The sequence below is a fragment of the Chlorocebus sabaeus genome, chromosome 21 (assembly GCF_047675955.1).
Source record: "Chlorocebus sabaeus isolate Y175 chromosome 21, mChlSab1.0.hap1, whole genome shotgun sequence".
Lineage (NCBI taxonomy): Eukaryota > Metazoa > Chordata > Mammalia > Primates > Cercopithecidae > Chlorocebus > Chlorocebus sabaeus.
In genome coordinates this window covers 96,913,266-96,985,354 of record NC_132924.1, presented here as the reverse complement: position 1 = coordinate 96,985,354, position 72,089 = coordinate 96,913,266, and the positions used below count along the sequence as shown (strand labels likewise).

General features: G+C 39.4%; 1 protein-coding gene across 1 annotated transcript; it reads right to left on the bottom strand.

Annotated features, from left to right (window-relative positions):
* Window positions 1–28,098: 28,098 nt before the first annotated feature.
* LOC103226818 (hyaluronidase-4) lies at window positions 28,099–69,444 on the bottom strand. Its single transcript, XM_038004426.2, has 5 exons — window positions 68,793–69,444; window positions 66,356–66,425; window positions 45,377–46,381; window positions 30,736–30,825; window positions 28,099–28,813 (listed from the first exon to the last, which is right to left on the bottom strand). The coding sequence occupies exons 3-5, from the start codon at window positions 46,328–46,330 to the stop codon at window positions 28,409–28,411; spliced, it is 1,449 nt and encodes a 482-aa protein (XP_037860354.1). The 5' UTR covers window positions 46,331–46,381; window positions 66,356–66,425; window positions 68,793–69,444; the 3' UTR covers window positions 28,099–28,408.
* Window positions 69,445–72,089: the final 2,645 nt, after the last annotated feature.

Here is a 72,089-nt window from a genome sequence, read left to right as displayed (position 1 = left end):
TTCAGAATCTGAGGGAGAGAAAATTCTAGAAAGCGCCACAAGGGGTGTGGCTGGAACCAAGGACCCATACCATAGGTTTGGCTAAAACCAATCTGTGCCCAGGACCCTCAGTCTCCTGTGGCGTCACCATCCACAGTCAAGGGCAGCCCTGGCCGCCCCGGAGAAATGAAAAACGGTGTTACCAGAAGGAACGGAGGTTATTACCCACCTCAACTCTACCCCCTTCTATATTCCTAATGGTAAATTGGGTATATCCATTATTTTTGTCATATGTCCATTTAAGTCTGCTGCTACCTTCCTTGCCTCCCTTCCTCATCCAGCAATAATGCTGTGGACTTCCCATCGTCCCTCATGCGCCTGCGCCGCGGGGTTTGCTGGTATCCTGGTTCCTGCTGCAACCTGCTGCTTCTCAGTGCTCGGACTGCTCTGATGCCTTCGGTTCTCCTCTGTGTTTTCACTTCTCTGCTTTTTCGCTTCTCTATACTACACTTGCAAGTACTCTGCCTGCTTTGATTTTGATTCCGGTTTCGCCTCTGTGCTTAAGAATCTTAATTTTAGGAATCCTCTTGACTATAATCTCTACAACCTACGTAAGGCTCTTCACTCTATAGCCAAGGTCTTAATTAAATTTTACCAAATTATTTGATCTTTCCTGGCCCAAAACCGCAGTTAAAATGTACTTCTCTCTTGCTCCAGTTCCTTAGCTAATTTAGTTCTATGAGGATTGTCATGCTGTAATAGCTTATATTACATATTTATACTTATATAACCATATAAATATATTTATGTTATATATTACCATAATCATGTTAGTGCATTTTAATAGACTGTCTCTGTTTTCATTGATTGCCTAAGTGAGAATGTCAGACATTACAGAAGGGTATTGAAGAAATGTTTTAGGGTCATGGAGCATCTCAAATTATGCCATAGGTGCCAACTACTTAATTTATTGATGTGGCAATTTAACAAATGTTAATGGAGCATTAATTCCATGCCAAGTCTTGGGCTTGAAGGATACTGTAATAAGCCACACGGAGCTAGTCCTGTTCTCATGGAGCCTGCGTTCTAGTGGGAGGACACAGACAAACAAGTAATAAACAATTTCAGAGTGACAACTGATATTGCAGAATTTGTTTTAATGACAAAGAAAGGAATTAAGGTTGAAAAGGTATATAATGTCCATTTTATAGCGTAATAGATGATGCTGACTCTTAAAGAGATTGCATCCAGTTAGCACATCCTTCAAAAATTGAGTACTTACTTTCCTACACTCAAGCAAACACTGTATTATAATACTTTGTAAAGTCTCCATCAACCTGAGTAATGTAAAAATGGTATCTCATTGTCAATTTAATCATAATTTATTTTCAGAAAATTTGAGTCATTCACATTGTCTTTGCTGATTTTCGGTCATTTTGAATTGGTTGCTTAAGAGCTCTTTACGTAATAGAAGAAATTAGTACTTTGTTACAGGTTCCAAATGTGTTTTTCTAGTTTGTATTTTGATTTGCCCATGATATCATTTTCATGCAAAAGTCAACCTCCTTTATTTTTTATATACAATTTGTTTCTAAATATTTGGAGAGTAAATTGGACTTAGGTCAGTTTCCCCAAGAGCAGATCCTTCTGTGAGATTTCATGTGCAAATGATTTATTAAGAAAATTTTCTCAGGAAAAAATTCAAGAGAATGAGAAAAATAGGACAGAGAAGGAGATGAAGACAAGAAAATGTGTAATTGTATGTAAAGGCCTTCAGAAGGCAGCTTTAACTTCATCATTCAGGGGATCCAATTAAGGGCTGCAGGAGGCAAAACCACACTGAATGGGAGGGAGAGAGAAAGGGAAGCACCCTGAACCTGGGGAAAGGAATTTACAACAAGCAATAAAAGGGGACTTCGGGGATCTGCCTGGGCACTAAAGTGTCCCTTAATGAGGGGTGGGACAAGCGTCAATGTAAGGAAAGGATAGGAAGTTCAAACTTAGCATTTGATTTTAATGTGGAAATCTCTTCCTATTTGTTTGGGCTTTATTATTAAACTAAGTAGAAGAAGGAATCCACCCAGTCAGGAAAATTTAGTCTACCCTAACCTAGTCACTTATGATTAGTCATGTATCATTATTTCTTTCTCTCCCTCAACTCTTTCTGGATATTCATAGTCAGGCCTGAGGGTACCAAAGTCATTGAGAAAGTCAGTTTTCAGTAAGTTGAAGGCCAAGCCAGTAACTATAGATGTAGATATTGGGGACCTATGAAAAGAGGTAACGGATTGAAAAGAGAACACTTGGTTTTGGTTAAGGAACACAGAATGTAGTCTTGCACTATTAATAATAAAGGCTATCCTTGCCCTATTTCTGGTGTAACTAGAAAAGAATCTCTGATACTGACTTTCTGGCATCTCAGAGTATTATATTCTTGGAGAATACACAGGTTCCACTAAATACATTTTTAATTTTATTTCTTTCTTAATCTTCTTGTGAAGTAAAATTTTTATCTTGTAAGGTAAATATCATGCTGAAAAAAATCAATTCAATACATGTTTGCTAACACTTGAAGAAACAGTTTGCACAGGCTGTGGGTTTCTAGAGTCTTCCATGAAGGGTACATGGAGCTTATCTGGTCTGGTACTAGGGCAACTAGAAGTAGTAATTGCTATGGCACTGTGGCTTCTATCAGCAGCATAAACACGTCAGGTTACCAATGTCTAATGATGAAGGGTCTTTTAGTATGAAAGGCAGCTTAGCTCAGTGACTTGGGTTGCTGCTTTTCTTAACTGAAGCTTATGTATGTTCATGTGACTTTCATCAGGCCTTCTCGTGGAGAAGTTTTAAGAAATGACTTGGTAAATGCCACTATCTTTCTAAGGTAGTGTAGTTACCTTGAAATTGTTGTCCCCTAGGTTTGAAAAATGTAAATCAAACATAAGGCATATGGCTGAACTATGTGTTCACATCAGTTGGAGATTACCACCAAATGTTCCCTGACATCGTATTTGTCAGACACTTTTAAAAGTCCATGCTGGCTGGGCGCGGTGGCTCACGGCTGTAACCCCAGCACTTTGGGAGGCCGAAGCAGGTGCATCACCTGAGGTCTGGAGTACAAGACCAGCCTGACCAACATGGGGAAACCCCGTCTCTACTAAAAATACAAAATTCGCCGGGGTGGTGGCGCATGGCTGTAATCCCAAATCCCAGCTACTCGGGAGGCTGAGGCAGGAGAATCGCTTGAACCCGGGAGGCAGAGGTTGCAGTGAGCCAAGATCGCGCCATTGTACTACAGCCTGGGCAAAAAGAGCGAAACTCCGTCTCAAAAAGAAAAAAGGAAAAAAAAAAAAGTCCATGCCAAGTCTATATTATTTTCTGATAAATCACAACTTAGTAAATAATATACTTGTGACTGGCACCAGAAAGCAAAAAAATATTTTGTGGTCACTAGTTCTAGTTCACCAGTGCTTATCACTTCATTTGAATTCAACAAATATCTAGATGACACTGGATAGGAACATATTGGCAGAAGAATGGCATAATTGACTACATAATTATATGCAAAAATGTTATTATAAAACAGACATTGGTAGACTGATGTTCTAACATTTGAATTGTCCAAAGGTAATATTCTAAGACTATGTATTTCTATGTGTAATTGTCATGGGACTGTTCTATATTTTCTTTCAGGGATGTCAAATATATAAAAAAAACAAAATGAACTATCACATCATATCTGATTATTTAACTTTAATAATAAAAATACAATCATGTAAAACTTTACATAAAAACAACGTGACCTACCATGGATTTTCCCTTCCGATTCTTTTTTTCTTCTTCTTCTTCTTTTGAGGCAGAATCTTGCTCTGTCACCCAGGCTGGAGTGCAGTGGCACGATCTCGGCTCACTACAATCTCCACCTCCCGGGTTCAAGCAATTCTCTTGCCTTAGCCTCCTGAGTAGCTGGGATTACAGGTGCACACCACCGCACCAGCTAATATTTGTATTTTTAGCAGGGATGGGGGTTTCACCATGTTGGTCAGGCTGGTCTCAAACTCCTGACCTTGTGATCCACCCGCCTCAGCCTCCCAAAATGCTGGGATTACAGGCGTGAGCCACCGTGTCCAGCCCATTCCCTTCCATTTCCTATAAATCGGTTCCTAAACTTACATTAAAAAAAAATATTTAATCACCCTTTCACCTCTGCTCACATAATATTTCACTCATACTTCTTTTATAGAACTTGTCGTAATAATCTATTTTGAATTACCTGTCTTTTTACATGATGATAGACTCCTTTAGAGAAGAGATGAAATCTTATTACTCTTTGTAACCTTCACAGTACTAAATATATTCCACATAGTCAATTCTTCACAATATTTGTTGAATTAAACTGATTAGTCTTCTATTACATTAAACAAATATTTATTAGAGCGTTGGTTAAGTGTAACTCTTTGGGCAGTGGGAGGCAAACAAGATGAATGACATTCTCTGCATGCTTGAGTATTGTTGGGTTCTTAGAACACATATAAAAAATAGAGAACAAGACAAAATTTGATTTTTAAATAAAACTATAAAATAAAATTAAGCAATATGCTAAATAAATCCCCGATTGAAGAGATGGCATACAAATCAAACAGTAAATAAAGGTTTGAAGGAAAAAAATAGCAATTTTGATTTCAACAGAGATGGAAGTGGTGTTGGGGATTAGGAAGGGGTAGTCCTGGGAAACATTTTATTGGAGTCCAGGAAAATAGTGTAGTATTTGAATAGTGAAACATAAGGCTGCAAAGATAGCTGGAATCAAATTGTGGAGGCTTTGGACAATAAGATAAAGAGTTTTTGCTTTATCTAGCATGCAAGTGGCATTATAAACCAAAAAATCACGCTGAATGAAATTAACCTTTAGGGAAACTAATTTGATATCAGTATGTAGTATCTTCGGTACAATCAAGAGCCAACCCATTCCAACAATCTGGGGTTCTTATCCCTCAAAGAGGAAGTGACAGGATTTTTAATAACGACAACCGCAAATAATAGAGTAGAAACTCATTTTTATTTCATACATTAAGCGACATTCACTGTTACTGACTGAAATCATAAGGAGAGTTTTGAATTATAAAAATCAAATGCTGATAAAGACAGTGACTAAAAATTGAAAGCAGCAAAGAAATAATGGGATCTGAAACAGAAAGGAAAAATAGAAAGCCTGCCTCAGCTTTTTATAAAAAGAAGCCACATTGTACTTCTCAGAAGGTGGATCCTAATTTCATGAATGAAATGCTAATGACAAGAAATCCTAAATGACATAAAAGAGACAGCCAAATAGTAAAAGATCTATCTATAAAACAGTAAAAGTTGTAATCTATAATGACTCCAAGGAGCTACTAAATCTTACTGTTGTGTTAGTTTTTTTCTGTCAATGTCAAAACGTTTTGCATTAAGTTCATTTTTTCATATTATAATATTTGTGATGTGGTTAACCATGGGTAATATTCCAGCTAGGAGCAGGCTGTGAGGTAATTTATCAAACTAAATACCTAAACTCAATCTGAGTGTTATCATGATTCTGGACTGCATTAATAAAGCCTATTTTTGGCGAATTGGGATCTCAGTCTAACAACTCCTCTAGTCCTCTGCCCACCCCCTACAAAAAGGTGTCTTTAGTCTGGCATTACATTTCCACTTGGATGGGCTTCAGGAGGATCTGTTCATACCCTTACATTACATGCATAGATGTGGGTTTTTCTAGGAAGAGTGTGTCATATGTTAGATATGTCTGGCAGAAGAATAGTTAAGAATTCTTGACGTAGAATTAAGCTGGAAGAGAGAAACATCTCACAGCCAACTCCAGTGTTAGATTACTTTAGGAAAAAATGATTTCCCTTGTATTCTTGCATTGCTTTTGAACTTCACTCCCGAACAGACTTGTTTTTCTGAAAAATAAAATACCCTGGGCTGGGCATGGTGGTTCATGCCTGTAAATCCCAGCACTTTTTGAGGCTGAGGCAGGAGGATTTCTTTAGCCCAGAAATTTGAGGCCAGCCTGGGTCACATGGCAAGACCTCATGTCTACTAAAAGTAAATAAAATTAGTTGGGGATGGATTGTGGCAGGTGCCTGTGGTCCCAGCTACTTGGGAGGCTGAGATGGGAGGATGGCTTGAATTCAGGAGGTTGAAGTTATAGTGAACTGTAATTGTGCCACTCTGCTCCAGCCTGGGTGACAGAGGAGATTCTATCAAGGAGTGGGACATTGCTGTAAAGATACCTGAAAATGTGGAAGTGACTTTAGAACTGGGTAACAGGCAGAGGTTCGAACAGTGTGGAGGGCTCAGAAGAAGATAGGAAGATGAGGGGAAGTTTAGAACCTCCTAGAGATTTGTTGAATGGTTTTGACCAAAATACTGATAGTGATATGAACAGTAAAGTCCAGGTTGAAGAATTCTCAGATGGAAATGAGGAACTTATTGGGAACTGGAGCAAAGATTACTTTTGTTACTTGTTAGCAGAGAACATGGTGGCATTGTGCCCCTGCCATAGGGATCTGTGAAACTTTGAACTTGACAGTGACGATTTAGGGAATCTGGTAGAAGAAATTTCTAAGTAGCAAAGCATTCAAGATGCTGTTTCTAACAACACATGCTCATATGTGTGAGCAAAGAAGTAACCTGAAACTGAAACTGGAAGTTATATTTAAAAGAGAAGCAGAGTGTAAAAGTTTGGAAAATGTGCAGCCTGGCCATGTGGTAGAAAAGAAAAGTCCATTTTCAGGGGAGGACGTCAAGCAGGCTGTAGAAATTTGCACAACTAAAAGGAAGGCAAGTGCTAATTGCCAAGACAATGGGGAGAAGACCCAGAAGGCATCTCAGAGAATTTTGAGGTAGCCACTGCCATCACAGACCCAGCGGCCTAGGAGGGAAGAATGGTTTTATGGGCCAAGCCTAAGGCCCCACTACCTACCCTATGCAGGTTCAGGACACCACTCTGCATCCGGCTGCTCCAGTTCCAGTCATGGCTCAAAGGGGCTCAGGTACAGTTGGGCCACTGCTTCAGAGGGTGCAAGCCATGAACCTTGGCAGCTTCTACATGGTGTTAAGCCTGTGGGTACACAGTGCAAAAGTTAAGGCTTGAGAGCTTCTGCCTACCTTTCAGAGGATGTATAAAAAAGCCTGGGTGTTCAGACAGAAGCCTGCTGCAGGGATGGAGCCCTTAGGAAGAACATCTACTAGGGTGTGTGGAGGGAAAATGAGTGGTTGGAGCTGTGAGAAGAGGGCCACCACAGCCTTGAGACCCCAGAATGTTAGATCCACTGGCAGCTTGCACCCTGTGCCCAGAAAAGCCACAGGTGCTCAACACTAGCCTTTGAGAGCAGCCATGGGGGCTGAACCCTGCAAAGCCACAGGGGCAGAGCTGCCCAAGACCTTGGAAGCCCACCCCTTGCATCTGTGTGCCCTGAATGTGGGATGTGGAGTCTAAGGAAATTACTCTGAACCTTTAAAATTTAATGACTGCCCTGCTGAGTTGTGGACTTGCATGAGGCCTGTAGCCCCCTTTGTTTGATCAATTTCTCCCTTTTGGAATGAGATTACTTACCCTATGCCTATACCCCCATTGTATCTTGGGAGTAACTAACTTGTTTTTTATTTTACTGGCTCATCAGCAGAAGGGACTATCCTTGTCTCAGATGAGACTTTGGACTTTTGAGTTAATGCTGAAATGAGTTATGACTTTGGGGGATGTTGGGACGGCATGATTGGATTTTATAAAATGAAAAGGACATGAGATTTGGGAGCAGCCAAGGTGGAAGGATATGGTTTGGATCTGTGTCTCCACCCAAATCTCATGTGAAATTGTAATCCCCAATGTTGGAGGTGGAACCTGGTGGGAGCTGATTAGATCATGGTGGTGCATCCTTCATGAATGGTTTAGCACCATCCCTTTGGTGCTATTCTCATGATGGAGTTCTCATGAAATCTGGTTGTTTAAAAGTGTGTGGCACCTCCCTATCTTTCCTTCCCCCTGCTCTGGCCATGTGAAGTGTGGCCTCCTTTTCACCTTTCACCATTATTGTAAGTTTGCTGAAGCCTCCTCAGAAGCCAAGCAGATGTCAGCATCATGTTTCCTGTACAGCCTGTGGAGCTGTGGGTCAATTAAACCTATTTTTCTTTATAAATTACCCAGTCTCAGGTATTTCTTTATAGCAATGCAAGAATGAACTAATAAAGCCTAACACAGAAAATTGGTACTGAGGAGTGGAGAATTATTACAAACATACCTAAAAATATGGAAGCATCTTTGAGACTGGGTAATAAATGATGGTTAGCAGAGTTTGGAGAGCTCAGAGAAGACAGGAACGTGATGGGAAGTTTGGAACTTCTTAGAGACTGGTTAAATGGTTTTGACCAAAATGCTGATGTTGATATGGACAGTGAAGTCCAGGATGACAAGGTCTCAGATGAAAATGAGGGACTTACTGGGAACTGTAGCAAAGGTCAGCTATGTTACGTCTTAGCAAAAAGTTCTGCTGCATTCTACTCATGCCTAGAGATCTGTAGAAGTTTGAACTTAAGAATGATGACTTAGGGTATCCGGTGGAAGAAATTTCCAAACAGAAAAGCATTCAAGATATGGCCTGGCTACTTCTAATAACATATGCTCAGATGCAGGAGCAAAGAAATGCCTAAAAGCTTGAATTGATATTTAAAGGGGAAGCAGAGTGTAAAAGTTTGGAAAATTTGCTGGCTGGCCATGTGGCAGAGTAAAACAAAAAGCATTATCAGGAGAGGAAATCAAGCAAGCTTTGGAGCAACCAGCTGCTAGAGATTTGCATGACTAAAAGAAGCCAAGTGTTAACAGATAAGACAATGGGAAAAAGGTCTTGAAGGTATTTCAGAGCTCTTCTAGGCAGCCCCTCCCATCACAGTCTCAGAGGCTTAGGAGAACTGAATGGTTTTGTGGGCTGGGCCTGGGGTACTACCACCCTGCACCACCCCAGCAGGCTGCTTCTTGCATCCAGGCCCCTCTAGAAGCCTTGGTTCAAAGGGTCCAGGTATAGCATGGACCACAGCTCTGGAAGGTACAAGCTGTCAGCCTTGGCAGTTTTCACATGGTGTTAATAGAAACTCAGAATACAAGAGTGAAGTGGAGCATTGACAGCCTCCACTTAGATTTCAGAGGGTGTAAAAAAACAAACAAACAAACAAACAACAACAACAACAAAAAAAAAAAAAAAAAAAAAAAAATACCCTGGGTTTCCGGGAAGAAGCCTGTTGCAGGGGCATAGCCTCCATAGAAGTACTCTACAAGGGTGGTGCCAAGGTGAAAGATGGGGTTGCAGCCCCCACACAGAGTCCCCAGTGGGGCACTGGCTAGTGGAGCTATGGGAGGTGGGCTGTCATCTTCCAGACCCTAGAATAATACATCCACCAGCAGCTTGCATCCTGAGCCTACAAAAGCCAAGGGTTAGAGCTGCCCAAGGCACTGGGAGCCCACCTCTTGCACCACTGTGCACTGGATGTGAGACATGGAGTCATAGAAGGCAATTTTGGAGCTTTAAGATTTAATGATTGCTCTGCTGGGTTTCAGACTTGTGTGGAGCCTGTATCTCCTTTCTTTTGGCCAATTTCTTCCTTTTAGAATGGTAATGTTTACTCAAGGCCCATATCGCCATTGTATCTCAAAAGTAAAGTAGTCAATTTTTTTTTTGTTTTACAGATTCACAGGTGGAAGGAATATGCCTTAAGTCTCAGATGAGACTTTGGACTTTAGACTTTTGAGTTAATGCTGGGATGAGTTAAGACTCTGGGGGACTATTGAGAAGGAATGGTTATATTTTTAAATGTCATAAAGACATGAGGTTTGAGGCCCCGGGCAGAATGATATAGTTTGGATGTTATCCTTTCTAATCTCATATTGGATTATAGTCACCAGTGTTGGAGGTGGAGCCTTTTGGAAAGTGATTGGATCACTGGGGCAGATTTCTCATTATTAGCTCAGCACCATCCACTTGGTTCTGTGCTTGCAGTACTGAGTGAGTTCTCATGAGATCTTGATGTTTAAAAGAGTGTGGCATCTTTCCCCTTACTCTCTTGTTCCTTCTCTTGCCCTGTGATGTGCCTGCTCCTGCTTCACCTTCTGCCATAAGTAAAAACTCCCTAAGGCCTCCCCAGAAGCCAAGGAGATGCCAGTGCCTTGTACAACGTGCAACACTGTTAGCCAAATAAACCTATTTTCTTTATAAATTACCCAATCTCAGATATTCCTTTAAACCAATGCAAAAACACCCTAGCACACGGGAGACAATATAGAACCAGTTGAAAGAACAAATTGAAGTATATGATCTGAGATCTTGAATCAGTCTCTTAGTTCTGAGAATAATTTTCTTAAATAGTTGTGTCTCATTTTAGATGATAATGTTATTGGTAGGTTTCTATTAAAGTAAAGCCTCTATATTGTGTAGGCAAACAAGTATTAAGTTCAGAGACATTTTTATGAATGCAAAAGATAAAGATAGGTGTCTGAGTGGTTTATAAGCTAGTTTTTTTTTTTTTTTTTTTTTTAATCTGAAGCATTTTTAGTTAAAGTTGCAATCTGGCAGAGTTATGTAAATTGTAGTTTGAATCAGGTGTGTCAGTGAAATTCTTTAGTAGTCCATATTTTACAGGCATGAAGGCCATCTGTCTATATAGGTTACTAGAGTGATTTCTCCCAAAGTTCATATCAAGTTGTCCAGCTTTAGTTTGCAGGGCTTTAACCAAAACACATTTTTAAATTTCTAGTGATTTTAGATCAGAAAGGTGGAAGAAAAATTGGAAATGTAGATCTGGAGAGTCACAATCAAATATAAGAAAGAACTAAAAATCTAGAATTTAGACCAGACTGTACATAAATAATAAAAACTTAGAAATGACAGACAGGGCTAGAAGCTAATAACAGATGTATGATAGCTTTATGTATGTATGTATGTATGTATGTATGTATGTATGTATTTATTTTGAGATGGAGTTTCGCTCTTGTCACCCAGGCTGGAGTACTATGGCACGATCTTGGCTCACTGCAACCTCCACCTCCATGATTCAAGTGATTCTCTTGCCTCAGCCTCTCCAGTAGCTGGGATTATAGGTATCCACCACCACACCCAGCTAATTTTTGTATTTTTAGTAGAGACACAGTTTCACCATATTTTCCAGGCTGGTCTCAAACTCCTGACCTCAGGTGATCCACTCACCTTGGCCTTGTAGTTTTATTTTGAAACATAATTTTTCTCACTCTAGTTTCCCATTTCTACAAAAGATAAACCATAGTAGAACCAATTTATTTGTAAAATAAATTTTAGTCTTATTATACTTGCCTTGATTATTTGCATAAAGTGTAGTAAGGATAATATTTGGCCAAATTGGCTCTTTGTACATTGGCTTTACTGAAACTTTCATAAAGAATGTCAGATTAGACTTTTAAAAGCCTCTCAAGGTTGTGAAGCTAAGCCAAGAATTTACCATCAGACTATGCATATAATACCTGTATCAATTGAATGAATTCCTCTCTTCTTCAGGTCTCTGAAATAGCTTGGGTTTTCTGGGCCTGTCAGAAAACATTCTTTATTCAGCATAGGACAAGAACTCTATAAAGAAACTGTGTACACAAGCTACCCGCCCAGTATTTTTCTAAGTATATTGGCTTTATAAAGTCAACCTCAATCCCTAAAAGCATTCTGATCATATCTAAAAATATGACCTTCCAGTCAAAGCCTCAGTAAAATAACTAGTGTATTCAATGTGTCCTGTTACAAAATAAAACAAATTCTTACTGAATTTTTGCCAATAACTATATTTCCACAAATAAGAGTACTCATGAATAGTCTCTGAATTCTAAAAAAATCAGATAGAAAGTTAAATATTTTAACCTTTCTCATAAAAGTATACTTTATTTACCCAGTTACTGTAAGGTATAAATAGCTTAAGAGAAAAAAAGTTTTCTTGACCCTGGAAAACAAAACAAAAAGAATCAGCATGTTTTAAATAAAAGGAAGTCATCAAAATTATTTTAGTCTATCATCAGTTCATTTTCATGTACTTAATTATTGTTCTGCTTGATGTTGAGCTAGCAATCTTCATGAACCCTTCAATCAGTATTTTTTAAATTCAAGTTTTTAAGTAGTCCAATGGTATGATTTCCAATGTTATCAGAAACCTGTAAACAAAAATACTTGTCAGGGTTCTATCCATAAATTCTCTTGAAGAAAAAGCAAGTATTAAACTGTATCTATTTATAAACCACCTTTTCTTAGAAGAATCAAAGTAAGATAATAATTTCCTGTGGATTACAAAAGACCTAGTATAGCCATGGTTAAAGATACAATTGGCAAATAAATTTGATTACTTTTTCTGTGATCTACAGTAATTTAACATAGTAATCATAATTATGACTGATAATATATAGCAAGACATATCAGACTTTTAGATATCTTATACAATTTTAGAGCACATATTAATAACAGCCACTCAAAAACAGGTTAAACATCTTTTCTTATTTGACAATGTCTCTCATATGCAACAAGTAAACCTAATATGTCTCTTTTGGATTTCCAGGGTATATTACTCCATTCTCACACTGCTATAAAGAAATACTAGAGACTGGGTAATTTGTAAAGGAAAAGGGTTTAATTGACTTACAGTTCCACATTGCCGGGTCAGACCTCAGGAAATTTATAATCATGGCAGAAGGGAAAGGAGAAGCAGGCACCTTCTTCACAGTGTGGCAGGATGGAGTGAGTGCAAGCAGGGGAAATGCCAGATCCTTATAAAACCATCAGATCTCATGAGACTCACTCATTCCCACAACAACAGCATGCGGGAAGCTGCCCCCAGGATCCAATTACCTCCACCCTGTCCGGACTTTGAAACATGTGGATTATGGGGATTAAAATTCAAGGTGAGATTTAGGTGGAGACACAGAGCCAAACCATATCATGGGGTCACTTTTTGAAATGTTCAAAAGTTGGCTCAAGGTCAAAAAGACAATATAGAATTTGAAATTTGAGTTTCAGAAACTTGTCAAGTATAAAAAGTTTAATAAACTTGATGAAAAATAGGATCGCAGGTCACTGTAAAATAAGTCATTTATTGAGCTAAAGTGATAATTAAAAATTTTCAAAAAAAAAAAAAAGACAAAATAAAACAAAAAAAAACCTTTACCCATAGATAGGGAGGTGTATTAGTCCATTCTCATGCTGCTAATAAAGACATACTCAATACTGGCTAATTTATAAAGGAAAAAGGTTTAACTGACTCAGTTCAGCATGACTGGGGAGGCTTCTGGAAACTTACAATCATGGTGGAAAGGGAAGCAAACATGTCCTTTTTCACATGGCTGCAGGAAGGAGAAGTGCCGAGCAAAGGGGAGAAAAAACCCTTATAAAACCATCAGCGCTCACGAGAACTCATTTACTATCACTAGAATAGCATGGGGGTAACCCACCTCATGATTCGATTACTTACCACCCGTTCCCTCCCATGATATGTGGAGATTATGGGAACTACAAGTCAAGACGAGATTTAGGTGGGGACACAGACAAACCATATCAGGAAGAGACTCAGTTTTCCAAACAACCAATCAAAAGAATAAAGACAACATGAGGCAAACTTACCCCACTTATTGCCGTTTTTGTCTTTATAATCAAAAGGCTTCCAAAAGTATTTTACTATTTTTATTACTATTACATGACAATCTTATTTAAAAGAGAAAGCTAAATTTTACCTTTTCACTAGTACATTATTAATACTAAAGTTAATTTTAACAAAACCTTATAAACAGATGTATCCTATCTGAATCATCTTTGAATCTGCATAATTTTATACATATTTTATAATCTTTTACAAATTTTAATTATTTTTCTTTTATCAATTTATACACATATTCAGTTTTATCTATCACTTTTTATTTGATTTAAGACAACCTTTAAATAACCTCTAAATGAAAGAAAATTACTTTTTAAAGAAAAATCACATTTTTATATCTTTTTATAACTTTTCTTATCAAAAACATCTTACATCTTTATATATTTTGTATACAGAATTGTTTTCTCTATATCTAGTAATTTTAATTACATATATTAACTTCAATGTTAACTCTTAGTAAGGCTAATTTTTATTGAAAAACCAAAGAAGTAATTTTAATTTTTTATTTATTTTTTAGTTTTATTTTATTTTATTTTTTTTGAGACAGAGTATTGCTCTTGTTGCCCAGGCTGGAGTGCAATGGTGCAATCTCAGCTCGCTGCAACCTCTGCCTCCTGGATTCAAACAATTTTCTGCCTCAGCCTCCCGAGTAGCTGGGATTATAGCCATATTCCACCACACCCAGCTATTTTGTATTTCTAGTAGAGTCAGGGTTCCTGCATGTTGGTCAGGTTGGTCTTGAACTTCCAACCTCAGGTGATCCACCTGCCTTGGCCACCCAAAGTGCTGGGATTACAAGTGTGAACAACTGGCCTGGCCAGTAATTTTGATGTTTAAGTATCAAGTGCAGAGCTTAGGACAGAGGACAGAGCTCTAAAGACAATGCCTGGAGGATCCAATCCCTCTGAAAGTGGTCAGAAGGTACAGCTGGATCAGGAAATACAGGGCCATATTAGAGTTGGCCATGCCCTGCAGCTAGTGACCCAGGCACTGTAGACACACATATATTTCCAGGTCTAACTATGGTCTCCTGTCTATACCCCAGAATCTAAAGACTTAAAACCAAAGACATAAGCTTATAGACAAATTAAGCAAGTATCAAAAATATCTCATAAACAATAGTTTTATGATGTTAAAAATCTAGCACAGACAGAATAAATTAGTCTGACCAGTAAGCTCAGGCAAAAGTGTGTAAATTTTTAAAAACATTTTAATTTAAATAATTTAAAAACTAGCTTTATATATGAAAGATTACTAAAGTTATATGAACTTACAAAACATTTGGGTTTATTTACTTAATTTATGAGTACTAATTTATCTATGTTAATGTGGTACCATATATAGAAAGACAAATATATAAAGACAGACACGTAAACATGTATACATAGAAATAAAGACAGACAAATGTAAAAATATTAGAGCTTTAATTTTAAATTTTTATCCATGAAACAAGTGAAACAGAGTAGGTTAAAAGGACAGTGGATTTAAACTGTACCTTTATAAATGGAACCGCTTAAAGTTGATCTGTCCTACAGGAATGAAGTCCTTACCGAGTACTGGAGAAAAAAGAGTGGTAAATTTATATCTCAAAGCACACAGAGAGAATTTAAGTTGTTTTTAAGAGGGAATTTGGGTATGTTAGAGACAATTAAAAATGGATATCAAGGTAACAAAATCACAGGAATTTACTACGGTATTTTACAAATAAATATAGATTAACCTAGAGAAAGTTTAGAAACCTTTTCAAAATAACCAGTTGAGTGGCAGGAAAGTCATATTTTGGAGACCAATCTAGTTATGTAGGTGGATTTTAAGATTAGCTTCCATTTATTAACTGAATCACTGAGCTCATGAAGTCCATTAACAAATAAGGCCAACAAAGCATTTGCAGTTTTTAGGGCCTAACACTTATATATGTGAAAAGCAGGTACAGCTGGAAGGCAGAACATCCAGATCTCCAGAAATCAAGAATCTCATGTTTACACTGAATCCTGGGCCCCTACAAAAAGAAAACACCATGGGACTGGACTGTGTAATGCTTCCACGGTGCACCTCAACTGGAAGGACAACTTCATGCCAATCAGCACACTTTAATCAGCTCGTCCCTCATGGGAGTCTTATAGCTTGATGGCAAGTGTTTCTACAGTCTTCAAGTGTACAAACCTCACTTTTCTCATCTAAATGCACAAAGAAATGAGTAGCCAGCTACAGTAATAACCACTCACTGCAGCCACTATCAGTCCACTCCAAAACTGCAGCTTTGCCAGGGACTTGCCAGCCACCACATACCCAAAATTCAAGTGCTCTCACAATACTTATTAGCCCCTGCTATGCTCAAAAGTGAAAGAGATGCTCAATGTGAGAGACAGTACAGCTTTCAGACCTGAGAGAGACCTGCCCATAATGCTTGGAACTGCATGAAGAAGATAAAAACCCTGAAAGGGGGATGTGTGGTGGCTTTTACTGTGTTCTTCAAAAATCTCAGGGTCATTAAATGTAACATAGATTTATGTAATATAAATGGTGGCAAAAAAAAAGGAGGAGTAGAAATAAATGAGAGAACAAGTCTTAGAGGAGCCAATTTGAGAAGATGTTAAGCTTTCCAGAAGGCCAATGAAGCTTTACATTTTTTCTCAGTAAAAATTACATCAACAAGAAAAGAAATAAACAAGGATCAAACATAATTGAAAAGGGGTTTAGTTGACTGAAAAAAAAAGTTCCCAGGGGAGAAACATAATCCAAAAGAGAAAGAGTAGAAAGGCATATCTAGCTAGCTGGCTATCTCCTGAATATCAGCTTTTGATTGTTTGTTTGTTTTTTCTGAGACGGAGTTTCATTCTTGTTGCCCAGGCTGGAGTGCAATGGTGTGGTCCCGGCTCACTGCAACTTTCACCTCCCGGGTTCAAGCAGTTCCCCTACCTCAGCCTTCTGAGTAGCTGGGATTACAGGCCTATGCTATCATGCCCAGCTAATTTTTTTGTATTTTTGGTAGAGACGGGGTTTCGCCATGTTGGCCAGGCTCGTCTCGAACTCCTGACTTCAGGGGATCTGCCTGCCAGGGCCTTCCAAATGCTGGGATTACACATGTGAGCCACCATGCCCAGCTGAATGTCAGCATTCACTTAAGCTGACTGACCACAGAGCTCTTAAAAAAATATTTTCAAATATCTTATCAGATTTTAGCCAGGAAAAACAGCCAATATTACTAGCTTTTGAACCTTTTTCTTTTAACCATAGATAACTTTCCAAGTGACTCACCAAAACCAATAAGTCTTAACTAAGGTTTTGAATTAACCCAGTAACCACAAAGCATCTCCAAAGAGGTGCAAAACGATCCTCACAAGAGGCAGAACCACCCCAAAGACAGCTAAACAACCAAGGATGTGTGAGGTGCGTCCAAGGAGGTACAATGCCATTCTCAAAAGGCCCAGAACCACCTCTAAAGACAGCTCAAATAAAGAAACTTTTTGCTAGTCACAAAGTGGGTACAAACCACATTTTTGTCCAGCCATATTCTTTAGGGTCCTAGCTTTTCATCTGATCTACACACAAAGGCCTGAAAGTCTTATGTGCCTCATAGAGACAGAAGACAGGAAATCAAAAACTATTAAGGAAAGGGAAAAGGATTAATAATAAATGAGTACCCCAAAAGTCAAGAGTAACACAAACATCAAACCAATTTTTAAATAAATATTTCTTATCCCAAGTTAAAGCACTTACATTTCCAAGTGACAGATTCCTTTACGGGCAATCAAACCCAGGCCATTGTGGTAAAAACATAGCATTTTAACAACAAGAATACAAGATGGAATGTCCTTCACTGCAAACTTTTCAGGGAATTCAAGGAAGTCAGTTTGAGTGTACGAAATATTTTAACTTTGTTTTAAATCTGATTTCTGCTTTGTTTCTCTTTTTTATCAACCCTGCCAAGGGAATTTTTTAGGCCATATTCCTTTTCTATCTTTTCATAGGTACCAATAGGATAACTGTTTAAGACAAGAGTTCTCTAAAAAGTTTTCTCTTAAATATAGACAATTTACTTATTTCATAAGTGAGCTAGTTCTCATACTCCCTTCCCCAAACCCCACCTGTTAACCCAATTTTGGGAGGGAGAGAGACAAATACTCTTACTACCGTTGTTTGATCTGGCACCACAGGTAGCTATGTGAGATAACTTACTTGGTTTAAAAAAAAAAAAAATTCTTACCTTTCTTTTCTGGCTTTTTGTCAATTGTTCCAAGATCCCATTCATAGCCTTCAGAATGAACAGAGTGATTTGTTACTCCATGTACAGTACCAAACTGTAAGGATGAAAGACAAACTTCCCCTTTGCCCTCTGAAAGTTTACTGAAAATTACCTGACAAAAAGCAGGAGGAGAAAAGGCATACACATTTTATTAACATGCAGGGGGTGGGAGGGGTGGTCAGAGTGATTACCCTAACCCCTAAATGGGGTACAGAAGTTTATTTACCTTTTTCACAAGGGAGAAAGGAAGTGGGAAATGTAGACAATTCTTTTGAGGGGTAGTACATGATAATTAGGGAGAATGAATGAACTAGGGAGACAAATTAATTTCTGATGATTCTCTTTGGAATCTGAATGAGTCCAAGAGGCAGAAATTATCTTGTGAAAAAGTCCATTCAGTTGTGGTTGCATTCCTCAGTCTTCTTTTCTGCAATAGATAATGAGATTTCAGGGAGAGGATAGAAGGTAATTGTGTTTCTTTTAGTAATAAGCTTTCTTGGTCAGATAAGGAAATTCCAGTCAAGAATTCTTCCCTGTACTTAGGGTTGGGGGAGGAACAAGACAATGTTAGAAGGATCTTAATTCTGAGCCTTATTTCTAAGGCCTTTTAATTTGCAAAAGCATTCAATATGCCCAAGCACCATATTTTGAGGAATTGTTTTCTGCACCCCAATGGTAGCATGTTTCTATGTGCCATTCCTTTTTGGGCAAATAATATTTCATTGTATGAAGATACTACATTTTCTTTATCCATTCATCAGTTGATGAGCATTTGGGTTGTTCTCACCTTTTCATTATTATGAATAATGCTACTATAAGCATTTATGTACAAGTTTCTGTATGGACATGTATTTTCATTTACCTTGGGTATATACCTAAGGGTGGAAAGGCTAGTGATGCAGGATTTTTTTGCACCTCAGTTCAGCTAAAATCCAGGCTCTTGACTCATGACCAGGAAAAATTAGACATAAAGACACGTTGAAGGGTGAGGAGGGCAGATGTATTAAGCAAAAAGAAAGCCCACAGTAAAGAAAGAAGGGGTCCCGCCAACAGGCTCCCAACTCACCGAGTGAATACCAGGCCACCACCCCATTTTTCCAGGGTGCATGCGGGCCCCTAGTCTGTTGCGGGCATGCCCAGGTAAGACCCTGTGTAGGTTCCTTTAACTGCCTCTTGCATCTATCACTAGGTTATATGGCAACTCTATGTTTAACTATTAAAGGAGCTACCAGGAAGTTCAACCAAGCAGCTGTGCCATTTTACATTCAACCAGCAGCGTATGAAGATTCTCATTTCTCCATATCTTTGTCAACATTTTTTATCTGACTTTCGAATTATAGCCAATCTAGTGGATATGAAATGGTGTGTCACTGTATAATAGAAGGTTTTTTAAATTGACACATAATAGAGATACATATTTTTAGAGCACATGTGATATTTTGCTGCATATAATGTGTAAAAATCAAATCAAGGTAATTGGGGTATCCATCATCTTGAACATTTATCTTTTCTTTATGCTGGAAACATTCAAATTCTTCTCTTCTAGTTACTTTGAAATATACAATAGGTTATTGTTAACTGAAGTCTTTCTTTCAATTCCCTAAGAACTAATGATATTTAGTATTTTTTAATGTATTTATTGGTAATTTGTTTATTTTCTTTGGAAAAATGTTGATTCAACTCCTTGGCCCATTTTTTAATTGGGTTTGTTTTATTGAGATTTAAGTATGCTTTATGTTCTAGACACAACTCTCTTGTTAGATACAAGATTTGCAAAACTCTTCTCCCATTCTATGGGTTGTCTTCACTTTCTTCATGGTGTCCTTTGAAGCACAAACGTTTTAAATCGACGAAGTTCGATCTATCTATTTGTAGTTGTTGTTCATGGTTTTGGTGTCATGTTTATGAATCCATTGCCAAATACAAGGTCATGGAGATTTATCCCAATGTTTCATTCTAAGAGTTTTATAATTCTGCTCTTACATTTAGGTCTTTGATCTGTTTTGAGTAAATTTTTATATAAGGTGTGAGGTAGGAGTTCAAATTCCTTCTTCTGCATGTGGCTATCCAGTTCTTCCAAGACTATTTATAGAAAAGACTATGCTTTTCTTCACCTAATGGTCTTGATACTCAACAAAAATCAGTTAACCATAGACACATGGGTTTACTTCTGAACTCTCAATAGAAACTTCATAATTCTATTCCATTGATTTATATATTTATCCTTAGGCTTCACTTACTTGATTGAAGTTTCTTGGTAGTAAGTTTTGAAATTCAGAAGTTTGAGACCTCAAACTTTATTCTTTTTTGTCAAGATTGTTTCAGCTATTCTGTATTCCTTAAAATTTCATCTGAATCTTAGAGTCAGTTTGTCAATTTCTGCAGAAAATCCAGGGATGATTCTGAATAGGGATTATGTTGAATCTCTAGGTCAATTTGAAAAGTATTGTGATCTTATCAATACTAAACCTTTAGATCCATGAACAGATGTTTTTCCATTTATTTATCTTCGTTAATTTTTTCAACAATGTTTTGTAGTTTTCACAATATAATTTTAGCATTCATTTTGTTAAATTTATTTCTAAATATTTTATTTGTTTTGATGCTATTATAAATAAAATTGGCTTTTTAATATTATTTCAGATGGCTCACAATTTATCTTTACATATTGACCTTTATCCTGAAGTCCTGCTATAATTGTTTATTAATTCTAATAGCTTCTAAATTCCTTAGGATTTTCTGTATATAAAATCATGTCATCTGCAAATAGAGATCGTTTTACTTCTTCCTTTTCAATCTGAATGTCTTTTACTTGTTTTCCTTGCCCAATTGACCTGGCTAGAACTCCCAGTATCATGTCAAATACAAGGGAAAAAGCAGACATCTTGGTGGGTTTTTTTCCTCCTCTTAGTGGGATGGCAACCAGTCTTTCACCACTAAATATGACACTGGCTATGGGTTTTTGTTGGTGCCTTTTATCAGATTGAGGGAGTTCTATCCTTTTTCTTGTCTTTGAGTGTTCTTATCAGGAAAGGGAGTTGGATTTTGTTAAATGCCTTTTCTGCATCTATTGAAATTATCATATCGTTTTTGTCCTTTGTTCTATTGATATGGTGTACTATATTAACAATTGATTTTTAAATGACAAACCACTTGCATTCCTGTGATAAACTCCACTTGATCATGTTGTGTAATTCTTTTTAAATGTTGCTAGGTGTAGTTGGTAGTATTTTGTTGAGGAGTATTCCATATATATTCATAAAATATATTGGTCTATAATTATTTTGTAATGCTTGTGTCTGGTTTTTGTATTAGTGTGATATTGTTTTCACAGAATAAGTTGAAAAGTGGTCCTCCCTCATATATTTTAAAAGATTTTCTTTTTAAATGGTATTAATTTTTCTTTAAATGTTTGGTAGAATTTACCAGTGAAAACATCTGGGCATGAGCTTTTCTTTCTGTATAGTTTTGTTTGTTTGTTTGTTTTGCTTTATTTTGCTTTTACATATTCAATCTCTTACTTATTCCATGTCTATGGAGATTGCCTTATTAAGTGCATTTTATAATAATAGCTTGTGTAAGAGAAGTGGTAATATCTTCTGTTTCATTTATTTTCTTTTTCTTTCCCTTTCTTTCTTTCTTTTTTTTTTTTTTTTTTTTTTTTTTCCTGAAACAGGGTCTCACTCTTTCACCCAGATGGGAGTGCAGTGGTGTGATCATGGTTCACTGCAGCCTCGACCTCCCAGGCTCAAGCAATCAATCCTCCCACCTCAACCTCCTAAGTAGCTCAGACCACAGATGTGCATACCATGCCTGGTTAATTTTTTTATTTTTTGTAGAGACGGGATCTCCCTATGTTACCCAGCTTCATCTTGAACTCCTGAGCTCAAGTGATCCTCACACCTCGGCCTTCCAAAATTCTGAAATTATAGGCATAAGTCACTGTGCTGGCCCTTCTTTCATTTCTAATTCTTGTAATTTGAGTCTTCTTTTTTCCATGTCAATCTGATTAAAGGTTTCCCTGTTTTAACTTTTCAGAGAACTAGCTTTTGTTTTCCTTGATTTTCTCTATTTTTTTTAATTCTCTATTTCATTAAGTTCCACTCTGATCTTTATTTTTTTTTTTCCTCCTGTTAATACTTGCTTTAAGTTTAGCTTACTTTCCTTTTTCCATTGTCTTATAGTGGAAAGTTAGATTATTCATTTGAGATCTTGTTTATAAAATATGAATATTTATAGCTATAAATTTTCCTCTCAGCACTACTTAAGCAGCATTGCACAAGTTTTCATATGTTGTGTCTTAATTTTTATTTGTCTTGAAGTATTTTCCAATTTCTCTTGGGATATATCTTTGACCCATTGATTATTTAGGAATGTGTTGTTCAATTTTCACATATTTGTGAGTTTCCCAAATTAATTTATGCTATTTATTTCTAACATCATTCCATTGTGACTGGAGAACATACTTTAGATTACTTCTATACTTTTAAATTTATTGAGATTTGTTTTACGGTCTAGTACTCAGTTTGTTTTTGAGAATGTTCTATGTGTACTTGAGAAGAATGCATATTCTTTTTTTATTTGGGTAGAATTTTCTAAAGATGGCTGTTACATCAAGTTTGTTTATAATGTTGAAGTATTTTGTTTTCTAGTTGTCTTCTGCCTAGCCATTCTATTCATTATTTAAGTCTCCAACTATGATTGTTGAATTGTATATTTCTCCCTTCATTTCTGTGAGTATTGCTTCATATATTCTGGTTATCTGATGTTAGGTGTACATATGCTTATAATTGTTATATCTTTCTGATAGATTGACTATTTTTGAGGACTTTGGCCATGAGGGTATAGCAAAATTTATAGTATTATCCTGTCTGCAGTGGTCTTATTTAACTTTTTCATTATTTAGTTCCTTAAGAGGAAGTAAACATCTATTTTCATTCAAACATGCAATCTCCTTTGAAACTGAAGCCATTGTAAGGAATAAATTGGCATTTTGTTCCACAAAGAAAACTAAAAAATAAGACAATGCTTTGATCTCAAATATAGAAAGCAATGAAGTCAATTATTTTGGTATACTGATTACGATCGTTTTAGTAATAAATGAGTCTGGTTTTTCTGTGCAAATCTATGATACATTAATATCTTATTAAATGGTAAAGTCAACTGAAAATGCTAGTTAACAATCATAACATTAGGATAAAATAGAAGCAGAAAATCTCTGCTGATGTGGTACCATTAGACGAAGTTTTATATCTTAAAAAAAAAAAAAACACATATGATTGATCAGAACTATCTCTTACATCAAGAAACAAAGTAAATGCTTGATAATATGCTCAACTCAATTATCCAGTTTTTCTAACTCCTGCACATATTTCAAAAATGAATGTCACATTTATAAATCATTTTGGAAAGTACATATTCTGAGTAATGAGAAGTTGATAGTTTAAGGTTATCTCCACATATTGTCTATTGTAAATAGTACTTCAATGAACACAGGAAGACTTTTATCTCTTTGAGATCCTGATTTCAATTCTTTTAGGCAAATATTCAGAAGTGGTACTGCTAGATCATACGGTAGTTCTATTTTTAATTTTTTTAGGAACTTCCATACTGTTTACTCTAGTGGCTGCCGCATTTTTTGTTCTCACCAACAATAAGCAAGGGCCCCAATTTCTCCACATTCCTGGCAACACTTGTTGTCTTTTTTGGATAGCAATAAATTTGACAGCAGAAAATTAATTTTCTTGGTGTATTAGTCTGCATTCTCCAGAGAAACAAAACCAATATGATGTGTGCATGTGTGTGTGTGTTTATCAGAGAGAAAGAAAGAGAGAGAGAGAAATTTACTCTAATTAATTGGTTCACAGTTATGGAGGCTGAGAAGTTCCAAGGTCTGTAATTGGAAAGCTGGAGGTTCAGGAGACTCGATTATATAGTTCAAGTCTGACTCTACAGGACTGAGGATAAGGTGGGCTGATGGCATAATTTCAGTTTGTGTCTGAGTCTGAAAACAGGAAAAGACCAACGTCCCAGCTCAAACACAGAGCGTAAGTCTCCCTTACGCTGCCTTTATTTGGGCCTTCAACAGATTGGATGAGGCCCACCACACTGGGGAGGACAATCTGCTTTACTTGGTCTTCTGGTTCAAATGTTAACCTCATTCCAAAATGCCTCATAGACACATTCAGAATAAACACAGTCTATGGCTCAGTCAAGTTGACACATACAATTAACCACTATACTAGGTGTCTTAGTGGAACAGAATGCAGAATGCACTAAGTAGTCCCAATGATAACCCAAGAACTTTTATTTTCCAGAAACAGAGAACAAAATCCCCCATTTTAAGTTTGTACAATTAAAGTGATACTACAAATAAAAGATTGATAGCTCCTGGGCCCTCAGAAGGGAACAAAGTGTCCAATTCATATATGAATTTTCAGTAACATTCAAATTTTTCCAAGTTCTTAAGATCAGCATTAAATACAAAAGTGACAGTGTCGGTATGTATTTAGTTCTCTAGTAGGAACAAAAACCATAATACTAACATTCACTTTCGTACAAAATTAATTTTTCCAATTATTAATTCTTTATTATATAAGTTTATAATTATAATACTGTAACAGACCTGTTGTTCAAGGTTTAGAATAAGCAAAATCTCAAAAACAATGACAGCACCATGCATTATTTTATATTTGTTGTGTGTGGCTTCAAATGGCTTTTCCTGGTTTCCTTTACTTGATGAAATTATCATTTCCTTGAATCATTTATGGCTTTTTATCTGTTATAGAATTTCAAACTCAGTACATTCATAAGATCCTTAGAATTTCAGGCCCAGTACATGCTTAAGAAACTTTAGTTTAGCTACCTCCAGGAAGTCTTTCTAAATTGTGACCGAAAATACATTCCTAATATCTGAGATCATGAGTTTTTCTCAATATGATTAGAAGGCAGTCAAAATAAAGTCTAAACAAGATGATTTTTAGACATCTTTTGAGATCAGCATATAGATGTTATTCCTCATTTCTTTGTAAAATTGAATACTACCCCAATATGCAGATGTACTATAATTTAGCAAGCTCTATGTTGATATACATATGGATTCCTTCTCCTTTTTTTTTTCCTATTTGTTGATAAATTCAAGTTGTTTGTCCTGTGGAATTCCCTAGGATCTAAATTTTGATGATGTCATCTCTAACTTCTTGTTTTGCATTTTCCCTTATTCTTTATGTTTCTTGAGTTAGTAGATTTTTTGTTTCCCAGACCATACTGAAAACATTGGAAGTAGCTATATTTTAAAGGTCTGATCAAATTTCAGCTTGATTTCTGGAAGGATTATTCTTGGTTAATGTTTCATACTTCAACTAGGTGGTATATAATTGTCTGGTTGACTCTTTTTTGTGATTTTAGCAACTATTGAAGATCAATGCCTCTATCCATTAATTAGAAGTTACAAAATTGTTCTATTCTAATTACATCATACTTTCCTCATTTATTGGCTTGAATAAAAAGAAACTTACTCTCCTTCACTATTTGGTTATGCTCAACTATAGTATTATGTAGGAAATGTAGAATAAATGATTATCAGTTTTCAGAGTAATGAGTTGTTCAAAAGAGGACAATGAAAAATTTTGGGGTTTTTTTAGTATCATTTTGACTTCATGGATTTAAATATATCTGATGTATTTCAACCCGTTGCAGTTAGTATTTCTTCAGTGATTTTCAAATTCCACATGTTTGACAGTGGGAGGCTATTTAAGTTGACTCAAGGGTGCTTTTGATACAATCCTAGTAATCCTTGATAGCTTCTTTGGTTTATGTTATAACTCATCTTGAGCAATTCCTGTCTTAGATAGGCCTGGAATCGGACATTTTCCTAAAAGGCTCTGGTTTCTTTATGAATAAATAAAATTTAGACACTTAGGGTATGTCAGATGGGTGCATTGCTAGTAGACAAGTTAATTTAACAGTTTTTCTTCCACAGGGTCAAAAAAAGCACTGACTGCCTGATACCAGAATCACTATACTTGTGAATTATATTTCTCTGTAAATTGGTTTTTAAAAAGTACAAATAAGTCTTCTATAGTTTCTGCTGAGATCTGATGGAAAGAAAACTAGTTGAAGTTTCAAAAGTAAAGGTTGAAAGCCTGGGAACTTCTGTGTGATATTAAGTAAGTCATTTCACTATTCTGAGTCATACATAATTTCTTGTACTTCAAAATAGAAATATTACCTATCACAGCTTTTATGAGAACCAGTATTGCAAGTACTTCATAATAACAGCTAACATTTCCTAGAATGTTTTATGTGCCAGCCTTTGTGCTATGTTACCTAGTTTATATCATTAAATCTATATAAAAGGACAAAAATTTTTTTATTAGTATTATTATTAATTATCTCCCTTTTATAAGGGAGAGCACCAAAGATTAGAGTGACTGGTATCTTGCTGTTTCTATAAAGGAAATTTACAATGATTCCAAGAAGCCAAGGTCATCAAGCAGAGTAGGAGGTTGATTTCCTATCCGGGAGCAGTGAGCCAAATTAAATACACAGGTAATCTACAGCTTCAAAATGTGAGAAATGATTGAACACAACCAGTAGTAGCAGACCAAATTAAGAAAAATGTTTAAATGCATTAAATTTATGCTTAAAATTAGAACAAATATATTTGGATTCAATTACAAGAAGAGGAAGATAAAGTTATGATAGAAAGAAAACTCAGCAACAGGGATTACAAACTGGGCTCTTTTACAAACTCGCCATTTAAATTTGTCAAGAGATTTATTCTCTCCAGGTCTCAATTCTTCACAGGGGAATGAGGATATATGATTGTACAAGCTAATCTGTTAGGATAAAAATAGAACAGTAATGCTTGAGGAGAACTTTGCAATAACTCACTATTGATGTGCAGAGTTAAAAAAAAATTACAACGTATTTATAGGTTCTACCGATTCAGGTTTCTGAATCACTCATTAATTCCTTCATTTAACGATACTTGTTGAAGACCTACTGAGGTCTGAGCAGAGACTCAGAGTTGAAAAGAACGCACCTGGATTTCAAATGTTTCACAGAAAAACAGAGTTGAAGAAAGAAGTTGAATCAACTATAATTCCTTCTACAGCAGCGTCATATTTATTTTGAGTTTACCTTTCAAGTAGATTGTCTCCAGAAGAAGGAAGTCCTATCAATTAAACATGACTCTCAAGAGAACAACACAATGTGTATAAGTGATTTTAAACAGAACATAGCATCAAGAAGTGAAAATTGCCCAAGACCCCGTTTTATCCTGCACTTTTCCATTACTTTGGTAGTCAAGAGTTGGTTGAGGCTGGGTGCAGCAGCTCACACCTACAATCCCAGAACTTTGGGAGGCTGAGCAAGAGGATCTCTTGAGCCTAGAAGTTCGAGACTGGCCTGAATAACAAAACAAGACCCCATCACTACAAAAAAATAAAATAAAATAAAGTCAGTTGATGATCAACAGCAGAGTCCAAGTATGCAAGGGGTATGTTATTCCATTTACTCCTCAGAATAATTAATTGAGGTAGGAGTTATATTACTGAATTTCAGATAACAAAACGGGGACTGTAGGTAACTTTCCCAAGGTCACACAATCAGATACGTAGTGAAACCATGATTCAAATTAGATGCAAAATGACTCTAAATTCACTATTCAAAAGTCATATATGGGAAGGGGAAAGCAAAAATATCTAACATTTCGCATAGGCCTCCTTTTCAATAGCACTTCTGGGCCCCTTAAATGTCACTGTTTCTACATAATGATTTTTGCTTGCAAAAGTTACAAACTGCATTTTTACTAATATGGTTCCAGCTTCCAGATCTACAGCAGTATCAGCGTAGGTCAACATGAATATTATCCCAAAGCCTTCACAGTATTCAGACTGCCAGGGTCTGTGAAGGAAGGAGTCAAAGTGCCATCTTAGAATTGGTGCTTGGCAAGTCGGGAATGACTCCCCCTTACCTCAGTCTCTGGCCCCTCATGAGAAGCCATGGCAGGAATGGTTCTGCACTCAATGAGTCCATGTTGGGAAATAGAAACCTAGTGTGAACCCGAGGCTAGAATAGAAACTGCAGTTAGTCCTCTTCAGTGGACCAGTTGACCAGGTGACCCATTCTGTTAAATCAGATGATTACTTAGTAATGTGTCCTTAAATAAATTGCCAACTTGAAAAAAAGTCTTTGAAATGAATAATTTAATATTTTATGTATGTACATTCATGTAAAGACTAAACCATACTAGTTTTAGTTTAAATGAAACTTAAATGTTCCAATAAAGAGGAAGTGTACATTGACTTTACTCCAGATCTGATTTCCTAGCCAGATTGGAGGCAAATAAAATAATATGTTTCTGTTTATGTTAAGTGACATACATAATGTCTACTTGTAATACCTCTCAATAGAATTCATAAGAGAAAAAAATTGTCATAAGTTACATCCTTCTTTAAATGACTGCACTAGAGACCACACAATTCCCTTTAAACTCAATTATCTCACAAATGAATGCTTCGATAACGCTAAAAGCAGTAGACAAAGTGTCATTAGTGAACCAGGAGAAGGGGAAACCCCAGAACAGCCATCAGCCGTCTTTTCTTCTCTGCAATCAGCTCCTTCATATCCCTGATAACAATGACAGGAAAATGTATCTGCCATCACTGCCAGGTCTGTATCAGATGCTCTTCCTTTCACAGTAAATTCCCCATCCTCAGAGGCCTCTATGTAGTAACTTGCGGGGTTCAAGTGAAGGTAAGTGGGTGAGTTCCACATCTTCCTTATGCACCTCCCATTGTTCCTGCAGAGGTGAAAGCTGCATACCTCAGCAGCTCTGGTCACGTTGGCTATGTAGCTCCCTAAATCAGAACTCACAAACTGCTTCACCTTTGTACAGTTGGCCTAGAAATGTGGAAAGAAATTGATTTTAGTGTTTCTCCCTGATAGAAATGTAGAAAGAAATCGATTTTAGTGTTTCTCGCTGGTACCGATAGAATTAGAGCTTCTAGAACAGTTCTTTGGTCTTGATTAAAACATAATGGCTTGGTTCCAGTTGTTGAACTTGTAGGCTCCTGGGCACTATAACAAGGATCCCAACTCAGAAAGGGGAGAGGTCTGAGGGGTGGGAGATGGACACTATGTTACAGTCAGGTTAAGCAACTGAACTTGCAAATGGCCCCCAGAATCAGCACATGGGACCTTGCCTTTCTCCAATTTACATTCTTTTTTCCTTCCTTCTAGCTCCCAAGTTAATGGGTATAAAAGGAAAAGGAACAAACCCAAATTAGGAATCTACCAGAACTGCTGCCCTCAGGCTACCATTCAGGTATGTGGGACCTTCCGTGGTTGTGTTACAGCCTGAATCACAGTCCATCATTTATTGTCAAATCATCTTATTCCACCAATTCTACCGAGTATTATAGCCTTCTGGACTTTCCTGTTAATTTCCATCAACTGTCCTGGGTTCTGTACTTCTAGCACAATTCAAACACAGAAAAGTCTATATGGCTGACTAGGTAACTTTTGTGTATATGGTTCCTATTACCTGTTCTAAACAGAGGCCACCTGTGTGCACCCACCTTCCTGATGAAGCTCTTCTGATGAGCCACCAAGGGGCTGGGGTGGAAATATCACACCTGGAAAGTCAGGAATTAATCCTCTGAGTTTCTTCCTAATTCTCATATGTGGGCATAGGCACAAACAGTTTCATGAACATTATCTCAGTAGCAACAAATTGAGACTGTGAAATTCTAAGAATAATATCAGATCATCATGGACTTGCAAAAACCTCAATTTAGCAAAAAGTGTCAAGGGTACCAGTATTCAAGGTAAAATGCGTTACACTATAGAAATATAAATAAACTACATCTGGAAATATGGAAGAGATTGTAATTAATGTGGATTGGGGAAAACTAAGAATCTTTCCTGAAGTAAAAAAAAAAATCTCAGCTGAGAGAAATTTGAAGAGCCATATAAATCTTTTTCTTTTTCTTTTTTTTTTGAAATGGAGTCTCACTCTTTCATCCAGGCTCAAGTGCAATGGCATCATCTTGGCTCACTGCAACCTCTGCCTCCCGGCTTCAAGCCATTCTCCTGCCTTAGCCTCCCAAGCAGCTGGGATTATAGGCATATGTCATCACACTCGCCTAATATTTATATTTCTAGTAGAGATTGGCTTTCTCCATGTCAGTCAGGCTAGTCTCGAACTCCTGGCCTGAAGTGATCCCACCCCCCAAAGTGCAGGAATTACAGGTCTGAGACGCCGTGCTCAGCCATAAATCTTATTTTAAATGCTGTTAATTTTTAGCTGATTTCTCTGTAGAGAAAAAATAACTTCATTGTGGAGAATTAAAAAGTTACCACCTGTTTCTACCTCTCAAAATAGTATATAACACATTTTCTATAGTCGTTAAAATGCAAGGTGTCCATCATCAAACTGTGGCTAATGCCAACTCTACCACTAACTATCCTAAATAGCTGTTAACCTAGTTGGTTTCCTCTCTAGTTTCACCATCTGTAAATGAGGACGATGGTCACTACCTCATATGACCAGGAAGTGAGCAAATCCGACTCAAAAAATCTCTTAGCACAACCTTAGTGTATCATAAATATTCATCAAATGTCAGTGTTATGATTACTATCTTTATAAAAGTTAATATTTTTTAGCCTTTTCTATGTATCAGGCACTGATTTGGAATATTTATTCTAAAGCTGGTTTGCTATGGAAGTCATGAGAGCTTTATTAGAGTAAGCTCTCCAAGAAAGCAGAGAAATACTTTAAAAAAAAAAAAAACATTAAATATACCTTCAAGATACTGACTTACCTTGGATGAAGTTAAATTCATGTCTCCCCAAATAACAATGCCTGCAGCTCCCAAGGCAGCACTTTCTCCTATGGTGCTGACTAGATCTTGCTAGATTGAAGAGAGTAGAGTTCATTATTAATTTGAATGTAAAACAACCCATGGCAGGCCAGGCGCGGTGGCTCACGCCTGTAATCCCAGCACTTTGGGAGGCCGAGGCGGGTGGATCACAAGGTCAAGAGTTTGAGACCATCATGGTCAACATGGTGAAACCCCGTCTCTACTAAAATTCAAAAAAAAAAATTAGCCAGGTGTGGTGGTGGGTGCCTGTAATCCCAGCTACTCAGAGGCTGAGGCAGGAGAATCATTTGAACCCAGGAGGTGGAGATTGCAGTGAGCTGAGATCACACCATTGCACTTCAGCCTGGATGAGAGGGTAAGACTCTGCCTCAAAAACAAAAAACAAAAAACCCACCAGGGATTAGGATTAGAGTCTGAGTTCAGTATAATAGGTCTGGTACTGAGCTCATATACTCCTTATATACTATTTTCTATTTTCTTAGAGTGACACAAACGCTGAATAAACCAATGCTCAAAAATCACACTCTGTAACCATATGCAAAAAGATAAAAATATTTTTAAAGAAAAACATATTTTGCCATGCAGGACGTTATTTTGAAGACAATGAGTCTGTACATGGTTATCAGAAATTATTGAACTGAAATAAATCAGGGGCACATACCCACATACCAGGTCATATGTATGTGTTCCGGAAACAGAATCCAGAAGTTTTCCTTCTCCAAATGGGATCCTCTTAACCAGGTTCCTTTTCCATTTTGCAACATGCCCCAGTAACACTTCATCCCCACAGTTATTTGGATGGGTTTATATCATTTCAATTCCAAGGCCAGGCAAAGAAGCAACGTTAAGGGCTTGCAGGCTCTGATTTGGTCCAGCTTTTATATTTGTCCCTGAAATTATGTGTGTTTAATTTCTAAGTATCTGGCCTAACGGGCTTTATTTATGACTCATCCAGTCATGGTAAAGTCGCTGGAATTTTCTGCAATATGGTTAAGATAGACAAAGGTAAGGTTTTAGCAGAGAGAATTTTGATTTTATAATCTTAAAGGGTTATTGTTTTAGTGTTTAAAGATTAACGTGGATCTAGGCCGTTTTCTGGAGGAAATTAAGATTTGAATATATGTAGTTGGTTTCCTAGTTTGTTAAATTATAACACATTCCCCCAGTCTTTAGTATACTAAGCATTCACCTTTTACTCCAAGGGTGACTTTCTACCAATTAAATGCTAGAAAATGTTATTAGGTGATTTGGTGGAAAACAAAAGCAGAACTGTAAATGCTATTTTGCCATTGGGCACTTAATATTATTACTTGAGAGATAAATCTCTTTATCTGACACTTTTATTGTCTAACACTCAAATTAAAGGTCTTACAAGATCAGTTTTTAAAGTTTTTGTTTGTTTGTTTGTTTGTTTCTGGGCAATTGTCTTGTGACTTTCAACAAGGAAAGAGATTTTGGTTTAAACTAATTTCCCTTTCAGGATAACATCCATTTTCATTTCGTACGATTACAATATCTGCTGAACAGGTCATAGCTGACATGACAGGAAGGAGAGGCTCAAATGAGATAATACAAATGAAAGAATTTTGAAAATTGTCAATGGCACGATGAACAGGGACAGAGAAGGGGCCATCCCTGCAGTACCAAGACTGAAGACTCCGCTGAGTCCCTGTCCACTCCCTCTTTGGGCAAAGACATAAGGGAGCAGAACTCCTCCCTCCCCTCACTTTGAAACTTCCCTGAAAATGGTGTCATACAGTCACATGGTGTGATCAGGGCAGAAATCCCCAACAGCTCTCCTTTTGATTAAGGCATTGTCATCAAAGGAGAATAAAGACATAATATTTACATTTTATATTTATAGGTTATTGATCTATAGTAAATATGTAAGTGGCAGATGTTTCCGGTGAAAGCCACACACACCTTCTGAGGTTGCTGTCAGTTTCTTCCAAATTAGTTTTCAAATCAGTTTCTCACCAAATTAGTTCACTGTCACCTCACAGAGAGCAGGGTGCTGAATGAATCACAAAGCAGCTATGTTTTGGGGATCAGAAAAGCAAGGGCACTACCCAGCGAGGAAAGTCACAGATAAAAGTGCCTCTGGGTGCAGATTGGGACACCTGAAAGCTTGAGCCACGGGGGTGTTGTCACATTAAGGAGAAAGAAAGGAACAAAGAAGATGTACTGAAAAGGAGCCTCCCAGGACCCAGTGTGGCACAGGGTGCTTTGTGCCTACACAGGATCCTCCTACCTGAATCATGGTTTCAGCAGCAGAGGGTAGGGCTACTCAGGGGATTCACTCAACATTTTCCTGTCAGTCCCTGACGCTTACCAGAGTGCATGTAAGCAAGGTGCCCACTGTGGGGAGCTGGAGCATTACTAATGAGCTGCCTTCGTGCCTTACCAGAGACAGAATGAATTAATGACAAGGATAAACATCTTTAAATCTATAGGCAAGGAAACTCCTCTTGTTAATTTTTAAAAGCATATCTCACAGATGGAACAGGAGGCCATTATCTTAAGTGAAATAACTCAGAAACAGAAAGTAAAATATCACATGTTTTTACTGGTAAGTAGGAGCTAAACGATGAGTAAATATGGACATACAGAATACAATAATAGATACTGGAGACTCCAAAAGATAAAAAGGTGGAGGAGAGTGAGGGATAAGAAATGACCTGTCGGGTAAAATGTACACTTTTCAGGTGATGGGTACACTAGAAGCCCAGACTTCACTACCACTCAATATATCCATGTAACAAAACTGCACTTGTACCCCCTAAATGTTTACAAATGGAAAACTAATAATAAATAATAAATGTTTTAAGAGCACAGCATCAGGTTATATCTAGGTTGCATTCATATGTAAATAATATAGGCAATCTTCTGTGTGAAATGAGGTTTGACTGCCTCTGTATTCCCCAAGCTATAGCTACTACCTGAGATTCCACTCTTAAATATCCCATGCTTAAGTTTAAGGCTTTGATGGCTGTTAAAAAGGTAATAGCCATACCACATAGGTTTCTGTAGAACTTCAGGTTTTCATATGCAAGTTCTCATTTGATTTTCATCATATTTTTGCTAGGTCAGTAGGGCAGGTAATATTGTCTCATTTTGTACATGAAGACACCAAATCCAGGGAGGTTAAGAGATTTGCTACTTACTAGTGAATCTTCTTTGTAATCTTAACGGTATGTGTGTGCATTTTAAAATTCAGACATTGTTGGGAAAAACAGAAGTGGAAGCCATTAATGGTCATTAAGAGTTTGGTACAAATGAATATCAGGTTTTTTAAAAATTATGGGTAGGATTCTTCTAGGACTCGCCCTTTTCATTCAACTGTCTCTAAGATTCACACATACTGAGATACGTTGTTGCAATTCATTCATTTTTACTACTTTGTTTAATTGAATTAAATATGTAAAAGTTCAAAAAAAAAGTTAAAAAATAAAAATAAATAAAAGTTAGATGTTGAACTTACAAAAAAAAATTATAGGCAGGGCCAGGCGCAGTGGCTCACACCTGTAATCCTAGCACTTTGGGAGGCCAAGGCGGGTGGATCTCTTGAGGTCAGGAGTTCGAAACCAGCCTGGCCAACGTAGCAAAACCCCGTCCCTACTAAAAACCCAAAAATTAGCTGGGCATAGCGGCACATACATGTGATCCCAGCTACTCGGAGGCTGAGGCAGGAGAATCACTTGAACCCAGGAGGCAAACGTTACAGTGAGCCAAGATGATGCCACTGCATTCCAACCTGGACGACAGAGGGAAACTCAACTAAAAATAAATAAATAAATAAAAATAAAAATTATGGGCAGATTTTTAAAGTCAATAGGGTACAATAGTGGGTACACTTATAGTTTAAAACACTTGGAAATAGCTTGCCACTTGGAAAAAATAGAGTGCAGAATGAGATGAAACCCAAACTGTTGCTCCTTTTCTCCTGAGAGGGAAAAGAGCATTTCCAAGGCTACAGCTACTAGAAAAAGAAGCTTATCCCAGGTTCACAGAATGTGCAGAATGTCCCAGTAGTCTAAATTCATCTTTTGAAATGAACATTTTGTCCCGTAGAGTTTATTGTTTCTTCTAAAAGTCAATTTATTATCACTAAAGAAAGGAACTTGGTTGAGTTAAATATAGAAAAGATGTTTTATAAAAGAAGCTGGTATTTAAATTTTGATTCAATTCCAGAGTCGACATTACTTTGTAAATATTTAGATTACTTTCTTTCTTTTTTTTTTTTTTTTTTTGAGATTGAGTTTCACTCTGTTGCCCAGGCTGGAGTGCAGTGGCGCAATCTCAGCTCACTACAACCTCCGCCTCCCAGATTCAAGCAATTCTGTGTCTCAGACTCCCTGGTAGCCGGGATTACAGGCACCCGCCACCACACCTGGCTAATTTTTCTATTTTTAGTAGAGATAGGATTTCAATATCTTGGCCAGGCTGGTCTTGAACTCCCGACTTAATGATCCACCTGCCTCAGCCTCTCAAAGTGCTGGGATTACAGGCATAAGCCACTGCACCCAGCCTAGGTAACTTTTTAAAACCTTTCAGACTGTACTGACTTCCTATTCTTCTTCATAAATTATTTATCACTGATTTTTCTAGGTGGTATGAAGAGAAGTTCACAATAGAGACTTTATTTCCTTCCTCCTTCACCTCATGAATGACCTCGGAGGTATGGCATTTACCATATTTCATACATATGCATCATTTCTCCCTCTGATGAATACACTCCCTTTATGTTCCAAAGATACCCGGTCACTGTAAAATACCTCACCTGGGTATTTTCTATGCCTCCTCCTGAGGATGCCTAGAAGTCAGTGTCAGGGCTCTGAGCCCCAAGCTAAGCCGTGTATCCCCTGTGACCTGCACATATAGGTCTAGATGGCCCGAAGCAAGTGAAGAATCACAAAAGAAGTGAAAATGGCCAGTTCTTGCCTTAACTGATGACATTCCACCACAAAAGAAGTGAAAATGGCCAGTCTCTGCCTTAACTGATGACATTACCTTGTGGAATTCCTTCTCCTGACTCATCCTGGCTCCAAAGCTCCCCCACTGAGCAACTTGTGATCCCCGCTCCTGCCTGCCAGAGAACAGCCCCCTTTGACTGTAATTTTCCACTACCCACCCAAATCTTTAAAAATGGCCCACCCTTATCTCCCTTTGCTGACTATCTTTTTGGACTCAGCCTACCTGCACCCAGGTGATTAAAAAGCTTTATTGCTCACATAAAGCCTGTTTGGTGGTCTCTTCACACGGACATGCGTGAAATTTGGTGCCGTGACTTGGATCGGGGACCTCCCTTGGGAGATCAATCCCCTGTCCTCCTGCTCTTTGCTCCGTGAGAAAGATCCACCTACGACCTCGGGTCCTCAGACCGACCAGCCCAAGGAACATCTCACCAATTTTAAATTGGGTAAGCGGCCTCTTTTTACTCTCTTCTCCAACCGCTCTCATTATCCCTCAAACTCTTTCTCCTTTCAATCGTGGTGCCATCTTTCAATCTCTCCCTTCTCTTAATTTCAGTTCCTTTCCTTTTCTTGTAGAGACAGAAGAGACGTGTTTTATCCGTGAACCCAAAACTCTGGTACCAGTCATGGACTCAGGAAGACAGTCTTCCCTCGGTGTTTAATCACTGCGGGGACCCCTGCTTGATTATTCACCCATGTTTCAGAGGTGGCCGATCATCATGGGGACGCCTGCCTTGGTCCTTCACCCTTAGTGGCAAGCACCACTTTTTTGGGGGGCAGGCATCCCCTTCCCCTTCTCTCCATGTCTCTATCCTTTCTTTTCTCTGCACTTTCCTGATGGGCAAGCACCCCCCACCTCTTCTTTCTGTGTCTCTACCCTCTCTTTTCTCTGGGCTTGCCTCCTTAACTACGAGCAACTTTCCACTGTCTATTCCTCCCTCTTCTCCCTTAGCCTGTGTTCTCAAAAATTTAAAACCTCTTCAACTCACACCTGACCTAAAACGCAAATGCCTTATTTTCTTCTGCAATGCTGCTTGACCCCAGTACAAATTTGATAATGGCTCTAAATGGCCAGAAAATGGCACTTTCGATTTCTCCATCCTACATGATCTAGATAATTTTTGTCAAAAAATGGGCAAATGGTCTGAGGTGCCCCACATCCAGGCATTTTTCACACTTCGTTCCCTCTCTAGTCTCTGTTCCCAATGTGATTCCCCCCAAATCCTCTTTATTTCCCTCCCACTTGTCCCCTCAGTCCCAACCCCAAGCGTCGTTGAGTCTTTCCAATCTTCCTTTTCTACAGACCCATCTGACCTCTCCCCTCCTCCCTGGCCTGCTCATCACCAGGCTGAGCTAGGTCCCAATTCTTCTTCGGCCTCTGCTCCTCCATCCTATAATCCTTCTATCACCTCCCTTCCTCACACCCGGTCCTGCTTACAGTTTAGTTCCATGACTAGCTATCCCCCACTTGCCCAACAATTTCCTCTTAGAGAGGTGGCTGGAGCTGAAGGCATAGTCAGGGTACATGTGCCTTTTTCTCATCAGACCTCTCTCAGATATGTCAGCATTTAGGCTCTTTCTCATCAGACCTCACTAAACATATACAGTAATTCCAATATCTAACTCTGTCCTACAATTTAACCTGGAGTGACTTAAATGTCATCCTAACTTCTACCCTCCCCCCAGATGAATAGGAAAGCATTTTTTCTCTGGCCCAATCTCACACTGACAACCGTCAGCTCCATGAGCCAGACCTCCAGGAAGGCATTAGAGCAGTTCCCCAAGAGGATCCCCAGTGGAACTATCAGGCAGATTCCCCAGGTGTAGCTAGGAGAGATTACATGATTTCCTGCCTAGTTGAAGGGCTTAAAAGGGCAGCTTACAAAGCTGTAAATTATGACAAGCTTAAAGAAACTACCCAAGGTAAAGATGAAAACCCAGCACAGTTCATAGCTCGTTTGGCAGCAACCCTGAGTTTTACAGCCCTAGACTCTGAAGGGTCAGAAGGCCGTCTCATTCTAAATATGCATTTTATCACCCAGTCAGCTCCTGACATTAGAAAAAAGCTTCAAAAATTAGAATCCAGCCCTCAAACCCCACAACAGGAATTAATTAACCTAGCCTTCAAGGTGTACAATAATAGAGAGAAGGCAGCCAGACGGCAACACATTTCTGAGTTACAATTACTTGCCTCTGCTGTGAGACAAAATCCATCTGCACCTCCAGCACACAGGAACTTCAACTGCCTAAGCTGCACATCCCTAAGCCGTAGCAGTCAAGCATTCCTATAGGACTTCCTCCATCAGGATCTTGCTTCAAGTTCCAGAAATCTGGCCACTGGGCCAAGGAATGCCCACAGCCCAGGATTCCTCCCAAGCCATGTCCCATCTGTGGAGGGACCCACTGGAAATCAGACTGCCCAGCTCGCCCGGCAGCCACTCCTAGAGCTCCTAAAGCTCTAGTACAAGACTCTCTGACTGACTCCTTCCCAGATCTGCTCAGCTTGGTGGCTGAAGACTGACGCTGCCTGATCGCCTCGGAAGCCCCCTGGACCATCATGGATGCCAAGCCTCAGGTAACTCTCACAGTGAAGGGTACGTCCATCCCCTGTGTAATCGATACAGGGGCTACCCACTCCACATTACCTTCTTTTCAAGGGCCTGTTTCCCTTGCTCCCATAACTGTTGGGGGTATTGACGGCCAAGCTTCAAAACCCCTTAAAACTCCCCCACTCTGGTGCCAACTTGGACAACATTCTTTTATGCACTCTTTTTTAGCTATCCCCACCTGCCCAGTTCCCTTATTAGGCCGAGACATTTTAACCAAATTATCTACTTCCCTGACTATTCCTGGACTACAACCACATCTCATCGCCACCCTTCTTCCCGTTCGAAAGCCTCCTTTGCATCTTCCTCTCGTATCCCCCCATCTTAACCCACAAGTATGGGGCGTCTCTACTCCCTCCCTGGCAACCAATCACATGCCCATTACTATCCCATTAAAACCTAATCACCCTTACCCTGCTCAACACCAATATCCCATCCTGCAGCATGCTTTAAAAGGATTAAAACTTGTTATCACTTGCCCGCTACAGCTCGCGCTTCTAAAACCTATAAATTCTCCTTACAATTCCCCCATTTTACCTGTCTGAAAATTGGACAAGTCTTACAGGTTAGTTCAGGATCTGCACCTTAACAACCAAATTGTTTTGCCTATCCACCCTGTAGTGTCCAACCCATACACTATTTTGTCCTCAATATCTTCCTCCACAACTCACTATTCCGTTCTTGATCTTAAAGATGCTTTCTTCACTATTCTCCCGCACCCCTCATCCCAGCCTCTCTTTGCTTTTACCTGGACTGACCCTGACACCCATCAGTCCCAGCAGTGACTACCTGGGCTGTGCTGCCACAAGGTTTCAGGGACAGCCCTTATTACTTCAGCCAAGCTCTTTCTCATGATTTACTTTCTTTCCACCCCTCTGCTTCTCACCTTATTCAATATATTGATGATCTTCTACTTTGTAGCTCCTCCTTTGAATCTTCTCAACAAGACAACTCCCTGCTCCTTCAACATTTATTCCTCAAAGGATATCAGGTATCCCCCTCCAAAGCTCAAATTTCTTCTCCATCCATTTCCTACCTCGGCATAATTCTTCATAAAAACACACATGCTCTCCTTGCCGATCATCTCCAACTGATCTCTCAAACCCCAACACCTTCTACAAAACAACAACTCCTTTCCTTCCTAGACATGGTTCGATACTTTTTCCTTCAGATACCTGGTTTTGCCATCCTAACAAAACCATTATATAAACTCACAAAAGGAAACCTAGCTGACCCCATAGATCCTAAATCCTTTCCCCACTCCTCTTTCCATTCCTTGAAGACAGCTTTAGAGACTGCTCCCACACTAGCTCTCCCTGACTCATCCCAACCCTTTTCATTACACACAGCTGAAGTGCAGGGCTATGCAGTTGGAATTCTTATACAAGGACTGGGACCATGCCCTGTAGCCTTTTTGTCCAAACAACTTAACTTTACTGTTTTAGGCTGGCCATAATGCCTCTGTGCAGTGGCTGCTGCCACCCTAATACTTTTAGAGGCCCTCAAAATCACAAACTCTGCTCTCATAACTTCCAAAATCTATTTTCTTCCCCACATCTGATGCATATACTTTCTGCTCCCTGGCTCCTTCAGCTATACTCACCCTTTGTTGAGTCTCCTATGATTACCATTGTTCCCGGCCCTGACTTCAATGCAGCCTCCCACATTATTCCAGATATCACACCTGACACCCGTGACTGTATGTCTCTGATCCACCTGACATTCACCCCATTTTCCCATATTTCCTTCTTTCCTGTTCCTCACCCTGATCACATTTGGTTTATTGATGGCAGTTTCACCAGGCCTAATTGCTACTCACCAGCAAAGGCAGGCTACACTATAGTATCTTCCACATCTATCATTGAGGCTACCACTCTGCCCCTCTCTACCACCTCTCAGCAAGCCGAACTCATTGCCTTAACTTGGGCCCTCACTCTTGCAAAGGGACTATGCGTCAATATTTTATACTGACTCTAAATATGCCTTTCATACCCTGCACCACCATGCTGTTATATGGGCAGAAAGAGGTTTCCTCACTACACAAGGGTCCTCTATCATTAATGCCTCTTTAGTAAAAACACTTGTCAGGGCCACTTTACTTCCAAAGGAAGCTGGAGTCATTCACTGCAAAGGCCATCAAAAGGTGTCAGATCCCATTGCTCTAGGCAATGCTTATGCTGATAAGGTAGCTAAAGAAGCAGTTAGCATTCCAACTTCTGTCCCTCATGGTCAGTTTTGCTCCTTCTCATCGGTCACTCCCATGTATTCCCCCACTGAAACTTCCACCTATCAATCTCTTCCCACACAAGGCAAATGGTTCTTAGAGCAAGGAAAATATCTCCTTCCAGCCTCACAGGCCCACTCTGTTCTGTCATCATTTCATAACCTCTTCCTTGTAGGTTATAAGCCGCTAGCCAGTCTCTTAGAACCTCTCATTTCCTTTCCATCATGGAAATCTATCCTCAAGGAAATCACTTCTCAGTGTTCTGTCTGCTATTCTACTCCCCCTCAGGGATTGTTCAGGCCTCCTCCCTTCCCTGCACATCAAGCTCAAGAATTTGCCCCTGCCCAGGACTGGCAAATTGACTTTACTCACATGCCCCAAGTCAGGAAACTAAAATACCTCTTGGTCTGGGTAGACACTTTCACTGGATGGGTAGAGGCCTTTCCCACAGAGTCTAAGAAGGCCACCGTGGTCATTTCTTCCCTTCTGTTAAAGATAATTCCTCAGTTTGGCCTTCCCACCTCTATACAGTCTGATAACGGACCGGCCTTTACTAGTCAAATCACCCAAGCTGTTTCTCAGGCTCTTGGTATTCAGTGGAAACTTCATATCCCTTACCATCCTCAATCTTCAGGAAAGGTAGAACAGACTAATTGTCTTTTAAAGACACACCTCACCAAGCTCAGCCTCCAACTTAAAAAGGACTGGACAGTACTTTTACCTCTTGCCCTTCTCAGAATTAGAGCCTGTCCTCGAGATGCTACAGGGTACAGTCCATTTGAAATTTTATATGGATGCACTTTCTTGCTCAACCCCAACCTTGTCCCAGACACCAGCCCTCTTGGCAGCTATCTTCCAGTCCTCCAGCAGGCTAGACAGGAAATTCACCAGGCTGCTAATCTCTTGCCTACTCCAGATTCCCAGCCATATGAAGACATCCTAGCTGGATGATCAGTTCTTGTTAAGAATCTGACCCCTCAAACTCTACAACCTTGATGGACCAGACCCTACTTAGTCATCTATAGTACCCCAACTGCCATTTGTCTGCAGGATCCTGCCCATTGGGCTCACCATTCCAGAATAAAACTGTGTTCATCAGACAACCAACCTAATACCTCCTCTTTCTCCTGGAAGTTGCAAGTACTCTCCCCTACTTCCCTTAAACTCACTCGCATTTCTGAAGAACAGTAATAACCCTTATGAGCCTAATACATCCCTTTATTCTATTAGGTCTGTTCATCCTTACCCTACTTTTTGTAACAGGGCTTTACACAGTCATCCCCACTACTTGGATTGAGCCCCAAAAACTAGTCATCCTTGCTATCTTCTGTCTAGTCATACTCCTATTTATCATTCTCAACTACTCATAAATGCCCTACTCTTGTTTACACTGCCGGTTTATACTGTTTCTCCAAGACATCACAGCTGATATCTCCTGGTGCTATCCCTAAACCGCCACTCTTAACTCCTTCTTAGAGTGGATAGATGATCTTTGCTGGCAGGGCACCCTTCAATACTTTCACCCTGATGAAGTTCTATTCTTTTACACTCACTCTTATTCTCATTCCCATCCTTATGCCACCTTTTACCTCCCTCCAGCTATCTCCACCACACTATCAACCTTACTCACTCTCTCTTAGCTATTTCTAATCCCTGCTCAGTGAACAATTTTTGACTTTGCATTTCCCTTTCTTCCAGCACCTACACAGCTGTCCTTGCCTTACATACAGACTGGGCACCTGTCTCCCTACACCTCCAAACTTCCTTTAACAGCCCTCACTTTTACCCTCCTGAAGAACTTCTTTACTTTCTAGACAGGTCCAGCAAGATCTCCCCAGACAGTTCACATCAGCAAGCTGCCACCCTCCTCTGCACTTACTTAAAAAACCTTTCTCTTTATATCAACTCTACTCCCCCCATGTTTAGACCCCTCACAACACAAACTACTATTCCTGTGGCTGCTCCTTTATGTATCTCTTGGTAAAGACCCACTGGAATTCCCTGGGTAACCTTTCACCTTTTTGATGTTCCTTCACTCTTCATCTCCAAAGCCCAACTACACACATCACTGAAACAATTGGAGCCTTCCAGCTCCATATTACAGACAAGCCCTCTATCAATACTGGCAAACTTAAAAACATTAGCAGTAAGTATTGCTTAGGAAGACACTTGCCCTGTATTTCACTCCATCCTTGGCTACCTTCCCCTTTCTCGTCAGACTCTCCTCCCAGGCCCTCTTCTTGTTTACTCATACCAAGCCCCGTAAATAGCGGTGAAAGTTTGCTCATAGACACTCAATATTTTCTCATACACCATGAAAATCAAATCTCCCACTCTACGCAGTTACCCCATCAGTCCCCTTTACAACCTCTGACAGCTGTCGCCCTAGCTGGATCCCTAAGAGTCTGGGTAGAAGACACCAATTTCAGTACTCTTTTTCATCTTACTTTGCATTTCCAGCTTTGCCTTGCACAAGCCTCTTCTTCCTCTGTGGCTTTCTACCTACATGTGTCTACCCGCTAACTGGACAGGCACATGCACACTAGTTTTCCTTACTCCCAAAATTCAATTTGCAAATGGGACCGAAGAACTCCCTGTTCCCCTCATGACACTAACATGACAAAAAAGAGTTATTCCACTAATTCTCTTGCTTGTCGGTTTAGGACTTTCTGCCTCCACTATTGCTATTGGTACTGGAATAGTAGGCATTTCAACCTCTGTCATGACCTTTCATAGCCTTTCTAATGACTTCTCTGCTAGCATCACAGACATATTATAAACTTTATCAGTCCTCCAGGCCCAAGTTGACTCTTTAGCTGCAGTTGTCCTCCAAAACCGCTGAGGCCTTGACTTACTGCTGAAAAAGGAGGACTCTGTATATTTTTAAATGAAGAGTGTTGTTTTTACCTAAATCAATCTGGCCTGGTGTATGACAACATAAAAAAACTTAAGGATAGAGCCCAAAAATCCGCCAACCAAGCAAGTAATTACGCTGAACCCCCTTGGGCACTCTCTAACTGGATGTCCTGGGTCCTCCCAATTCTTAGTCCTTTAATACCTGTTTTTCTCCTTCTTTTATTCAGACCTTGTATCCTCCATTTAGTTTCTCAATTCATCCAAAACCGTATCCAGGCCATCACCAATCATTCTACATGAAAAATGCTCCTTCTAACAACTCCACAGTATCACCCCTTACCACAAAATCCTCCTTCAACTTGACCTCTCCCACTCTAGGTTCCCACATGATCCCTAATCCTGCTCAAAGCAGCCCTGAGAAACATTGCTCATTATCTCTCCATGCCACCCCCCAAACTTTTTACTGCCCCAACACTTCAATACTATTTTATGGTATTTTTCTTATTAATGTAAGAAGGCAGGAATGTCAGGCCTCTGAACCCAAGCTAAGCCATCGTATCCCCTGTGACCTGCATGTATATATACATCCAGATGGCCTGAAACAAGTAAAGAATCACAAAAGAAGTGAAAATGGCTAGTTCTTGCCTTAACTGATGAAATTCCACCACAAAAGAAGTGAAAATGGCTGGTCCCTGCCTTAACTGATGACATTATCTTGTGAAATTCCTTCTCCTGACTCATCCTGGCTCAAAAGCTCCCCCACTGATCACCTTATGACCCCCACCCCTGCCCACCAGAGAACAGCCCCCTTTGACTGTAATTTTTCACTACCCACCCAAATGCTCTAAAATGGCCCCACCCCATCTCCCTTTGCTGACTCTCTTTTTGGACTCAGCCCGCCTGCATCCAGGTGATTAAAAAGCTCTATTGCTCACACAAAGCATGTTTGGTGGTCTCTTCACACAGATGCATGTGAAACTCAGAACATCTTTAACAGATATTGGTGAGTTGAAATTTTGTAATGGTGCAGAAAGGAAAAATGCCTCCATTAAAATATATTAAACCACTGGTGTCCAGCAATACCTGAAAACATCACTGCATCGCACGTGAAGCCCTCCACAAGTCCCAAGGCTTCTCAATGTAGAAATGTTACAAAAAATTGTCCAAATCCAAAGATTAGGCTGGGCACGGTGCCTCATGCCTGTAATCCCAGCACTTTGGGAGGCCAAGGCTGGTGCATCACCTGAGGTCAGGAGTTCAAGACCAACCTGTCCAACATGGTGAAACCCCATCTTTACTAAATGTACAAAAATTAGCTGGACATGGTGGTGGGTGCCTGTAAACCCAGCTACTTGGGAGACTGATGCAGAAGAATCACTTGAACCCCGGAGGTGGAGGTTGCAGTGAACCGAGACTGTATCATTGCACTCCAGCCTGGGTGACAAGAGCAAAAAACTCCGTCTTGAAGAAAAAAAAAAATTAGGATACCCACTACTTTCCCTAGAATTTTTCGTTTAAGTGGCTACACAATTCTGCTTCCACATGTATAAGCAAACACTCCATTTCAAAACATCCTTTTTGATTATCTAACCTGCTCACTGCCGATCATTTCGATAACCTTCCAAAATGCCCAATTGTGAATATAGTTAAAGTTGGTGTGCAGGAAATGTAGTAGTTGCTAGTATCTACTTTAACCCTTTCTCGCCTTACTTTGTTCCTTAAGAGAATAATAATGAATAAGATAATCAAAATTCAGTTTTCATAAATGAAGAGTCTAAACGCGTGACTAGTCAAGGAAGAATTATGCTCCTATATAACAGACCATTAATTGAAATCAATTCTTCAAAGAACATACTTAACAAAGAAATGTCCTTTTAGAGATAAGGAGGAAACCCCCCACTATTGGACAAGAAGCTTCTTACCTTAGAAAGAAAAAATAAAGGTTCATCTCTGTACCCTAGCCTTGTATAGACAAATACAGGCAAGGCATAATCATGAGATGTCATGGTGGAGATTCTCATGGATTCATGTACCCGAAACTGGGAGAAGCGCAAAATGTTTTCACTGTCTCCAAGGGATTTCCAAACACCGATAGAAGGATATAAAGCAGCACTGCTGTTCCAGAGCCAAGAGAGCTCATTGTTCCTCAAGACTTCCTCTTCTGGGCATGACCCAGTATAGTTTGGGGCATAAACGTTATAATTGTGACAATCAGGATATAAATAATAACCCCAAAGACCTTTGGGTCGACTCTTAATTCCCAATTTGATGGTTTCCTTCATGAAAGCTTTTGCGCTTTCTTCAAAGGTCACTTTAGCTAAATATTCAATATCCGTAGCTGATACATTCTTTCCCATATCGGTAATAAGCTTTCTTGACTTCTTTCTGTAGACGTCTTTTGCATTCCAGTTCCGGGCCCACTGTGGTCGCCAATATTCCCAATCTATAACAGCAAGTCCACTGAAATCTTCAGCAGGGATGTAATAATTAATATCTTGGTCAGCTTTTTCCAGGTGTACTTGTAAACTTATGTTCTGTGGGAGACCTCCATTAATGGGGACCCCTTGTGATGTATACCACGGATAGTATCCCAATCTGTTGACATAAAATATAGTGACATTTTGCCCCCTGGCCTTGGCCAGTGGGCTTCCAATCACTGGAAACATTTTCAAATTTAGTCTTAAATTATATTTTATCAAACACTGATCTGTTGGAGCATTCCAAGCAGCTATAAAAGGTTTTCTTTGATAAATTGGAAGTCGAGCAGGTTTTAGACAAGAGATAGACTTTAGAATAAAAAATATAAGGAGCCATGAAGTGAGATGTACTGGTTGAACAACACAAAGCCTTAACTGTCCTTCAGATAACACTTTCATGGTAAGATAAAAATCTTATGTTATCTTCTGCTTTAGTGTACTCTAGAAGACCTGTGGAGAGATTTAGTTTTCTGTTAGGCATAGTTCTGAGGAACAAGACTCAAATAATAAATAGATATTATTATTATATACGTCTGTTTTTAATGCATATCAGAGGTCTCAAAGAGGTCTATAAATAAATGGAGATATAGAAGCAGATGTAGAGACCTAGCTTCTATTCAGGGCAGGAAATGCAATTCAACAGACATTCATGGAGCACCAGACCCTACGTCTAGAAAATAAAATGAATAAGATGTGGTCCTTGCCTTTAAGGAGTTCATGATCAGATAAAGATGTGAAATAATGTTCACTATCATTATGGAAAACTCATCAAATCCCAGGCATTGTGCTTAAGTGCTTTGTAAATATTTTAAAAACTTGTAATAACTATGTAAGGCTTATAATTACATTTCCATTTTACAAATGGGGAAACTGAGGCTTAGAGAGATGAAAAGGCTTGTCTGATGTCACATTATATGGAAGGCAAGGTAATGTAAAATTTAAATAATAAAAATGAATAATAAGTACTACATGATAATTTATTGGAGCGATTACTTCTGGGAGTAAGCGTAGATAGGAATGGAGAGGAAAGTGATTGAGTGGCAAGAAATTAAAACCAGCCCAACTGTCCTAAAGAATAGATGTTTTGGGTTTCTTTTGAATAAACTTAGAAATTGACCCTCCCAGGGTAAAACTTAAGAAAGTTACATTTGTCTTATCAGGGTTCCTTTCTTGGTAAACCAACCATCAAGCCTCCCAGAAAGCTTCAAGGAATTGAAACTTACCAGATTATCACATCTAAACAATGAGACACCAGACACCTCACTGACCTAACTGACCACTTGCCTGTTGACCAACTCCTCTTTCTTACCCCTCCTTAATTCCTGTTTTCCCACACATAGTTACTTTTCTTCCCTACTTTATAGACCCCAAATTTTAGTAGCTTGAGGAGAGGAATTTGAGACTGATCCTTTATTCTGCTTGGCCGCAGCACCCAAATAAGGCCTTCTTTCCCAGCAATACTCCTTGACTCAGTGATTGGCTTTCTGTACAGCAAGCAACAGGACCTAGACCAAACCCCTGGTGTAACAGAACATCTCAGGGAAGACACTGGAGTTGAAAGAGAAGATAGGGCCAGGCAGAGTGGCTCACACCTATAATCCCAGCACTTTGGGAGGCTGAGGTGGGTGGATCACAAGGTCAAGAGATCAAGACCATCCTGGCTAACATGGTGAAACTCCATCTCTACTAAAAATACAAAAATTAGCTTGGCATGGTGGCACGCGCCTATAGTCCCAGCTACTCAGGAGGCTGAGGCAGGAGAATCGCTTCAACCTGGGAGGTGGAGGTTGCAGTGAACCGAGATCACACCACTGCCCTCCAGCCTGGCAACAGAGAGAGACTCAATCTAAAAAAAAAAAAAAGAGAGAGAGAGAGAGAAAGAGAAAGATAGGTAGGTGTTTGGATAGTATGAGAGGGAAGACGATAGTGGCTACTTTGTCAAGTTATTTTTTAGTCATCTCTTTGTAAAACTACTACAAAATTATTTTTGTAAAAGCTCATCAAAGGGTTTGATGGCATAAAACATTTGCAGTCTTGTGTGTCATTAAAAGGAAAGTGCATTGTGGTTATGCCTGATGCCTAGTGAGATTAAGGTGTCCAGTAGACATTTGTCCTTTGGCTGTGTGCTCAGGATACAGACCCCTTTCCTCAGTAGTTAATTTTGTACCATAAATACCTTGGAAGGCAAAGTCCATATTTCATTAAATAAGCCAAAATGTCCCCGCGTTCCTTGCAGGTTTGGTATTCGTCTATGACTGTGGTCAGCCCAATTAGATGCATCCTAATCCAGGCTTTGAATTGGGATATTGAGATTCAAGGAGGCTGAGGTGACATTGCCAGTGGTGACATAAATTCCAGTGTCAAGGAGCAGCAAGCTGGGGCATCCAGAACCTGAACCTGATGCCCATAATGTTACTGTTAAGTGGAGACATTGTCCTCATGAGACACCACCTTTCTGCTCAAGTAAACAAGGTTTATTTTGGTTGCTTACAACCAGGAACTCTGATTGATGGAGAAGTGATACGGTTTGGCTGTGTCTCCACCAAAATCTCATCTTCAATTGTAGCTCCCATAATCTCCCTGTCATAGGAGGGAGGTGGTGGGAGGTAATTGAATCATGGGGGCAGATTTCTCTTGCTGTTCTTGTGATAATGAATAAGTCTCGTGAGATCTGATGGTTTTATAAAGGGTCGTTCCCCTGCGCATGCTCTCTTGCCTGCCTCCATGTAAGACATGACTTTGCTCCTCCTTCACCTACTGCCATGATTGTGAGGGATCCCCAACCATGTGGAACTGTGAGTCCATTAACTCTCTTTTTCTTTATAAATTACCCAGTCTCGGGTATGTTTTCATTAGCAGTGTGAGAATGGACCAATACAAGGCGCTTCTGTGCTTGGTAGTAAAGCCTGTGCTACATGTTGTGTGTAATTATCATGTTTAACCACCAGGTGTCACCAGCCAAACCTTATAGTATTTCTCAGGCCTCAGACACTGCTGTAAAAAAATGTTTAAGTAATTCACAAAACTTCCTCCAAAGACATTTAAGAAGTCCTAAGTAAATGGATAAACACAAAACACCAGATTTTAAGAGCTATAGAGGTAGATATTTTCATTTATTGAATAAATATACTCCTCCATGCACAAAGCTGAATAAAATTACCCCACTTAGTAGCATGAAATATATCCTACAGCAGCTCTAAATTATGATTTGAAGAGAATAATATTTTCAAGGGAATCTAATTTTATGAGTAAGAAAAATTGTGGTACTCAAAACTTCTCCTTTTCTTTGATTTTTTTATTATATTTTGCCTCCAGGTAAGAAAAATAGATTTGCATATGCATTCATTAATAGAAGGGGGAAGAAGCTTTCCTTTAAAATTAAAATTCAGTTCTATTAGAAAGGACTATATTTGTGTAACAAAAAAAGAAAAAATCTACTCTGCCAGACACTTCCTGCTTTGGTCTCATTCAGAACATAGTTTTCCACTGACTATTGTTTCCCCTTTGGTCGGCTCCCTCATCACCACCATAGAACATCTTGGTTCATTTATTACAAAGTTACCAAGTGATTCTCTTCTCCTGTCTTGGAATGTTATTATTCTCTTTGTTCTGGTGAACTGGAGGTGCACCTTATATGGCAGATGGCAGACATAGCTCCTGATAAAATGTGTGGGTGCACGACCAAAGAAGGAAAACAAATAAGTAAAATCCTGTGCCCATGTCTTCTGCTTGCTATATGTCAGGTTTCTGCTTCCTTTGCAGCCAGGTCAGGGCACTGGTGTGCCCTCCTCGTTAAATATGGATTGTTGGGAGGAGATCCCCTCACGTGACCCCTCTCAGACACTGTTTTCCCTTCCCTGTCCCACCATGCAATCTCTGTTTCTCCTGTCCTTCCTTCACCAAGGAAACTCCCCAAACCTGCCCTTCCAAAAGCGCCCTTTGCTTCAGAGCTTCTCTAGACCTTATTCCCTCACCCCACCTATGCCATTAAAATCCCCATCGCTGAGCTCTGCCTTATCTTGACTAGTTCGTGTAGCATAGCAACCTGTGTAATTATCCACAGTTAACCATGTGTCACCAGCGATAGCAACCTTCCTTTTCTTTCTCCCTTCCCCCTTCCATAATCTGCCTAGGAAAATGTGTTCCTGTAAACAAACCTCTAAATGACAGAATGTTTAGAAAGAGTTAGCAAGATATTGGAGGTAGAGGTGAATGAGGAATTTAACCTGGACTTGGCCCTTAAATTGTATTGCCCAGTTTTCTCAGAAGTAAGGTCTGTTCTGGGAACATATATGAAGGACTAGTTCCCTTCCTTCAACAAGGAAACTTCTGTGAAGACATTTTAATGGCCCCTGGACAAATGATTTTCAGTGAAATGACATACTCATTAAAGCCATAGGTAAGGGGAAGTAGCTTTCTCCTGACTCCTCCTCTGGTGAAAGAAACTGAGGAAGGTTAAGCTGCTACTAGGTTGACCTTGGCTTCATAATTCTAATCTTCTTGCCCTGACCAGAGACAAATGTGGCAAAAGCAGGAAACAGACAGGGCCTATTTCAAGTCGGTTCAAGGACCTCACCTCATCACTGCCCCTTCCTCCTGACAGTGAAGGAGACAGTGAAGAAGGTGGCAGGAGGGGTGTTCTTGTGGGGAGACAGGACCACCATGTACAGCTACAAGAGTCTGCAAAAAAGCCTCTATCCCCTGTCCCCTGCTTCTTCCTATCTCCCTTCTCACTCCTTCCCCAAGGAAGCTTACTTGCTTGTGATAAATTAAAAGAAAAAAAAGAGCAACCCCTGGCATTCGGAAACTGTGAGCACTACACTCACAGCTAGGCTGCGTAATGCTTCTCTTAAACAATGTCACAGAATACCAGTCTGGACACGTTTACTCTCAGACCACAATAAAATGAGACAAAACCAGGCCACTTTTAAATTTTGTCTAAGATCAGAAAAGAAGGTCACTGTGCAACCCACAAAATACCAAACATCCCTCTCTCTCGCTGAATGAATGACTGCTATTCTTTACCCAGTCACAGGAACGTCTCTGCTTTCTGACAACATCTAATCTAGAGAGAATCCCTGCCTTCTTAGACTCTCCCCCAAATCACCCAACCAAAACCTAAATAGTATCATAGTTTCCTCCTAATACCCTCTTACTGAGACACCCCATGGTTTCCCATGGTGTGCACCCTCCCTTCCCACAATAAGTAAGAAAGCCAACTGATTTAACTGCAGGTGTGCTCCTGGTGGTCTTCGGAGCACTGACTCTGTATGAAGGCAGAGGCACTTAGGGTTTATTCTTATAAGAATTCAGAAAATTTTTATTGAGCATTTTCTATGTACCAGGCTTCCATCTAAGTACCAACAATACAATAGTGAGCAAAACAAACAAAAGGCCCTGCCCTCACTGAGTTTAAATTCTTGTAGGGGAGGGAGATAATAAATAAGAAAAGGAAATAAAATATTCAGTGTGTTGCATAGTGATGATAACAAAGAAAAATAAATAAGGCAGGGATTTGTTTCTAGATGGTAACAAGCCTCACTGATCCCAAGGATAAGAGGAGTAAGCCTGGAGGATGTCGGGGGAAGTATGAGGGAAAGCAGGTGCAAAGGCCCTGTGGCAGAGCATGCCTGCTGTCTCCAAAGACCTTTGAAGAGGTCAGCGACTAGATAAAACGAGCCAGAGAGGAAAGAGTGAGGGTCTTGTGGGGACTTATAGGTACTCAGGCTTTTACTCTAAATGAGATGGGAAAGACGTGGTAGGCTTTGAAAGAAGAATGACATTATCTGCCTTGGGCTTAACTGGATTCCTCTGGCTGCTGTGTTGAGGCAAGCCTGAAAGGGAAAAGACACAAGAGAGAAGCAGGAAGAGTGTAAGAAGCTCTTGCAATAATCTAAGACAGAAATGAGAGCAGTTCAAACCAGTTATTTATAAGATCATAATATTTTAAACAATCACCACAAAGGAAAACGATATTATAAATCAATAAATTAATTGCACTAATTTGTTTTCATTTTGATTGCAACTCTAAGTGCTTGTTCTCAAACACCCAGTGCAATGTTTTTTAACTTCACACAGCGTGATGATCCATGCTGATCTTTACGATCAGAGTTAATGCTCTGGAAAAGTTTTTCAAAGCATATACTCTTTTCTTAATATTCATGTATTAGTGAAATGAATTGATTTTCCAAATCTACAAGTCTTCTATTTATTTTTTCATGATATTGGGGTTCTGTTTTAAAAACCTTTAAGATGCCAAGTGTCTGCTCCTAAAACCATGAGAGTTTGAAGAGATATCCTGAAGGTCATGGTCCCTAAGGAATTTAATAAATGCACTGTTTTATTTCCAAGCCCTTAAGGAAAGTACTGACCAAAGTGATATTTTGTTGCCAATGATGAAAAATATGTATACTCATATACATTTATCGGCCTGAGAGAGAGAGCAGAACTATCAAGTTCAAAGCTATGTGTTCAATTTTGCAGAACTAATTGCTAACCTATTTTCTAATAAAAGCTTACTAGAGCAACAGCCAATAATAGGCTTCTATTTTTTTCTCTGATGAACTTTTTCTCTTTTGAAACATCAATGCTCTGCAAGCTGACTCTTTAGTATTCCAGCAGAAAAAGCAAAATATTTTAATGTTAGAGGTTTCTAAATTAAGTATTTTTCATACATTTTTCTTAAAAACTTGTTGCCTATGGGTCTACAATATAATCAACTTTATAACAGTATTTCTTAAGGCTCATAATTCATCATTAGATACTGAATTTTATGATAACTCTATTTTATGTTATTATCAAAGAACACAGTGTCCCTCCATCTGAACAAATTTTAGAACTCCTATACTATCTTGATTGTATAAAATTGTTTCCTTTCCAATCTTCTTAAATGTAGGCTTAAGTTTTGTAAATATGTGAAAATGACTATTTCAGCGTCACTTTTGCTAATGGCAAATTCACTATATTATTCAATCTCAAAGGCCTTGTTTTTCATGAAGCAAGCAAATTTTGCAGTTTTAAGAAATACAACCCAAAAGAGATTAAAATTGTCTTTGTATAAGAGTACACACTTAGTCTTTGTCTAAAAGAATTACTTCTCTTTTAGGACTTGAAATTTCTTACAGCCAAGATCAACAGATTTCTCGGAAAAGCACACTGAGTCTTAGGATCACATTTTGAATAAAATGTTCCCTCTGTCAACCTGTTTTTAACCAAGTTCCTTAAGACAACATTAAGTTGATTTACGTCTTCAGGTTTTTAATTAAAGTTGTTGAACTAAAAAGTCATCCAGTGGTCTGTGAAATGTTATTTAAGTCTTTCCAATGTCCATAGTCAAGATTACAACTTAAAATACTTCCCTCCCCATAAAAATGACCCAAGTCATTGATTAGGAGTGCTGGGATACTAGTCAGGGTTATCAGACAGAAACTAGGGATGGGGAGCTGAGGCCCCAACCTCAGGCCTGAGGACCAGAACAATATTTAAATAGGAGAGTGCTGGATTTCAGTTCCTCAGATCCTAGTTCTCGGTGTTAGAGTACAAGACTGGAGAGGAAAGGCAAACATTTGGGAGGTGAAAAACTATAGCCATATCATATTGTCTTGTCTCTGGTAAACATGGCTTAATTTCAAATTTTGCCTCAGTCCTGACTGGAGTGGCTTGAAAACAAGGGTTCCCCTGGCTTTACAAATGGCAACCCATCATCTATCTCTCTGTACAAGCGTATATATTTTAGCAGGATAAGAAATTTGAGCAAGGTGAAATGTGCAGGGATTGACTCCAACCTGAATGAAGAAAGAGTACATTCCTAGTGGAAACAGAAGACTGGAAATTTCTATCTGAATTATCAATGAATAAAATCTTTCACCAAGAAATTCTGCTTCTATGTAATTCATTGTAGCACTTCTTATAATTAGGAAGACAAAATTAATGTGTTCCTAATTCTTATAATTAGGACAACAAAATAAATGTCTTCCATAAGGCAAAGGCCACATAAGGCATGGCCTTGTATACAGTGGAATGCTATGCACCTATAACAAAGAATGAGGTTTCTTCTACATATTGATAAGGACATTCACCAGATATTAAAATACTCTTTAAAATATGTATTTGTTTTACACATGTGTCTGTACACAAGCTACACATTCTAATAAAGTGTGTATAGATTGTTGCCATTTTTCAAAGAAAGGAATGTATACATATATAATATATACACACATACACCACAAATTACATATGTACACAGTATAATAATTCATTACTAAGGAATATCTCTGGAGCTATATTTGTCCATTCTCACACTACTGTAAAGAAATACCTGAGATTCGGTAATTTATAAAGGAAAGAGGTTTAATTTACTCACAGCTCCCTATGGCAGGGGAAGCCTCAGGAAACTTACAATCATGGCAGAAGGCAAAGGGGAAGTAAGTGCCTTCTTCACAAGGTGGCAGGAAAGGGAAGTGCTATGAAGGAGGAACTTCCAAACACAAAAAACCATCAGATCTCCTGAGAACTCACGCACTATCAGGAGAGCAGCATGGGGGAAACCGCCTGCATAATCCGATCACCTCCCTCCCTCCACACATGGGGATTACGGGTGCCTCCTGCAACATATGGAATGATAATTTGAGATGAGATTTGGGTGGGGATACAGAGCCAAACCATATGAGGAGGGATACTCATGAAAGGTTATGTTGTTTGCTTCCAGGGAGGAAAATAGGGTGGCTAAGTGAGAGAAGTGAGCAGGGGCAAGATTTATTTGAGAAGGAAGTTCTGTTGGGATTTTGTACTACATTTTTGTAACAGCTAATTCAAAACCATCAATTTGATTTTAAAAACTCAAAGTTCTTTGGATATATAAGAGAAGATGCAAATCGATTCTGACTATAGTATAAGGAATCCAGTTTTCCTAAAGGAGGTTACATCTCACTTGGATATTGTTATGAAGATGATTTTTATAATTTTATTTGAGAAATTGTATGCTTATCTGCAATCTGACAAGAACATCCCTTTTCAGGAAATAATAATGATTTTTTTTTTAACTGAAATGAACACTATCAGCCAAAGCTTTAAGTTAAGGCTCTATTCTGACATTTGATTATCAAAAGCTGATTGTCGATTGGTTACTATCTATAGTAAAAGAAAACTAACAGTGGTTAATGGTTTAGGAGGTGTTTGGTAGGAACACTGATGATAAGCTTGAAGAAACTAATTAGTATTATTATTCTCCACAAAATGTAATGCACAATACCAGTGAATTATTTAATACTAGTGGAAAATATACTTTAGAGTAATAGGCCTTCTCTGACTGTAAACAAGGCAAAACTCTAGTTACAAAAGATAAATGTATGCGGAGAAACTGGGTATGAAAAAATGATTGTTCTTTCTTTCTTATTTCTTTGACTATATATGAGTTTTGGTGATTTATTCAGCATAATGTTAAATAACTCAGGAAGCTAGATTGTTACTTCTTCAGCATCAGATAACTTTTTTCCTTGGAGTTTCTTAAAGACTTCAATTTTATTTCGTCACTCATACCTTTTTGATGAAGACTAACTTCTGATCTTACTTTTTATTCTTCAATATCTATGCCATTATTCCTATTTCTTTTTATTCTTCCCCACACTTTTCTTCTCTAAATCCTTCTCAAATCTGATTGCTTTATTTGAATTATGTCCAGCTACCCTGGTGTGTTTACAACACAAAATACCTCAATGCAATTTAACAGAAGCCGGTAAAGAGAGCAGGTTAAAATCTTACACTTTGGAGCCAGTTACCATAAACAGTACACTAGAAAGGGTTTCATTGTTTTTCCTATTCAATTTTTATTTCTATTGTTTTAACTTGCCTTCCCAGCTTATCACAATACTGTCTTTTTGGGCAGAGAAGTGCAATGATAATAGTAATGGCCTTTTATCTATCTAAATATAGTATTGATGTATATTCTCTTCTTATAAACTAAAGTTTCAACTTTTGAAAATTACATTTATGAACTAGAACTTAAATTCTAATTTATAAATATGGGACATGATCTTGCACACTACCCTTTTCCCATGCGTCTCTGCACCCTTGCCTTTCTCTGGTTGGCATTTTCACATAAGACAGATCTTCTAACCTAGACAGCAATCCCACTATACAGCTCAATGGACATAAGATGTCCATATGTGGCACTGACTGCCACATAGTTGATTAAGTCATGCCTGAGTTTGCAATGCCTTTTGGCATTGCACCTAATGTTTTCTACCTAAAATATCTCTGTCAATCTTCATTAAACTTGACTATGAGATTTGAAGCCCATCAAATTAAGCAATCTGAGAAGATTTTGGCTTATAAAGAGCAGGTTGGATTATGTCTCTATATAATTTTCTTCACTTTTTGGTTTACATCTTACATGAGTAGCTACACATACATTTCTTTTTTTTTTTTTTTTTTTTTTTTTTTTTTTTTTTTTTTTTTTTTTTTGAGACAGAAATAGGCTGAAGTGTAGTGGCACAATATCAGCTCACTAGAGCCTCAGCCTCCTGGGCTCAAGCAATTCTCCCACCTCAGCCTCCTGAGTAGCTGGGACTACAGGTGTGTGCCACCATGCCAAAGCTAATTTTTATATTTTTGCAGAGACAGGGTTTCACCATGTTGCCCAGGCTGGTCTTGAACTCTTGAGCTCAAGTGATTCACCTGCCTCAGCCTCCCAAAGTGCTGTGATTAGAGGAGTGAGCCACCACACTTGATCTATAGAGACATTCCATATCTCCATTTAAGAGCCTAGTCTTCCACTTCAGGTACACCCTCTGGATAAATGGTGATGTTCTTGATGTTGCAACTGAATGTGCCAATCAGTCTGATCATTACCAAGTTTTAATAACAAATAGTAAATGTTATCATGTGACAAACTGAATTATGTTTTGTTTCTATTAAAAAAAAAAAAGAAAGAAAGAAAGGCAGCTGGCAAGATGGCCCAATAGGAATAGCTCCAGTCTGCGGCTCCCAGTGAGATCAGTGCAGAAGGAGGGTGATTTCTGCATTTCCAACTGAGGTACCTGGCTCATCTCACTGGGACTGGTTAGACAGTGGATTCAGCCCATAGAGGGCAAGCAGCAGCAGGGTGGGGCATCACCTCACTCAGGAAGCACAAGGGGTTGGGGAATCCCCTCCCCTAGCCAGGGGAGGTCATGAGGGACTATGCGGTGAGAGACAGTGCTATGCGGTGAGAGACAGTGCTATCCGGCCCAGATACTATGCTTTTCCCATGGTCTTCCCAACCTGCAGACCAGGAGATTCCCTCAGGTGCCTACATCACCAGGGCCCTGGGTTTCAAGCACAAAACTGGGCAGCCATTTAAGCAGACACCAAGCTACCTCCAGGATATTTTTTTTGTACCCCAGTGGCACATGGAACACCAATGAGACAGAATCATTCACTCCCCTGGAAAGGGGGCTGAAGCCAGGGAGCCAAGTGGTCTAACTCAATGGCTCCCACCTCCATGGAGCCCAGCAAGCTACGATCCACTGGCTTGAAATTCTTGCTGCCAGCACAGCAATCTGAAGTCAACCTGGGATGCTCGAGCTTGGTGGGGGAAAGGGCGTCTACCATTACCCAAGCTTGAGTAGGCGGTTTTCCCCTCAAAGTGTAAACAAAGCCACTGGGAAGTTCGAACTGGGTGGAACCCACCACAGCTTGGCAAAGCCACTGTAGCCAGACTGCCTCTCTAGATTCCTCCTCTCTGGGCAGGGCATCACTGAAAGAAAGGCAGCAGTCCCAGTCAGGAGCTTATAGATAAAACTCCCATTGCCCTAGGACAGAGCAACTGAGGGAAGGGGTGGCTGTGGGTGCAGCTTCAGCAGACTTAAATGTTCCTGCCTGCTGGCTCTGAAGAGAGCAATGGATCTCCCAGCACAGTGCCCAAGCTCTGCTAAGGGACTGACTGCCTCATCAAATGGGTCCCTGACCCCTGTGCCTCCTAACAGGGACACCTCCCAGCAAGGTTCAGAAGACATCTCATACAGGAGAGCTCTGGCTGGCATCTGGCAGGTGCCCTCTGGGATGAAACTTCCAGAGGAAGGAGCAGGTAGCAGTCTTTGCTGTTACGCAGCCTCCTGGTGATACCAGGAAAACAGGGTCTGGAGTGGACCTCCAGGAAGCTCCAGCAGACCTGCAGAAGAGGGTCCTGACTGTTAGAAGGAAAACTAAAAAACAGAAAACAATAACATCAACATCAACAAAAAGGACACCCATGCAAAAATCCCATCCAAAGGTCACCAACATCAAAGATCAAAGGTAGATAAATCCATGAAGATGAGGAAAAAACAGTGCAAAAATGCTGAAAATTATGAAAACCAAAATGCTTCTTCTACCCCAAAGTATAACAACGCCACACCAGCAAGGGAACAAAACTGAATGGAGAGGGAGTCTGATGAATTGACAGAAGTAGGCTTCAGAAGGTGGGTAATAACTAACTCCTCTGAGTTAAAGGAGCATGTTCTAATGTAATGCAAGGAACCTAAGAACCCTGATAAAAGGTTAAGGAACTGCTAAATAGAATAATGAGTTTACAGAAGAACATAAATGACTTGATGGAGCTGAAAAACACAGCACGAGAACTTCGTGAAGCATACACAAGTATCAATAGCCAAATCAATCAAGCAAAAGAAAGGCTATCAGAGATTGAAGATCAACTTAATGAAATAAAGTGTGAAGACAGATTAGAGAAAAAAGAATGAAAAGAAACAAACAAAGCCTCCAACAAATATGGGACTATGTGAAAAGACCAAACTTATGTTTGATTGGTATACCTGAAAGTGATGGGGAGAAAGGAACCAAGCTGGAAAACAAACTTCAGGATATTATCCAGGAGAACTTCCCCAACCTAGCAAGGCAGGCCAACACTCAAATTCAGGAAATACAGAGAACACCACAGAGATACTTCTCGAGAAGAGCAACCCCAAGACACATAATTGTCAGGTTACCCAAGGTTAAAATGAAGGAAAAAATGTTAAGGGCAGCCAGAGAGAAAGGTCAGGTTACCCACATGGGGAAGCCCATCAGACTAACAGCAGATCTCTCTGCAGAAACTCTGCAAGCCAGAAGACAGTGGGGCCAATATCGACATTCCTAAGAAAAGAATTTTCAACCCAGAATTTTATATCCAGCCAAACTAAGCTTCATAGAGAAGGAGAAATAAAATCCTTTAAAGACAGGCAAATGCTGAGGGATTTTGTCACCATCAGGTCTGCTTTACAAGAGCTCCTGAAGGAAGCAAAACATATGGAAAGGAATAACGGTACTAGCCATTGCAAAAACATACCAAAATGTAAAGACCATCAACACTATGAAGAAACCACATTGATCAACGGGCAAAATAACCAGCTAGCATCATAATAACGGGATCAAATTCACCCATAACAATATTAACCTTAAATGTAATTGGGCTAAATGCCCCAATTAAAAAACACAGTCTGGCAAATTGGATAAAGAGTCAAGACCCATCGGTGTGCTGTATTCAGGAGACACATCACACATGCAAAGACACACATAAGTTCAAAATAAAGGGATGGAGGAATAAGCAAAAAAGGCAGGGGTTGCATTCCTAGTCTCTGATAAAACAGACTCTGATAAAACCAACAAAGATCAAAAAAGACAAAGAAGGCCATTACATAATGGTAAAGGGATCAGTTCAACAAGAAGAGCTAACTGTCCTAAATATATATGCACCCAATACAGGAGCACCCAGATTCATAAAGCAAGTTCTTAGAGACTTACAAAGAGACATAGACTCCCACACAATAATAGTGGGTTACTTTAACACCCCACTGTCAATATTAGACAGATCAGCGAGACAGAAAATTAACAAGGATATTCAGGACTTAAACGCAGCTCTGGACCAAGTAGACCTAATAGACGTCTACAAAACTCTCCACCCCAAATCAACAGAATATACATTCTTCTCAGTACCACATAGCACTTATTCTTAAATTGACCACATAATTGGAAGTAAAACACTCCTCAGCAAATGCAAAAGAACATAAATCATAAGAAACAGTCTCTCAGACCACAGTTCAATGAAATTAGAACTCAGGATTAAGAAACTCATTCAAAACCACACAACTACGTGGGAACTGAACAACCTCATCCTGAATGAATACTGGGTAAATAATGAAATGAAGGCAGAAATAAATAAGTTCTTTGAAACCAATGAGAACAAAGACACAATGTACCAGATCTCTGGGACACAGAGAAAGCAGTGTTTGGAGGGAAATTTATAGCACTAAATGTCCACATCAGAAAGCAGTAAGGATCTAAAATCAACACCCTAGCATCACAATTAAAAGAACTAGAGAAACAAGAACAAACAAATTCAAAAGCTAGAAGAAGACAAGTAATAATTAAGATCAGAGCAGAACTGATGGAAATAGAGACATGAAAAACCTTTCAAAAACTCAATGAATCCAGGAGTGGGTGTTTTGAAAAGGTTAGCAAATAGACCACTAAACAGACTAATAAACAAGAAAAGAGAGGAGAATCAAATAGACACAATAAAAAATGATAAAGGGGATATCACCACTGATCCCACAGAAATACAAACTACCATCAGAAAATACTATAAACACCTCTACACAAATAAAATAGAAAATCTAGAAGAAACAGCTACATCCCTGGACACATACATCCTCCCAAGACTAAACCTGGAAGAAGTCAAATCCCTGAATAGACCAATAACAAGGTCTGAAATTGAGGCAGAAATTACTAGCCTACCAACCAAAAAAAACCCAGGACCAGAAGGATTCACAGCCAAATTCTACCAGAGGTACAAAGAGTAGCTGGTACCATTCCTTCAGAAATTATTCCAAACAATAGAAAAAGAGGGAATCCTCCCTAATTCATTTTATGAGGCCGGCATCATCCTAATATGAAAACTTGGCAGAGACAGAGCAACAACAACAAATTTCAGGCCAATATCCCTGATGAACATTAATGCAAAAATTCTCAGTAAAATATTGGCAAACTGAATCCAGCAGCACATCAAAAAAGCCTATCTACCACAATCAAGTTGGTTTCATCCCTGAGATGCAAGAGTGGTTCAACATATGCAAATCAATAAACATAACCCATCACATAAACAGAACCAATGACAAAAACCACATGATTATCTCAATAGATGCAGAAAGGCCTTCGACAAACTTCAACAGCCTTTCATGTTAAAATTCCCAATAAACTAGGTATTGATGGAACGTATCTCAAAATAATAAGAGCTATTTACGACAAACCCACAGTCAGTATCTTACTAAATGGGCAAAAACTGGAAGCATTCACTTCGAAAACCACCACAAGACAATGATGACTTCTCTCACCACTTCTATTCAACATAGTATTGGAAGTTCTGGACAGGGAAATCAGGCAAGAGAAAGAAATAAAGGATATTCATTTAGGAAAAGAGGATGTCAAATTGTCCCTGTTTGTAGATGACATGATTGTATATTTAGAAAACCCCATCGTCTCATCCCCAAATCTCCTTAAGTTGATAAGTAACTTCAGCAAAGTCTCAGGATACAAAATCAATGTGCAAAAATCACAAGCATTCCTATACACCAATAATAGACCAACGGAGAGCCAAATCATGAATGAGTTCCTATTCACAATTGCTGCAAAGAGAATAAAATACCTAGGAATCCAACTTACAAGAGATGTGAAGGACCTCTTCAAGGAGAGCTACAAACCACTGCTCAGCGAAATAATGGAGGGCACAAATGAATGGAAAAATATTCCATGCTCGTGGATAAGAAGAATCAATATCATGAAAATGGCCATACTGCCCAAGGTAATTGATAGATCCAAGGCCATCCCCATCAAGCTACCATTGACTTTCTTCACAGAATTAGAAAAAAACTACTTTAAATTTCATATGGAACCAAAAAAGAGCCTGTATAGCCAAGACAATCCTAAGCAAAAAGAACAAAGCTGGAGGCATCACACTACCTGACTTCAAACTATACTACAAGGCTACAGTAACGAAAACAGCATGGTACTGGTACCAAAACAAATATATAGACCAATGGAACAGAACAGAGGCCTCAGAAATAACACCACATGTGCAACCATCTGATCTTTGGCAACCCTGACAAAAACAATCAATGAGGAAAGGATTCCCTATTTAATGAATGGTGCTGGGAAAACTGGCTAGCCATACACAGAAAACTGAAACTAGACCCCTTCCTTACACCTTATACAGAAAAATAACTCAAGATGGATTAAAAACTTAAACCTAAGACCTAAAACCATAAAAACCCTGGAAGAAAACCTAGGCAATACCATTCAGGACATAGGCATGAGCAAAGACTTTATGGCTAAAACACCAAAAGCAATGGCAACAAAAACCAAAATTGACAAATGGGATCTAACTAAACTAAAGAGCTTCTGCACAGCAAAAGAAACCACCATCAGAGTGAACAGGCAACCTACAGAATGGGAGAAAATTTTTGCAATCTATCCATCTGACAAAGGGCTAATATCCAGAATCTACAGAGAACTCAAACAAATGTACAAGATAAAAACAAACAACCCCATCAAAAAGTGGGCAAAGGATATAAACAGAAACTTCTCAAAAGGTGACATTTATGCGGCCAACAAACATATGAAAAAAAGCTCATCATCACCGGTCATTAGAGAAATGCAAATCAAAACCACAATGAATTATCATCTCACACCAGTTAGAATGGCAATCATTAAAAAGTCAGGAAACAACAGATGCTGCAGAGAATGTGGAGAAATAGGAACACTTTTACACTGTTGGTGGGAGCGTAAATTAGTTTAACCATTGTGGAAGACAGTGTGGAGATTCCTCAAAGATCTAGAACCAGAAATACCAATTGACCCAGCAATCCCATTACTGGGTATATACCCAAAGGATTATAAATCATTCTACTATAAAGACACATCAACACATAATTATTGCAGCACTATTCACAACTGCAGAGACTTGGAACCAACCCAAATGCCCATCAATGATAGACTGGATAAAGAAAATGTGGCACATATACACCATGGAATACTATGCAGTCATAAAAAAGAATGAGTTCACGTCCTTTGCAGGGACATGAATGAAGCTGGAAACCATCATTCTCAGCAAACTAACACAGGAACAGAAAACCAAACACCGCATGTTCTCACTCCTAAGTGGAAGTCGAACAATGAGAACACATGGACACAGGGAGGGGAACATCACACACAGGAGCCTGTAAGGGGGCAGAGGGCTGGGGGAGGGACAGCATTGGGAGAAATACCTAATGTAGATGATGGGTTATTGGTGCAGCAAACCACCATGACACATGTACACCTACGTAAAAAATCCGCACATTCTGCAGACATATCTGCAGAACTTAAAATATAATTTTAAAAAACTTTGTTGAAACATCAAATGCAGTATTTAACTAATCATTAATTTGCATGTTTTTTTAAAAGATCATTAGATAATTTGTTGTCTGCTTTGTTTTCCTATCCACATGGTGTGAGAACTGTGTTGCACTTGGATCTTAGTAAAGTAAGTTGAGTTCCTGCATTAATTCATACCAACATATATTAACCACAAATGTGAAGAAATACGTTTTCATACAAATACTTTTTAATTCCTTAAAAATAAGTTTATTTGTCCAAGACTGCTAATTGCATGCAGTCTAATTACACAAACCTTGTAACTTCAAAATGTTTCACAATAGGTTTTAATTTCCAGATGTAATCTTGAGAGAATTTCCTAATACAATAAGGAAATTTGGAAATGTTCCAATCATAGATTTTGGGTTAGACTAAGGATGCAATAAGGTCATTCTGGAATTGTCTTGACAAAGGCAGAGGAACTCCAGCCTAGGATTGTAGCCAGTTCTTGAACTATCCAGTATATTGTATCAAAGAAGTATTGCTCCTTGAAGAATGAGATTTAGATTTTTCAGATATTCATGATAAGACAGAGCACAGGATTCATGCATTTGGGTCTATTATGAACATCAGACCCATGCTTAGTACTTAGGTAAAGAGACTTCAGTCTATGAGCAAGACAACTAGAGGCTATTCTTGTTAGATGTTCACAGTATCTGTAATTCTATTATAAGTAGAGTGGCACGGTGGCTCACGCCTGTAATCCCAGCACTTTGGAAGGCCGAGGCCGAGGACTGCTTGAGCCCAAGAGTTAGAGACCAGCTTGAGCAACATGGTGAAAACCTGTCTTTACAAAAAAAATTAGCCAGCGGGTGGCGCGTTCCTGTGGTTCTAGATACTTGGGAGGCTGAAGTGGGAGGATCATCTGAGCCCAGGAGTTCAAGGCTGCATTGAGCAGTGATCGTGCCACTGCACTCCATCCTGAGTGACAGAGTGAGACCCTGTCTCAACAACAACAACAAAAATCTAAGTATTCATATTTCAACAAGAGCTCTTCTTTCCATCATCAAACTAATTCTAATTTATAAGCAAGGCTGAAATAAATCATGTGACTAAGCTCTCTTAGATACTGCTACAATTGTATTGCATTTATCAGTACAATAAGCATCTCAAGTAACAATGATTCTAACATGTGTCACATTTGTTGGAAGAATTCCCAAAGCTTTGAAACAAACAGGTAACTCCAGTGTCACTCTAATTCTACCTGACTGGTATGTAAGAGGGTTGCATGCTACTATGTAAGATAAAACATATGAGAAATATAGAAAGGAAAGTTTTGTATAAACAGGTGAAATAGAGAATCAAGTTTTTTGTCTGTTTGTTTGTTTATTTGTGATAGAGTCTGGCTCCATCGCCCAGATTGGAATGCAGTAGCAAGATCTCAGTCCACTGCAGTCTCCACCTCCTGTGTTCAAGCAATTCTCCTGCCTCAGCCTCCTGAGTAGCTGGGACTACAGGAACGTTCCACCATACCCTGCGGCAAACCAAGTATTATAAAGATGATTCAAGTCAGCATGTCTATGAAGGAACAAAAGTTTTGTCTTAAAAGGTTTTCCTTTTGTTTCGTTTATATGCATTGTTTTAAAAAAGAAAGCCTGGACCAGTTGCCATGGCTCACACCTGTAATCCCAGCACTTTGGGAGGCCAAAACGGGCCAATCACTTGAGGCCAGGAGTTCAAGACCAGCCTGGCCAACATGGTGAAACCCTGTTTGTACAAAAAAATACAAAAATTAGCCAGGCGTGGTGGTGGGTGCCTATAATCCCAGCTACTTAGGAGCTGAGACAGGAGAATCACTTGAACCCGGGAGGCAGAAGTTGCAGTGAGCCAAGATCATGCCACTGCACTGCAGCTTGGGTGACAGAGAGACCCTGTCTCAAAGAGAGAGAGAAAGAGAGAGAGAGATTGTACATTAGTTATTCAGGTACTCAGGATCTAGAGATAACAAGTTTTAGTAGCTCATAATTTTTCAAATTTTCACTTTATATACCTACATACAGTCATATACATAGTCACTAAACAGCATTTTCCGCATCATTATTACATTTCTCAACTTTAAGATTTCTCTTTAATAGGTTGAATGATTTAAGATTTACCTTTCTTATACTGTTTTGGTACTTGTTCTTTCTTCTCTGGAAAATCTAAATCTATTCATATGTACATATATGTATATGTTTATTTATCTTCTCCCCAATTACTAAGATTTTTCTTTTTTGAAATGCCAAATAATTGTTATCTTTAAATATTCAGTCACTTTAACAATATTTGGAAAGAAAATGTACAACCCAGTTTTACAATCAAAAATCATCCACTTTCTAAGCCCTTTTTAATGTTGTATGCTTCCTAAAATCTGCAATACTTATTCCAACAAACAGTCCTCCTGTATTGACCATCATGGTACATATAACTATAAAATTAGGTATGAAAAACATGCTTCATTAAAGATGTTGCAAAAGTAAAATCTTTGTCAAAACATGCACTTATACTTTAATGGAAAACATTTATGTTTATAAAGTTAGCTTGAGGAATGCTTCACATCTATTGATTCAAAAAAATATTAAAGTTGTGGCTGTCTCATAAAGTCATGTGTTCTTATGGCTTATTTGTAGTTAATTGATTAACCTGCTTCATGGAATACATTTTGATGTGATCGCAAGTTCAGGTTAGTAATGCAATCACGGAAACTATGCGCACAAAAAAAAAATGAAGAAAGCCTTGAGTAGTCATTAAAGTGGGAATTATTTTCAAAGGTAGATTTATAATAAATAAAAAGTTAACTGAAATTTAGCTTGTAACAATCAGTGACAAATGTGTATTTTAGGTTTCTTGGTTCATAAAAACACACTCACATTTCAAAAGGTACTGCATTTGAAAATTAAGTAAAGTTAGGCTACAAAAGAAATTGAACATTCCAAGAAATTAATATTGGCTTTTTTCTAACTCTTCAAATTTCTAAAAACAATTAAAAAAAATTTTACAAATAAGAAAAAAAGTCTATTTTACCTTTGCTTTTGTTTGCTGCTGGTCCTTTAGTCACCTTGTGCAAATCAGAGGTTGAATGGCAAAGGATGCCCTGTCCGCGGTTCAAACATGTTATTACAGGGGTGACTCAGTCCTCCAAGTTAAACTGGAGGCTTGCATTAAATCTCTTTATAACCAAAGTCAGTTCTCTTAAAAGCATCTTGGTATACATGCCCATTGCTTTCTGAAAATACCCAGTTTAAATTCACTAACTTAAGACGGAAGAAAAAAACTGACTCTTTAGTTGGAAAATAAGGAAGAAAAGAAAACTGTATACGTAAGACTTCCAGAATAAAGAGAAAAAACGGGGTCAAGTGCTTTGTGTACTAAAGCATGTATTAGTAGTAGTAGTAGTAGTAGTAGTAGTAGTAGTAGTAGTAGTAGTATTTAGACAGAGTCTCACTCTGTCACCTAGGTGGAGAGGAGTTGTGCAATCTCAGCTCACTGCAGCCTCCATCTGCCAGGTTCAAGCGATTCTCCTGCCTCAGCCTCCCGAATAGCTGAGACTACAGGCGCATGCCACCATACCCGACTAATTTTTTTGTATTTTTAGTAGAGACAGGGTTTCAGCATGTTATCCAGGATGGTCTTGATCTCCTGATCTTGTGATCCACCTGCCTTGGCCTCCCAAAGTGCAGGGATTACAGGCATGATGATAATGGAATCATTGACTCTTATTAGAGTATTAGATATCATCCTGAGTAAATACAACATGAATTTACTAGACCTAATGGCTCAAGATGGTGAACTGAACATGTCTATTTATTTACTGTGTTATTTTCAGCACCTATGATTAGAAAAAAGTACACTATAAAGCTGGAAATGAAAAGGGGTAACATGACTCAAAGACTGAAAACAACTAGAAGTATACCTCAGAAATTTTTTTAAAAGTAGAAAGACAAAAACAAACAAAACCCATAGTAGAAAGTTATTCTAAGAGATCATGGCAGACAAGAGGCAGGACTAGACTGCAGCTCTCACGTGGACAGATAGAGCAGTGTGTGGAGACTTGCATCGTGAACTTTTGCTCCAGAACAACTGCAGAAATTAACCAGGAAAGCTGAGAGAACCCACAGACCCTCTGAAGGAAGCAGATTGCTCCTGGAGGACCCAGGAGACACCCCAAATACAGCCCAAGCTGTGGAAGTGGGAAATGGAGATTGTCCGCCCCCAAACACACACCCTCAGTGGGGAACCTTAAGGTCTAGATCACGGGAGAAGATTCTGACCTTACCTGGAGCTGGGTCAATTTAGAGAGCTGAGTGAAATACAGAGGTAGAGGAAGCAGCAGGAAAAGTCCTGTGGGCTCTCTGAGTCCCCTGGAAAGCTATTTCTGCCTTGTCTCATAGGGGTCCTCAGGGAGAGCTGCCAGAGGTATTTGGAAAAGACTACAGGGAAAAGGAAACTTCCAGCTGAACTTTGTAACAATTCCAATGGAATGTGAAGTCTTCTGTCCAGACCTAGGGAGAGACTGTGAATCTGGTGTGCAGACTCCACAGACAGGGAGGCACGAAAGCCCAGTTTGCTTTCACAGCTACGAGGCTGGTAGTCTGGGGCAAGTTCTCAACCCTGCTTGCCCACTGCTTGGAAACAGACTCAGTGCTGTTTGAGAGAGCAAGGTGGGAGTGAGACTGGCCTTTTGCGTTATGTGAGAGCTGGGTGAGGCCTATGACTGCCAGTTTTCCCCCACTCCCTGCATGACACAGCAGAGGCAACCCTAATCCTCCTGGGACTATAACACCATTGGCCTGGGAACCACACCCCCATCCCCCACAGCAGCTGCCATAAGACCCACCCAAGGAGAGTCTGAGCTCACACATGCCTAGCCCTGACCCCACCTGATGGTCCTTCCCTACCCACCCTGTCAGCTGAAGACAAAGGGCATATACTCTTGGGAGTTCTAGGGCCCTGCCCACTGCCTGATGCCCCTATGCTACTACAGCTGATGCTCTCTTCAAAGTGCCACCTCCTGGCAGGAGACCAATACAAAAATAGTGCATTAAGCAACCAAAACTAAGAACCCTTACAGAGTCCATGTCACCCCTCTGCCACGTCCACCAGAGCAGGTGCTGGTATCCACGGCTCAGAGAACTGCAGATGGTTTACATCACAGGACTCTGTGCAGACAACCCTCAGTGCCAGCCTGAAGCCTCGTAGACCAGCTAGGTGGCTATATCCAGAAGAGAGATAACAATCACTACCACTCAGCTCTCTGGAAACCACATCCATAGGAAAAGGGGGAGAACACTACAGCAAGAGAACATCCCGTGCATCAAAAATATCTGAACAGCAGCCTTGAGCCTTATACCATCCCTCTGACATAGCCAACCCAAGTGAGAAGGAACCAGAAAAACAATTCTGCTAATATAACAAAACAACTTTCTTTAACAGCCCCCCCAAAAAAATTACACTAGCTCACCAGCAATGGCTCCAAACCAAGAAGAAATTCCTGATTTTCCTGAAAAAGAATTCAGAGGGTCAGCTAATCAAGGAGGCATGAGAGAAAGGTGAAGTCCAATGTAAGGAAATTTTTAAAAATGATACAAGAAATGAGGGGAGAAATCTTCAGTGAAATAGATGGCATATATAGCCAGGCACGGTGGCTCACCCCTGTAATCCCAACACTTTGGGAGACTAAGGCAGGCGGATCACTTGAGGTCAGGAATGCAAAACCAGTCTGGCCAATATGGCGAAACCCTATCTCTACTAAAAATATAAAAATTAGCTGGGCGTGATGGCATGCTCCTATACTCCCAGCTACACAGGAAGTTGAGGCAAGAGAGTCACTTGCACCCGGGAGGTAGAGGTTGCAGTGAGCTGAGATCATACCACTATACTCTAGCCTGGGCAACAGAGCAAGACTTCATCTCAAAAAAACAAAACAAAACAAAACAAAACAAAAAAGGGTGGGGGGAAGAAACAGATAGCATAAATAAAATAAAAAACTGTTGAAACTGGAAGATGGCCAAATAGGAATAGCTCCGGTCTGCCGCTCCCAGTGTGACTGACACAGAAGACGGGTGATTTCTGCATTTCCAACTGAGGTACCTGGTTCATCTCATTGGGACTGGTTGGACAGTGGGTGCAGTCCACGGAGGGCGAGTTGAAGCAGGGCAGGGCGTTGCCTCACCAGAAAAGCACAAAGGATTGGGGGATTTCCCTTTCCTAGCCAAGGGAAGCTGTGACAGACTATATGGCAAAACAGGACACTCCTGCCCAAAAACTGTGCTTTTCCCAAGGTCTTAGCTGTCAGACCTCTAAGCCCAAGCTAAGTCATCATATCCCCCATATCCCCTATGACCTGCACGTATACATCCAGATGGCCTGAAGCAATTGAAGATACACAAAGGAAGTGAAAATAGCCTTAACTGATGACATTCCACCATTGTAATTTGTTTCTGCCCCACGCTAACTGATAAAAGTACTTTGTAATCTCCCCCACCCTTAAGAAGGTTTTTGTAATTCTCCCCACTCTTGAGAATGTACTTTGTGAGATCCACCCACTGCCCATAAAACATTGCTCCTAACTCCACCGCCTATCCCAAAACCTGTAAGAACTAATGATAATCCCACCACCCTTTGTGGACTCTCTTTTCGGACTCAGCCTGCCTGCACCCTGGTGAAACAAACAGCCTTTTTGCTCACACAAAGCCTGTTTGGTGGTCTCTTCACATGGACGCAAGAGACATTAGCAACCTGCAGACAAGGTGATTCTCTCCCATGCCTGGCTCAGTGGGTCCAGCGTCCACAGAGCCTTGCTCACTGCTAGTGCAGCAGTCTGAGATTGACCTGTGAGAAGGCAGCCTGGCTGCGGGAGGGGCATCTGCCATTGCTGAGGCTTGAGTAGGTAAACAAAGCAGCCAGCAAACGTGAACTGGGCAGAGCCCACTGCAGCGCAACAAGGCCTACTGCCTCTAGACTCCACCTCTGTGGGCAGGACATAGCTCAAAAAAAGGCAGCAGACAACTTCTACAGACTTAAATGTCCCTATCTGACATCTCTGAAGAGAGCAGTGGTTCTCCCAGCACTGTGTTTGAGCTCTGAACACAGACAGATTCCCTCCTCAAGTGGGTCCCTGACCCCCATGTAGCCTATCTGGGAGACATCTCCCAGTAGAGGTGGACAGACACCTCATATAGGCGGCTGCCCCTCTAGGACGAAGTTTCCAGAGAAAGGATCAGGCAGCAATATCTGCTGTTCTGCAGCCCCCGCTGGTGATACCCAGGCATACAGGGTCTGGAGTGAAACTCCAGCAAACTCCAACAGACCTGCAGCTGAGGGACCTGACTGTTAGAAGGAAAACAAACAGAAAGGAATAACATCAACATCAAGAAAAAGGTCATCTACACCAAAACCCCATCTGTAGGTCACCAACATCAAAGACCAAAGGTAGATAAAGCCACAAAGATGGGGAGAAACCAGAGCAGAAAATCTGAAAATTCTAAAAATCAGAGCACCTCTTCTCCTCTAAAGGATCGCAGCTCCTTGCCAGCAACAGAACAAAGCTGGATGGAGAACAACTTTGGCGAGCTGACAGAAGTAGGCGTCAGAAGGTCAGTAATAACAAACTTCTCCGAGCTAAAGGAAGGTGTTCAAACCCATTGCAAGGAAGCTAAAAACCTTGAAAAAAGACTAGGTGAAGGCTAACTAGAATAAACAGTGGGGAGAAGACCTTAAATGACCTGATGGAGCTGAAAACCATGGCACAAGAACTTTGTGACACACAAGCTTCAATAGCCAATTTGATCAAGTGAAAGAAAGGGTATCAGTGATTGAAGATCAAATTAGTGAAATAAAGTGAGAAGACAAGGTTAGAGAAAAAAGAATAAAAAGAAATGAATAAAGCCTCCAATAAATATGGGACTATGTGAAAAAAACAAATCTACGTTTGTTTGCTGTACCTGAAAGTGATGGGGAGAATGGAACCAAGCTGGAAAACAGTCTTCAGGATATTATCCAGGAGAACTTCCCCAACTTAGCAAGGCAGGCCAATATTCAAATTCAGGAAATACAGAGAACAACACAAAGATACTCCTCGAGAAGAGCAATCCCAAGACACATAATTGTCAGATTCGCCAAGGTTGAAATGAAGGAAAAAGTGTTAAGGACAGCCAGAGAGAAAGGTCAAGTTTCCAACAAAGGGAAGCCCATCAGACTAACAGCAGATCTCTCAGCAGAAATGCTACAAGCCAGAAGAGAGTGGGGGCCAATATTCAACATTCTTAAAGAAAAGAATTTTCAACCCAGAATTTCATATCCAGCCAAACTAAACTTCATAAGTGAAGGAGAAATAAAATCCTTTACAGACAAACAAATGTTAAGAGATTTTGTCACAACCAGCCTGCCTTACAAGAGCTCCTGAAGGAAGCACTAAACATGAAAAGAAACAACGAGTACCAGCCACTGCAAAAACATGCCAAATTGTAAAGACCATTGATGCTATGAAGAAACTGCATCAATCAATGGGCAAAATAACCAACTAACATCATAATGACAGGCTCACATTCACTCATAACAATATTAACCTTAAATGTAAATGGGCTAAATGGTCCAATTAAAAGACACAGACTGGCAAATTTGATAAAGAGTCAAAACCCATCAGTACGCTGTATTCAGGAGATCCATCTCACATGCAAAGATGCACATAAGCTCAAAATAAAGGGATAGAGGAAGATCTACCAAGCAAATGGAAAGCAAAAAAAAAAAAAGTAGGGGT

What these genes read in the sequence shown, in the direction of transcription:
- LOC103226818 (XM_038004426.2), bottom strand. Translation starts at nt 46,330, where the DNA reads ATGAAAGTGTTATCTGAAGGACAGTTAAGGCTTTGTGTTGTTCAACCA. An exon ending in CTTTATTTTTTCTTTCTAAG is followed by an intron (nt 30,826 to 45,376) that starts GTAAGAAGCTTC and finishes TCTTCAATCTAG; the next exon opens with CAAGATCTAGTCAGCACCAT. An exon ending in TGAATTTAACTTCATCCAAG is followed by an intron (nt 28,814 to 30,735) that starts GTAAGTCAGTAT and finishes CCACATTTCTAG; the next exon opens with GCCAACTGTACAAAGGTGAA.